Genomic DNA, 60,948 nt, shown 5'->3' with positions numbered 1-60,948 from the left:
CTGATCATTTGAACATAAATTCGATTTATTGAGATTATAGGTATTTGATTTGAGATATAAAAAAATTATTTAGACAAAAAATTTATTGTTATTATTGGTAAATTGTAATTTAATTTAAAAAATTTTGCGGGTTATTAGTTATTTGTAGGATAATGAATATGTCTTTTTTAATAAGGGGCATATTTGTTTATTATCAACGGAAAAATTAAATTCGTAGTCCAATATTTGTAAAATTCAGGGAGTCTTCTATTATTCCGTCTTTACTTGTAAACGACAGAGTGAGACTGAGAGTGAGGGAGCAAAATAAATGGAAAATAAAATGAAAATTAAAAATGCACTAAAAAGTGAAAAACAGAAAACACGTAACAGAAAGAAAAGGAACCGAAAAGACCCAGAGTCTCTCTCTTCTCTCTCTCTCTCTCTCTGTGTCTGTGTTGATTTTGGCTTCTTCATTTACGCTCATTTGAGTTTCTTCAGTTCGGCCTCACTGAATTTCTGGTACTTCAATTTAACTTAATTTAATCTAATTTCACGTTATGAGATTAAATTTTTTGTTTATTTTTTCTTTTTCAAATGACAGCTTAAAGAGAAGGACATGTGTCTCTTTGTGATCTGATCTCCGTAGTTTCAATCACATTATTCATAAATCAAATTCCTTTTATTCTTACAGAGTGTATGAATTGAAGATCTACATGAAGCTTTTGTGTATTTGGCCAACTCTCTTTTATTTATTTATTTTTGTTTGATTTCTATTTGTTTGTTGTTTTGTGTCAGAGAAAGCGAGCGAGCGAGTGTTTGGTACGCGTTGTTGGGTTTGGAATTTTGATTGGGAGAGAAGCTGGTGCGGTTTGAGTGAGTGTGTAATCCGGTGACTGTAATCTGGTACTTTTTGAGCATAATTTCAGTTGGTTGACGTGGTGAAGATTGATTGGATGAGTAATGAAGTGAGGGTTGCTGGTGGTGAATTACCGATGTTCTTCAGACCAAGAAACCAGATTTTTAGTTGACAAGAAGGGGGACTTCTTGGCATTTGCATTTCGGTAAGTTTTTGATTTGATCTTCGTTAAAGTTATCATTTTTACGGTAATATTTGCTGGGTTGTTCCTTTTATGGAGAATTTGTCACCAATTCTACCGTTTTTTTTTTCCTTTTGTGAATGTTTTGGTTTTGCAATCTTGGATATTGCCTGATTTTTGGTTTGTGGAATCAAATTGAATTGTAGTTTTCTGTGTGTGGGTTTTAGAAATTGGGAATTTTTCCATATAATTGATATGCATTTGCAAGTACTTTGCAGAAGTGGTTTCTTATTCTATTCTGGTTTTCCGAAATTTAGCTTCCAGTGCGGGGTTGATGAGCATATTGATAATGGAGAATGTAAAAGTTGTTAATGGGGTTTACGACTATTTGTTTGCTTTTGATGTGATAAAATTGATTTGTTTTATTTGCAGACTGCCGAGGAGCTAGCTAAACTGGTGTATTCATGCAAATGTCAAAGTCTCCCTCCCCTGAACCTCAAGCGCACGGATTCTCATCTACTTCTCAACCTAGGTTACTACATTTTTTTTCTTTTACTTTTATATACTTTTTCATTTTATTTATTTTTCTAAATGTGGCAACTGGGCTGTTCTTTTCATACTTCTAGGAAATAAAACTGTCATATGAATAATAGAAATTTTAGTTTTCAAAATGAGTGAAGACTGTCATCTGAATTGAACTTTTAACTGTCAGTAAATTTTTTTTTTTTAAAAAAAAACAGCATCTTCATTATAATGTTACTCTGGTAAGTGGAGAACTATTCTCTCTCTCTCTCTCTCTCTATTTTCTTTTTCCCCTCCTTTTACTATAATAAATCTTATTGATGTTAGATAATCATTCTTTCTTGTTGCCTTAAATGCTTTGAATTTGCTGTTATACACAGGGAATCTAATGGAACATCAGCAATGGACGATCCAGAAAGTACGATGTCGACAGTTGCCAAGTTTCTCGAACAACTACATGCCAACATGTCTTCACCACAGGAGAGAGAGCTTATTACAATGCGCATACTAACAATTGCCAAAGCAAAGAAGGAGGCTAGACTACTTATTGGGTCTCATGCCCAAGCAATGCCGTTGTTCATATCCATTCTTAGGAGTGGAACCCCTTTGGCAAAAGTAAATGTTGCTGCAACTCTGAGTGTTTTATGCAAAGATGAAGACTTACGATTGAAGGTGCTTCTAGGTGGATGCATTCCACCGTTACTCTCGCTTTTGAAGTCCGAATCCACTGAGACAAGAAAGGCCGCAGCAGAGGCTCTATATGAAGTTTCCTCTGGTGGTCTTTCAGATGATCATGTTGGTATGAAGATATTTGTAACAGAAGGTGTAGTTCCCACCTTATGGGATCAGCTCAATCCAAAAAACAAGCAGGACAATGTGGTACAGGGTTTCGTTACAGGGGCTTTGAGAAATCTTTGTGGAGACAAGGATGGCTATTGGAGAGCGACACTTGAGGCTGGGGGAGTGGATATCATTGTTGGTCTACTGTCTTCTGATAATGCTGCTGCCCAGTCCAATGCAGCTTCTCTGTTAGCTCGTTTGATGTTGGCTTTTGGTGATAGCATCCCCACAGTAATAGATTCAGGAGCTGTCAAAGCTTTGGTCCAGCTCGTGGGTCAGAATAATGATATTTCTGTTCGTGCTAGTGCTGCTGATGCTTTGGAGGCACTTTCTTCAAAGTCAATTAAAGCCAAGAAGGCCATTGTGGCTGCTGATGGTGTTCCAGTTCTCATTGGAGCTATTGTTGCTCCTTCTAAAGAGTGTATGCAAGGTCAGCGTGGCCAGGCTCTGCAGGGACATGCCACTCGTGCTTTAGCAAACATTTATGGTGGAATGCCTGCTTTAGTAGTATATCTTGGTGAACTATCACAGTCTCCTCGCCTAGCTGCCCCAGTTGCTGATATAATAGGAGCACTTGCCTATGCTCTGATGGTCTTCGAGCAAAAATCTGGTGTTGATGACGAACCTTTTGATGCAAGACAGATAGAGGATATTTTAGTGATGCTATTAAAGCCTCATGATAATAAGCTGGTTCAAGAGCGTGTCCTTGAGGCTATGGCGAGCTTGTATGGCAACATCTTCCTTTCACAATGGGTCTGCCATGCAGAAGCAAAGAAGGTGCTTATAGGACTCATAACAATGGCTACTGCTGATGTGCGGGAGTATCTGATACTTTCTTTAACCAAATTATGCCGTCGGGAGGTTGGCATTTGGGAGGCCATTGGCAAGAGAGAAGGAATTCAGTTGCTGATATCATTGCTGGGTTTATCTAGTGAGCAGCATCAAGAATATGCTGTTCAGTTGATAGCAATCTTGACTGAACAGGTTGATGACAGCAAATGGGCTATTACTGCTGCCGGTGGAATTCCTCCATTGGTACAGCTGTTAGAAGCTGGATCTCAGAAGGCAAGGGAGGTTGCAGCTCATGTTCTGTGGATTTTGTGCTGTCACAGCGAAGACATTCGTGCATGTGTTGAAAGTGCCGGAGCTGTTCCGGCATTCTTATGGCTTCTAAAAAGTGGTGGACCGAAAGGTCAGGACGCCTCAGCTATGGCACTTACAAAGCTTATCCGAGCAGCTGATTCTGCCACAATTAATCAGTTACTCGCTTTGCTTCTAGGAGACTCACCAAGCTCAAAGGCCCATGTTATTAAAGTTCTGGGTCATGTGCTTACAATGGCATTACAAGAAGATCTTGTGCAGAAGGGATCTGCTGCCAATAAAGGGCTGAGATCCCTTGTCCAGGTTCTCAATTCATCCAATGAAGAAAACCAAGAGTATGCAGCTTCTGTACTAGCTGATCTATTCAGTATGAGACAAGATATCTGCGGTAGTCTTGCAACTGATGAGATTGTGAATCCATGTATGAGGCTTTTGACCAGCAATACTCAAATGGTTGCCACACAGTCAGCTCGAGCGCTGGGTGCTCTTTCTCGTCCAACAAAAACTAAAACTACAAACAAAATGTCATATATTGCAGAAGGGGATGTCAAGCCTTTGATTAAGTTGGCTAAAACTTCTTCTATTGATGCTGCTGAAACTGCAGTTGCTGCACTGGCCAATCTTCTCTCTGACCCCGACATTGCTGCAGAAGTGCTGGTAGAAGATGTTGTTTCAGCTTTGACAAGAGTTTTGGCTGAAGGGACTTCAGAAGGGAAGAAGAATGCATCACGAGCCCTTCATCAGTTACTTAAGCATTTTCCAGTTGGTGACGTACTCAAAGGAAATGCACAATGCCGCTTTGTTGTTCTTACGCTTGTTGATTCCTTAAATGCAATGGATATGAATGGGACTGATGTTGCTGACGCTTTAGAAGTAGTTGCACTTCTTGCAAGGACAAAGCAAGGCTTGAACTTCACTTATCCGCCATGGGCTGCCCTTGCTGAGGTTCCGTCGAGCATAGAGCCTCTTGTGTGCTGTCTAGCTGAGGGACCTCCTCCATTGCAAGATAAGGCAATAGAAATTTTGTCAAGGCTTTGTGGGGATCAACCAGCTGTTCTTGGTGATTTTTTGATAGCAAGATCAAGTTCCATTGGTGCTTTAGCTGATAGAATCATGCATTCATCCAGTCTTGAAGTGAGAGTTGGAGGGGCAGCATTACTCATATGTGCTGCAAAAGAGCACAAAAAACAATCAATGGATGCTCTTGATCTGTCAGGATATTTAAAACCTCTTATATATGCTTTAGTGGATATGATGAAGCAGAATTCTAGCTGTTCCTCTTTAGATATTGAAGTCAGAACTCCAAGAGGTTATATGGAAAGAACTGCATTTCAGGAAGCTGATGACTTCGATGTTCCTGATCCAGCGACTATCTTGGGGGGTACAGTAGCCTTGTGGTTGCTTTTAATAATTTCTTCCTTTCTTAGAAACAATAATGTCACTGTAATGGAAGCTGGTGCGCTTGAGGCTCTCTCTGACAAACTTGCTAGTTATACTTCTAATCCACAGGTATATGACCTATTTAGCCTTCCAAATTGTTGAGAACTCTCTCTCTCTCTCTCTCTCTCAGAGGCACATATACACCCCCCCCCCCCCTCTGTCTGCTGCATGCATATCTAGAGTCTAAATCAAGAAATTTCATTGGTAATTGCTCTTGTAGTTGTCATTTCCTCTTTACAACAGTTGTATACCTTGTCTAGTTGGAACCCCTCCTTGCAGCTGGGATATTAGAGACACTAGTCCTATGATGTTAGCAATAAATTATTTATTTAGCTAATATAATTATATAAATTTAACTGTTTGGGTTGTGGTGATTTAGGGGCTTCAGACAATAGTTAAGACAGATAAAAATGGCAAAGGCAGAACTTTGGGGAATGTTTATTCAGCTAATATTGTCGTTTGGCTCTTTAAACTTCAGCTTCCTACAGGAGTACAAGTTGCATTTTGAGTGCCTTTTATTCAACCTTCTCAGGGCATAGTGTAAAATGCCTCAGGGAAAACAATATTGAAAATGTTACTTTTTTCATGTGGAGAATTTATATCTGCCACGCTATATGCAGCAAGTTGATGACTGCAGATGAATCATAGAATGCGTGAAGATGAGAGAGAACAGAATTAGTGACCAATTGGATATGGGACTTGCTTGCAATTTAATTCTGATATTGTGGACTTTTGGAACCAAGACTGTTACTAATTCAGTTATGCTCTAACGAATTAGGTCAAAATATGAAATTTTGAGGATTGCTGAAAAGAGCTATAGAAATGCCCGTGTTTTAAGTTGTCTTATTATGCTTACATCTAGTTTCTATTTGGATTTCCTAGTCCAAATCTGATTGCATCACACACCAATATAAGATTCAGAAACTGTTTACGACTGGGAGGACCAATAGCGAATAGCCTACGTAAAACTACATGAAAGCTGTCTTTTTTCAAGGGTGTTATTTCCTTCTTTCCCATTTCTGACTGCTTAGGAACCCCTGGTGTAATTATCTGGGTTTCATCCCTTTATCTTTCATGTAGCTTGTGTCTCATAGATGGTATTGTGAATGTTTGGGGTGTAAAACTCATCCAATTATGACCGATAGCTAAGCCAGAACTTGTGACTTTGCAGGCTGAATTTGAAGATACTGAGGGTATTTGGATTAGTGCCTTGTTCCTGGCCATTTTGTTTCAAGATGCAAATATTGTTCTGTCTCCTGCAACTATGCGCATCATACCTGCACTTGCTCTTCTGCTGAGATCTGATGAAGTGATTGATAGATTTTTCGCTGCACAGGCAATGGCTAGTCTTGTTTGTAGTGGAAGTAAGGGAATAATTCTTGCTATTGCAAATTCAGGTGCTGTTGCTGGGTTGATAACACTAATCGGTCACATAGAATCTGATACGCCAAATCTTGTAGCTTTATCAGAAGAATTTTTCTTGGTGAGATATCCTGATGAAGTTGTTTTGGAAAAACTTTTTGAAATCGAGGATGTAAGAGTTGGCTCTACTGCACGCAAATCTATTCCTCTGTTAGTGGATATCTTGAGACCAATACCAGATAGGCCAGGTGCCCCTCCTGTTGCTGTTCGACTCTTAACCCAGATTGTCGATGGTAGTGATACAAATAAATTAATCATGGCTGAAGCCGGAGGTCTGGATGCTTTAACGAAATACCTGTCCTTGAGCCCTCAAGACTCAACAGAAGCCACCATAACAGAATTATTTAGAATATTGTTTAGCAATCCTGATCTTATTCGATATGAAGCATCACTTAGTTCCTTGAACCAACTCATAGCTGTTCTACATCTGGGATCAAGAGGTGCTAGACTTAGTGCCGCAAGGGCCCTCCATCAACTTTTTGATGCCGAGAACATTAAAGATTCTGACTTAGCCGGGCAGGCCGTTCCACCATTGGTTGATATGCTTACTGCTGCATCAGAGTGTGAGCTAGAGGTTGCTCTTGTTGCTTTGGTTAAGTTGACATCAGGAAATACTTCAAAAGCATGTTTATTGACTGATATAGATGGAAATCTACTTGAAAGTCTATACAAAATATTATCATCCAATTCCTCCTTGGAATTGAAGAGAAATGCTGCAGAACTTTGTTTCATTATGTTTGGTAATGCTAAGATCATCGCAAATCCAATTGCTTCTGAATGCATACAACCCCTTATATCACTCATGCAGTCTGATTTAAGTATTGTTGTGGAATCTGCGGTTTGTGCTTTTGAGAGATTATTGGATGACGAGCAACAGGTTGAGCTTGTAGAAGGTTATGATGTGGTAGATCTCCTTGTTCGCTTGGTGTCTGGGACAAACCATCGACTTGTTGAAGCTACTGTGTGTGCTCTTATAAAGTTGGGGAAAGACCGGACCCCGCGCAAATTGCAGATGGTTAAAGCTGGTATTATTGACAATTGTCTTGACCTTCTTCCTGTTGCACCCAGTGCATTGTGCTCTACCATTGCTGAACTATTCCGCATTTTGACGAATAGCAGTGCAATTGCTAGGAGCTCTGATGCTGCAAAGATAGTAGAACCACTTTTCATGGTTTTACTTCAACCAGACTTCAGTCTGTGGGGACAGCACAGCGCTTTGCAAGCGCTCGTGAATATTTTAGAAAAACCACAGAGCCTTGTAACTTTAAAGCTTACTCCAAGCCAAGTCATTGAGCCTTTACTATCATTTTTGGAATCTCCATCTCATGCTATCCAACAGCTTGGCACAGAATTGTTGACTCATCTACTTGCACAGGAGCATTTCCAGCAGGACATCACCACAAAAAATGCAGTTGTCCCACTTGTGCAGCTTGCTGGAATTGGAATATTGAACCTACAGCAAACAGCAGTAAAAGCATTGGAAAAGATCTCCACAAGCTGGCCGAAAGCAGTTGCTGATGCTGGAGGTATTTTTGAGATTGCAAAAGTTATTATTCAAGATGATCCTCAACCGCCTCATTCATTGTGGGAATCAGCTGCCTTGGTGCTCTCCAATGTTCTGCGTTTCAACACTGAATATTATTTTAAAGTTCCAGTTGTGGTTCTGGTCAAAATGTTGCACTCAACACTGGAGAGCACCATCACTGTGGCTCTTAACGCTTTACTCATTCATGAAAGGACTGATGCTTCAAGCGCTGAACAGATGACTCAAGCTGGTGTCATAGATGCTTTGTTGGATTTACTAAGATCCCATCAGTGTGAAGAAACTTCAGGAAGGTTGCTTGAAGCTTTGTTTAACAATGGGAGGATACGGCAGATGAAGGTATCCAAGTATGCAATTGCACCTTTATCACAGTATCTGTTAGACCCCCAAACCAGATCAGAGTCTGGCAAGCTTCTTGCAGCCCTTGCCCTCGGGGACCTCTCTCAGCATGAAGGACTAGCTAGAGCCAGTGCTTCAGTTTCTGCATGTCGTGCACTGATAAGCTTGCTAGAGGATCAATCAACAGATGAAATGAAAATGGTTGCAATTTGTGCATTGCAGAACTTTGTTATGTGCAGTAGAACTAATAGGAGAGCTGTTGCAGAAGCTGGTGGCATATTAGTTGTTCAAGAGCTATTATTGTCTACCAATGCAGAAGTAGCTGGACAGGCAGCATTGCTAACCAAATTTTTATTTTCCAATCACACACTCCAAGAGTATGTTTCAAATGAGCTTATCAGATCTTTGACAGGTAAGTTACATTTTACTTCTTAGTAAAAAGAGGATGAATTCTATTAATATTAGACCCCCTCTTTACCCCCATATTGCTTAAAGTTAGGGTTTCTAGTTGAATCCTCTTTATCACATATTTTTAAATTTTCACTTAACACCTAAAAAACGTCAACTCTGCCTTGTTTTTCGGTTTTTATTATTGTTGGAGTTAACTTGTAAGAAATTAGCCATTGTCAATCAGTCATAAGTCTTGCAATGTCCAAACAGATACCTCAAAAAGTGAACCATTTTCCCATTAACTGTAAGGTAAATTATATTTCCTACCACAAAATCATGTTGAGACGGCTTGCTGCAGAACAGTAGACACCTTGGCAATCTTAAACTTACTTTTTGTTTGTTGTTGTACTAATATTTTTCTATTCTGTATATCTTCTGGTAGTGGTGATTATCACTTGTTTTGAAGCTCCTTTTTGCCATCTAAATAATGAAACTGCAAATGCTTTTTTGAGCAGCTGCACTAGAGAGAGAGTTGTGGTCCACTGCAACAATTAATGAAGAGGTTTTGAGGACCTTACATGTGATATTTATGAACTTTCCTAAACTTCATACTTCTGAAGCAGCCACTCTATGTATCCCGCATTTGGTTGGAGCACTCAAGTCTGGCAGTGAGGCTGCTCAGGGGTCTGTGTTAGATACACTATGCTTGTTAAGAAATTCTTGGTCGACTATGCCAATAGATGTTGCAAAGTCTCAAGCCATGATTGCCGCTGAAGCAATTCCTATTCTGCAAATGCTCATGAAAACTTGCCCACCAAGTTTCCATGAGAGAGCGGACAGCTTGCTGCACTGCTTACCTGGGTGTTTGACCGTTACCATTAAGCGTGGCAACAACCTAAAGCAGACAATGGGAACCACTAATGCATTTTGCCGATTGACAATAGGCAATGGTCCTCCACGGCAAACCAAGGTAATATTCACAATCTTCATAATCTGAAATTCATATTCTTGCAAATCTTCATAAAATGCCTTGATTCTACATTGAAGGAGGTGGCTTAATCCAACAAGGTTTCAAGACCAATTGCCGTGTAAATTGCTGATTGTATATAAATTTTTGAAGTACTGATTTGCTACTGTGTTTCTTATTAATAAACCATGTTGTATTATTATTAGGTTGTGAGCCACAGTATTTCTCCAGAGTGGAAAGAAGGATTTACATGGGCCTTTGATGTACCTCCAAAAGGACAAAAACTCCACATCATATGCAAAAGCAAAAATACTTTTGGAAAGGTAATTAGATATCCAAATCTAAGCTTTAAGCACTTTTGTTGCATTCAACAAGGCTGTTCATTCAATTGTTGCAATCAATAGTCTGGTGTTAATCACTGATTCACTGTTCCAAGAGCAAATATACCCATTATATCGGAAATAGTTAAAATGTCAATTACAGGAAAAGTGTTGCTTTTCTTTTTTTTACCCCCTCGTGTCATTGCTTATTTATTGGTAGAGTACATGCCCTGCATAATGTTCGCACTTTCTAGTGCTAATTGTGATAGTGGTTCTCTTTCAGTCAACGCTTGGGAAAGTTACAATCCAAATTGACAAAGTTGTTACGGAAGGTGTATACAGTGGTTTGTTCAACCTAAATCATGACAACAACAAAGACAGCTCCTCCAGAACGCTTGAAATTGAGATTATCTGGTCCAACCGGATATCAGATGAAAGCATATAAGAAAAATTGTAAGATAATTTTTGTCCATGCATGGGAGTGAAGTATTGACAAAGCTGACTGAAGAAGTATGAACAGTTAACCCTTTGATGGGAAGCAAACTTGCTTGTAAGTATTTATATCTTACAAAGGTCCAGTTTTGTAATGTCTGCTGAAGATTATGTTGCTTAAGATGTAAAGTTAAAAAATAAAAAAAGCGAAAAAAAAAGTTTGTCATGGAGTTAAAGAGTCCAAAGGAGTTCCCACGGTAGGGATTATGAAAGATGTGTAGAAGATTTTGTACAGGTCAGAATGAGTCTGTAGGTATTTAGCAAAAACACTAGTAAAAAGATGGCGTTTTGAGAAAATTATGAAATTGGGGTTTTGGCACTAAGTGCTGCCTTTGTATTGCTTCGTGTGCCTGTATTTTACAATATATTTACACAAAAGTTTCACAAAATTAAAGATGCTGTTGCTTGTTTTGCAATTGTTATTGCCAAAATTTGTCATGTTTGTACAAGCATATTACTTGTAGGCTATTTTGTTGCCATGCAAGCATTTTTAAAAAGATGATGCGCATGGTGGAGCGCTGTGAATTGCGAAGAAATAAGGACGATTTGTTGCATCTAATAACCTTTTCCCCAAAACACTAGAATTTTGAGACTGATTCAGCGTTGCGAATAAAGATCAGACTTCTTATGTGCAAATTTCAGCATCGTGGCCAAACAAGTGCGGAGGAGAAATCTCTATCTGGAAAAGGAAGCTGGACAAGTATATAATAAATACACAATCTGATCTTAAAACCCTCTACAAATATATGGCCAGACATACAACTTTACATTCTTCAACGATTCCCGGCTTCTGTAGTGTTTTAATGGTCTCGAACTGAAATAAAAAAATAGACACAAGTACATCCTGGGAAACCATTCATTGGTGAATTGTTGGAAATCAAGAGTGAAATGGTGACGGATATATGTCCAGACTAGATAAAGACATCTATTTTGCAGCAGCAACAATAGCAGATCGAGCTTGCGTGAAAGTAGAAATGATTGATCCAAGCTGTAACTTATCATTGCATCCAAAACTCAACCTATACCTGCAAATTGTGAACACAATACAATCAATGAGACTCAAACCTTTATTATATACAGCCATTTAATTAACAACTACAAAAAGGTTCGAAAGCCCACAGACTGAGAGAAAAATTATTTTCCATCCTGACAGGATACGTCATTACATAATCTTGTGGCAATTTACTGTATCACTGATACTTGAATCTAATTACATTATATTCTGGAGTGAGACAAATAATTTTCATATCTATCTCGTTACAACAAACAGTAAAGCATGGCAAACTAGTAGGAGATGGATACTCACTCTATGTCAGCCAAATCATTCATTAGCCGGACTCGAACATCCGATGGCATCTTAATCTTAAAAACAAACCTGCAGAAAAAGGCTACTGAGATGAGATCACAGAATTAAAATTACGCCTAGAAGTTTACATCTTATACAATAAAATGTACTTTACATTGTCACTTCCCTCACAATATCTACCAACGCCAATCCTTTCCTCATTTTCATTTCAGATATTCCTACAGAAAGGTATAAGTGGGAAAATAAGGAAGACATGTTACTACAGCAGCAAAACAAATAACACCAATCGGATAATAAACGAAAGATTTTGAATACGCTTGAAACTATCCGCAAATGATTCGTTCAGAAGCCAGTAAGATATTTGCTCAATGTCCTTGGGCAAAGGGTTTCCAGTGCACAAGTATACAGCTTCTTCTGTAATTTGCTGAGACGCCATATGTGTTGACTGCATTTATAAAAATAAAATCCTAAATTGATTTTGTCTCCATCAACAAAAAGATGAATAAACAGATAGGCAGCAGGATCTTAATGCATGTGTGGATAGTTAAACGTGTCTATATTGTAAACTATAAGCTGCCTGTAAGATGACAGATAAGCCAGAGAGACTAAAATGGCCCATAGGATTCAGTAAGAGTATACAACAGCAGCATAAGAGAAGTAACAACCATGTCAAGACTGCATCAGCATAAAATTAGACTTTCTATGGGCCTCACTAACCCCACTAAAGAAAGAACGAGGGAAGTAATCGTCAGTAATCATGATTCAAAGTGTGTAAGCTCTTGCTTTACAGTGACAGGGATTTTACCACAATAACATCATATATGCCAAAAAAAAAAAAAAGGCCCACATATAACATTTTACTCTTAATTTGATATGGTTACTGCTGTTAGAATTGCAATAACACTACTCAATATAAATATCCCTAACGACATAACTAAACTTAAGGATCTTAAACCTGCAAAATGTTCAAGGCCTTTCTCATATCACCATTGCAAAGCCGTACAAGCGCTGCCAAGCCACCCTCGGTTACATCAAGGCTGGTCAAAAAAAAAAAAATTTCATTAGATCAAATCATAGCACAAGTTTATGTTACATTGTCCAATCAAAAAAACCTGCAACCATACGGACACTTACTGAAGCATATAACTTCTTTATACCATCATAGTATTGCAGAGAAACCGAATATTTAATTTTTTTTAAAAAAAAGAATTAATATCCTTTCGCTTCAATAGTATTATAAACACATACAAGAATGCTAGATAAGTGAGTCCTAAAAATCCTCGGTCCACCACTCCATCAGTAATTCTTTTCAAATCAAGTCAAATCATGCTCTTGAATTCGTGAACTAGATAGGGAAGGTCAAGTGTTAAAAGAAAACAAACCTTCAAGCATTTTACAAACCCATAATTAATAAGTACAATCAAAGCAATAGTAATACTTACCTTATATGCTCTAAGGGAAATAATTTGGAAAAAGAAGTACACTTTTGTTATCTAATTATTGTCACACTGCCTCGATGACGAATATACAATATGCAACAATATGATTTACAAAAGTATTTGTACAAAAGAGACTTAAGAATGGTCAGAAAATTACAATTCAAACTTTAAAGAACAATGAACTCTGGATGAATTCATGCAGAATCAAGAATAATGTAACAGATAATCCACACCATCCAGTTTTCTAATAAATAACAACAAAATGAAACGATACATAAATCAAATGGGAAAAATAAATGAAAAGATACCTAAATCAAATGGAAAAATAGAGAGAGAAGAAATACTTACCCTTCAGCCTCTATTACATGTTTGAGACGCTCAGTCACATGAACAGGTTCAAGAGGAGCAAATCGGAATCTGGTACATCTAGACTGCAGTGCTGGAATAATCTTGTTGACCTGATTACAGATAAGCGCAAACCTAGTGTTCTTCGTGTATTTCTCAATCACTATACAGAACACACACGCCAGAAAGCAGGATGTCAGAAACTTAACTAGGAGACAGAAAACGTAATATAGTGGACGAGAAGGAGTTCTTACCTCTACGCAAGGCAAACTGAGCATCCTTTGTCATGGCATCAGCCTCATCAAGCAAGACCAGCTTGACTGATGCCTTTACACTGTAAAGACAAAACTCTTTTAGTAATCAGCAATTGCTGTAAAGCCAAGATCAGGGTATTACTTTGAGAGATATTATGTGAGCAGAGACATATTCATTGAGTGACAAAAATGCATGTTTAGCATCAATAAGCTATCCCCATATCCAAGGCATTTATAGAAAGGAAATAACAATCTATTCTCATCTTTGGCAGTGTTGAAAAGTCAAGATGTTGATAAGGAGTAAAATAGTAAAATAAATTGTAGTAGTGAGTAACCCAATTCGGGATAGTTGATTAGAACCAATGAATCCTCAACCAAAGTCATAGAATGTTTAGGAACCATTCAAAGTTTCCCAGTTTAGTTACTAAGGAGAAAATCTCACAAAACTTGTCCCACATAGTGGAAATTGTAATGCCCATTCCGCCTAAGTTAGCTGTTATAGAAAATTGGCATATTCTAAATTCAAGACATGCATCAGAAAATTGACTATTCTCAACAATTGTATAACGATGTATTTCAACAACTAGAATCACACACACACACATATCATAATAATACAAATGCCGCAAATCATGTGCGGATAGCAATTAGTTTACCCAAATGAGAAGCTTTGAGTGCTAGCAAAATCTTGGATCTGTTGCCGCACAACGTCAATTCCTCTATCATCAGACGCATTCAGCTCCAGAATCATATTGTGATATTGTGCTCCATAAAGCTTCCGTGCAACAGCAAGAATGGTAGATGTTTTGCCTGTGCCGGGAGGACCATACAGCAGAAGATGGGGCAGTCTGTTCTCGCTAGTCAACCTATCAACTATTTAACCGCATTAAAAACAAACAAAAAGTGTATCAGAAAAATGTGATTCTTCATTCGATTGCTACCAGCCATTGGATACGAAAACCATTGCATCCAACAATGTGTTAAAACTCAAACCGTGCAATATTTTCCGTATCTGGATTTTATTTTCTTGCAATATCTCCAGAAACAAACAGGAAATTAGAAGAAACAGTCAGGGAATGTAAACCCTAGAAAATAGATAATAGAGTTTAAAAAAAAATTACTGGTATCAACAATGTCGCGATGAGCGGCCACGTCAGCGAGGGACTGAGGTCGGTACTTTTCGACCCAAGGAGAGGCTTTAATGTCGGGTGGCGTGCCTGAAACGATGACGTTTTTCCCGTTGTCTTTTGGTTTCAAGTTCTGGTTCTCGTCTTCGTCGAAGTCCATAAGCGACACCGTTTCCGCTTCCGCCATTTTGTTTGCTGGCCTCGCTCTCTCTTGCTCTCTCTCTCTGTCTCTCTCACTCTCACACCCGCCTTTCGCTGCTCGATTCACAGTTGAGGGTACGCTCACTGCCACTGCAGGGAGTGTGGAAGCTTGGGCCGTGTTTTTTTTTTTGGGTTGTGTGACGGCGCCAATGCCCAATCAGGTTCTACGGGCGGATCGGGCGGCAATTTTCGGGTTTCCAAAACCGGGCCGGATTAAAGGGCTTGAAAATTGCCCTTGTTTTTAATTTTTTTTCTCTTTTTCAATGATTTTGATACTTGAATAATTCACTCATTAATAACTATTGAGGTTTATTAATCTATCAAATAATCAAATGTTTACAATGAGTTTGTAGCCCATTTATAACTCATGCGTTGAATAATTTTGGGAGCATGAGTTTCAGACTCGACTTTCCTTTAATAGGGATTTATTTGACTCTCAACTTTATGAGTATAATAGATTTCCCTCCCATGTTAAAGTGAGGGTTATTGTTCAAGTAGTGCCATATTAAAATTATAAAAAAAATTATAAAACAGAGTCCCAATTAATGTCTGATTGTAAAATATCAGTAGAGATCTGATTGTAATATATTATTATATAAAAATAATAATCAACTTTTTAATATGTCAAATTCTTTGTTCTAATAGATGAAGATTGCTTCACTTGACATTACAAATATTGCGATTTGAAAAGTGTCGTGTTATTTTTTTTTTCATATGGTCAAAATTCCGTATTTATATATTTTATTCTAAATAACGAAATCTATATCTTGTATTTCAAAACTTGTGTAATTGAAAAAAAATTAGAATACATAGTGGTAGATAATCTACACCTAAACTTGACTTGAACGTGTGTTTGATTTCCATTTGAAAAAAAAAATGATTAATGCTTAACTTCAAATGTCTAGATATGAAATTTATTGTCATTTGATATGTCAATCATCTATTGATAGTATGTGAGAGATAATTGCTTCACATGCCCTATAAAACTTTCAAGATTATTTAAATACACGAAAAACATAATTTTAGGACATTTTCATGGATACTCTAAAAATAAACATGAATTTACCAAAATATCCTTAACTCAAAATAGACATGTATTACATGATTATTGTAACATGACTTATTTTGTTTTAGATATGACTAAGATCACTTATTTTGCTTTGGGTCTCTCGTGACTCATAACATTATGAATAACAAAGTATTTAATTATGTTTTTTCTTTCTTTCCTTTTTTTGGGGAGTGAAATTTACTGAGTTGATTATTTATGTAATTATCACTTGATCATGTAATATAGGACATTTAGTCGTGTAATACATGACTTCAAAATGAAAAACAAAGTTTTTTAACTCTATATCGTCATTGCTTTTAATTGCAATAAGTGGCATTTGATCAAACATCTTAAACTTAAATTTCATTGTGATTTTACATTTTGAAAAAGTCAACGTCAATGACTCGAGATACCTTGTCCACCAATTTTGAATATGTTGTTGATTGTGATACTATTGTTCTTCTAGCTTTAAAACATTTGAACTCATACTCGTCATTTTGTTCAATTCATTGTCCATTGAATATATGTCAAATATGTCAAACAATAACATCAAATATTCAAATTTAATATATAAATAATTATACGACCTACATGACGTACAAGACCATATTAATTTCATGACCTACATGATTTACACAACCTACACTACTACTCGTGTAAGTCACGCCACCACATTCCATGTATTATACGACTTCGAAATCAATATACGGTATTACGTGTAATTCGTAACATTTTCACCTTAATGTATATTTAGTAGGTACATCTTCCTAAAAAAATGTAATTAAACAACATAGATTGTATATATTTTGACAACATGTAGGGAAAATAGTGAAAAGAATAGAACATTATAAAAGGGAGAAAAATATCTATATACTCACTTTTTATAAGAAAAATGTAAAATTTAAAGACCCAACAATATTAATATATCTTCTTGGGTTATTTAACGAGTAATGTACCATCTTTCAATTAAAAAAGTATGAATGTTGAATATGTGAATAAGTAATTTATATTTAGTTGAGAGGTTTTGAAGGATGATTTCAGTGTAAGAAAATAATGAAAGAGTAGTTCATTTGATATCCTTACTAAGGATATTTTAGCTATCCATGTAAAACAAAAAATGGAGGCGTATTTAAATAATTTATAAACTGTTGAAGGGTATTTTATTAAAACTCCATTATTTAATGATCACATTGTTAGTGATACAAAAAAAAATCAACTATTATTTAACATGTGGTAGTCTTTAATTAGTAACAATATATTATTTGAGATATAAATTTTATGTCCAAACGTTCTAGTTGACACCCAGACCACCATTGCTCGGATGCCTCTACAGCCCAAGTTTATACCTCTAGCCCAACAACATGATTCTAAGTTACATTAATTTCCCACCCAAGGATATTGACAAGAGTACGCTATTGACCTATTGGGACTTTTTCATTAATAGACGTCACTGTGTTTTGTTATGAACAAAAATTCTTCGTAGAACTTTAAATTTTCAGTAATTAGACCTATAAGGAAAGAGATCGAGCTCAAGTGGTTGCCGTCATTGGACTTCAAATGGGAAAAGAATTTTTGAGTAAGATCAAGCGGAGAAGAGATGGTATTTGAAATACATCAAGGAAAATGGTTTTATTTTTATATTTTTAATAATATTTTTGCAGGCAATTTTGTAATAAAATACAAAAACTGGTAGTTCATTGATATTTTGTAAAATGTAAGAAATTTCATGCCTGTCCTGAGACATTTGCATAGTCTCTTCCTAATATGTAAATATATATACTATATAGCTCGGTACTTTTGCCCAATTGTCGTTACCATGTTTAGCATAAATTAGCAAGAATATTTAAAAGACATGCAAATATGTAATCAATGCAACATGCTATTGCAATGTCTCGATGCGTGACACCTACGACCTTTCGTACGAATGAGTAAATGACTTATTCAAATTCAAATTATCAAATCGAAAGCGTCACCCTGTGTGATATCATTATTCATAAAAGCAAAGGGGAGCTTGCGAATTGTATAGCCATGGCCAGATGGCCCATTGCTACTATTGTGCTACTGACAATTCAAATATAATATCATTTTAAGAGACTTCCCCATATTGATTGGCATCAATTTTACCTTGTATGTGGTACTTATGGTAAAAATCCGGTCAAGCCTGGTTATTGATTATATCAATAACCAGGCGTGATTTCGGAAAAAAAACATAAAAAAAAGGCATATCTTGGCATCAATTTATCTAATACAACAAATAAAAATTACATAAAAATAAAATTGAAACCTTTAAAATGTTGAATCAATATTATTCTGCCAGCTAGTTTGATACTTTTTTTTTTGGGTTATAAAGTTCTTATCGGTAATGCATATCTTAGAGTGCATGTTTCCTTTACGAAACCTATGAATTAATATTTTCCCACCAAATTGATAAATTTTAAAATATTTGTAAAATAATATAAAAACCTGGTTTGATTTCAAAAGCCGCCACTTCATCTTATTAATCTTATCGCTTGGCATCAAATTCCTACCAAACTTTTGGTACCAATTATATTCTTGTGTCGGGGTTTAAATTATATTCTAGTGAAGTGTGCTCATCATGCCATCAAAATTCGAAATTGAGGTAAGAACATAGCAAAATCACAAAAAAAAAGATAAGTTTAAAATAATTCTTGCCAAGTTCGAGCATCAAATTTCACCAAAAATATCTATTGATAAAGTTAACATAAATTGACAGTTATACTTGTAAATTCTAATAGTTGATTTCATCAGTGGTCTTTTTTTGTGAAATTCGATGGCACTGGCACCCTGGAATTCTGGAACGGATCCGGATAAAAGAAAATACAAACTATAAGTCTTATTTGTTATTCTACTAAAGTGTAGGGAGACAAATGTTATTGATCCATTTTGAAATTCAACGGAAACACCAAGGTCCAATTTGACATTACACTCGAATGAAATAAAACGGACAGACGGAGCGCACATTACAGTCACTGTCACAGACTCACGGACAGACCAATTCAAAGCGCCAATTAGGAAATAAAAAATTAAAGCTTCGTTTTGGAGGGAGCGAAGCTTATACATACGAAAGTCCAAAAGGCGGCAGGGACAGCCTCAGCCCCAGCTCCTTGCCGGCACGTGACTCCCACCTGACACCCACTCTTTTCTCTCTCTAAAACAAATCCCTTCCCTCCCTCCTTCTCTCTCTAAAAACCAAAAAAGAAAAAAATTCACTTCCTTTCCTTTCGCCGTCCTCCAAAATGTCCGCCACAAGCGGGCCCCGCAGGTCCTCCATTTCCCCCTTCCGTTCGCGCAAGTCACCTGCCCAACCGCCGCCTCCAGCAAAGCCGACCGGTAGGCCCGCGACTCCGTCTTCAACGACGTCGTCTCGGCCGCCCTCGAGGCTGTCTGCTTCTCCAGCAGCGTCAGTGAGCCACAGCCCCAGCCCGACCACTCTGCCTCTTGACCGGCCAGAAACCAGCAAGTCCAAAGAAAATGTGATGGTCACCGTCAGGTTCCGCCCCCTCAGGTAGCTTTAAACGTCGTCGTGTAGACTTGTGTTTGACTTTTTTTTTTTTTTTGGTAGAGGGAACAAAACTTAAAGAATTTAAAAAATGTTGCAGTCCACGGGAGGTAAATAAAGGAGACGAGATAGCGTGGTATGCAGATGGTGATTACACTGTGAGGAACGAGTACAATCCTTCTATTGCTTATGGTTTTGGTTAGTATTGTCAGTTACTTTTTAATTAATCATTAATTGTACCTAGTTTAATTATTTTTTGTTGGTGACTACAGCAAATGATTATGTGTCACCTTTTAGTTTCATAAAAAAATAAATGTAATGTACCTAATCAGTTTTAATTATATGATTGAGTTTTGTGTAATGGAAATGGAATATTATAGTTAATGTATTTTATTATTATTATTAGTTATAATATTAGAAAATGTTAGTGTGAGGCCGTGAGCCAACTGCTTTTCTTTTTGTGAAATTTTCTGATTCTTGGTCTTGAAGTTTTATTGAATATAATCTTTGAGTACTGGCTTGTTTAGTTGTGAAGCATTCATGTGGCATTTGAATTCTGAAGTAGTTCCGGTACTATATAAGCATAGGCTGGTTTTTGGATACACAAGTCTTTTTGACCATTTGATGTGTTGGAAGATATGATAAATCTTGGAAAATAAGCTTTGCAAAATTTAGTAAATGAATTACCTTTTACTTCTTTCGTTTCTTGAAAGATCTTATGTTTACTGTATCTCATGGTGCTCATAGAAATTTCTTTTTTCCCCTACTTTTTGGTTGTTCTTTGTGTATGTGGTGCAGATAAGGTGTTTGGTCCGGCAACAACAACACGCCATGTGTATGATGTTGCTGCTCAGCATGTTGTAAATGGAGCCATGCAAGGGATAAATGGTAAACAACAAGTCTGGAAATATGCTGCTTTTGCTAGGGAATAAATATTGCTATTGGCATACAACAATGGCGGTCATTTTCTTTGAATGCCATCAAGTAATTATTTTTTTTCATTTTAAATTATTTGTGAACTCAATTAATAATTGGCCTATATTTGTGCAGGCACAGTGTTTGCGTATGGTGTTACTAGCAGTGGGAAGACTCATACAATGCATGTGAGTTACTGAATGGAAGGATCCTTTAACAATCTGCACCTTGTTTGGCCCATTCTTGATATATCAATTCCTTTTTCACGTTTTAGGGGGAGCAAAAGTCACCTGGAATTATTCCATTAGCAGTGAAGGATGTTTTTGGAATTATTCAAGAGGTAGTGGATTTTTTTTCCAGTTAACACTTGGATCGGATCGATTGCGGTTTTTTCTTTTTTCCCCCTCCTCATTTTGTGTTTATCTGGTTTGCAATATGTCAGACACCTGGGCGGGAGTTCCTTCTTCGTGTTTCATACTTGGAAATTTACAATGAGGTCTGTCCCATTGTACTTTTTTTTGGCTAATTATTATTTTTTAACCTTGGTGTACCTTTAGTTAAAAACGTTTTGCTTTCAAGGGGAGTTTTGATAGCAAAAAGTTCCTTCACATTATGAGTTTTCTGAAGGCTGAAGAAGAAACAAATAATTATAAGGCAAAAGTTCTCTTTGATTTGTGTTGCTGGATTTCTTCTGTCTCCCTAGGCTTTCAGTGTAAAGGTGGCTGAGTATTTTGGAAGCTTGATGCTGTTTAGGAAACTCTGCTGCAATGAAGCCCTTGAGAATGTTTGCATTTACATCTTTGGAACAATTTAGCATCATTTTATCATTTTGCTTTGCTTTGGTAGTGGCTTCCTTGAATTTAACCAGAAATTAATTATAAATCTCATAAACAAACTTGAAGCACATATTGCTTCCTGAGTTTACAGTTTTATTTAATATGGTTCACCAAACATCTACCTTTTAGCTTTCTTGGCAAGTCATGTTTAGTTAGAAGTTCTTCTGTTAGCAACTATGGCCGTGCAAAATACACCTAAGAGTACTTCTGAATACGCATTTAGGGCCCTTGGTGCACGGAGTTGTTTTGTTTCTGTATATTGCATGTTCTTTCACTGATTATTACAATTGTTTGTCATTATTGATTGAAGGAAAATAATTTGGTATTAAATTCTTTGATCATTAAGTAAATATCATTGACTGATTTCTCCGGTGTTTATGGGGCCAAGTTCCTCTGCTTAAATGAGCTTACCTGGGCCTGCAATAGACTTCTGGGTATTAATTATTGAGGAATTGGAATGGAAATAGTTCTTCACCATACATCATCCATAACAGTCACATGTCATTGGATCTTGAAAGGCTGAGTCAAGTTGAGATCAGCACAGTATCCAAATCATATGTTTTTGGTGCCACTGTTTTACCATGTGAATGATTGAATCAAATTCTACAGACTGCAGAGTTCTCACGTAAATAACTTTCTGATTACTCTAGATAAGCGAAGCAAATGTCATCGTGTCTTTAATGAACAATATACTGATCGAAAAGTATTACTATTATCTTTCTTTCAGGTCATCAATGACTTGCTTGATCCAACGGGCCAGAACCTTAGAATACGAGAGGATGCTCAGGTAATAAAGTTATACAGTCAGATTTTCTCTTCCTACCTCTCTACTTTTCCATTGCTTCCATGGCGTCGCAGGTTTAGCCTTCTATTCTATTATAGTATAAGATAAGTGAGAGAACCGATGGAACTGGTAAGAAGATTGAATACATGTGATTGTTTCATCCACAGTTTTCTTTCTCTAAAGAGACATGTAAAATGATTGAATCTTACCAATACATTCTAGTTTTGGATGTAAGAATCGGTTACCCTTTGTGCCAATGACATTTGACAGTCGGCCGGAGGATTTAAAACTATAGTACAAAGTCGTTAGTTGATGTGTAACAGGTTGTCTTGAGGAAGGTCTTTGGCTTCCCGGAGGACTACTTACTCTAGATATAGGTTAGGACATGGATTTTGGAGTAGTGTGTATTTTTTTTTTTCTGTGATTGAGGGGAAAGAGAAAGCCATGGGTCATTTTCTTTGGTGGGCTTGGTTCAATGGGGGAGTTCAATGGGATACTAGGTGACAGTTACTTGAACTTTTAATGAAATTAGTATTCTAGAGTTGGATAGTTTTACCTTGTTCTGAGATTGGAATTAATACTGCCCATATCTTAATGCACTGTAATTGCTTTTTATGACTTGCTTAGCTGTAGTGTCCTGTCCTGAAAATATTTAGCATAGACTTCGACACCATGTTTGACTTTTCCATAGAAACACTAACACTACAGCTATTAAAGACCATACCTCCAGTCATTTCATGTTTGACAAAGTAGTCTTAACCGGCCGAGAATTTAGAAACACCATTATTTCAGTGTGCAGTATCTTTTATTGACAGGGAACTTATGTTGAGGGAATTAAAGAGGAGGTTGTCTTGTCTCCTGCTCATGCTCTATCCCTCATAGCAACTGGAGAAGGTATGTATTGGTCTTTCATAAATTGGTGGGTATTGATAATTTGCAGTTTTCATTTGTATGCTTCCTTTGGCATTTTTTGCCTTGAGTGTAATCCTTCACATTTTTTTTTGTTTTTGCTCCCATATTCTATGTAGAAATTTGTCTTTTACCTCTTAAAGTTCAGATATTAATTTAATCTCTTTCTCTCTCTATATATTTCTGGTGCTTGTGTTTGCACCTCGATATATTCATCGGATGTTTTTTGCTCGTGCAGTTTAAGAATTCTTAACAAATCATGTCTGATTTTGTTGCAGAGCATAGGCATGTGGGTTCTAATAATTTCAATCTCCTTAGCAGTCGAAGCCACACTATATTCACCCTGGTACTTAGATTTTCCATTTGAATGTTATACTTCTCTCACTTTTTTGGACTATGGTTCAAGCAAGCTCAAACCATGATAATATCCCTGATGGTAAACAATCAAACCAATTCAGCTACCTGCTCCTTTTTGGAAAGGAAAAAGTTTCTTATAGTTCGTAGCAATTACTTCGAAGTACATCTGATGCAATAGCGTTTTCTAGCAGATAGAAATGGATTATATGATTCAAAACTAGTTTACATGCAATCACAATTTAAATTTGTTGGAAAAGGGTAGATCCGATGGTATAAATGTCTATAGTTGATTTCATTTCTGTGATACTAATCAAATTGATAGGGTTCGTTGGTAAGTACAAGATCTCCTGCAACAGATATCATAGTTTTGGGCTGAATCCATTTGGATGGAGCTGCCTTTTCATTTCCATTCCTTTTTTGTGGTGAACTCTCTTAGGTTTGGTGGTCAATAATCTCATAATAACTTTAACTATTAATATGTAATTATCGTGTATTAGTACTTAGGTTGATTGCATTGGTGAACTTACCATTCTTCCTAACTGTAATTTATTCAAGCTTATCAGGCTAGTTGTAAATGCTTTGGATTTTTCAGGAGTGACAAATTCTGAGGGAGACCACTGCTTCATCTTTCTATTATATAGTTTCTTTTCATAGCCGTAAAAATTTTACTTTTCTCATCATAAAAGTGTTTTCGTTGGTTACGGTTTGCTTCTGTGTTATGATGGCTATGTCTTCAATTGGGAGGCTTTGTTTCTTTCATAACTTCTGTTTTGTTATACTAATTATATTGTTATCTATCAGACTATTGAGAGCAGTCCCACTGGAGAAAATCAAGGGGAAGAAGATGTGACTTTGTCCCAATTGGTAATACGCTACCCATAGACTGACCTATTTTATTCAAGTTCTCGTTGTCTTATGTGGTTCTTGTGGATCTGACCAGCCAACAGGGTGATGATGCACTTTTCTTGTTGGCAAGGCACATGATGTTTAGAGTAAAACAATTCAACTTCTTTTGGTGCAGAATTTAATTGATCTTGCTGGATCTGAAAGTTCTAAAACTGAAACAACTGGGTTGCGGAGAAAAGAGGGTTCATACATAAATAAAAGCTTACTTACTCTTGGCACTGTAAGATATTAACCTTTTTTCTGCCTTGTCTTCTCTTATTATATGGACCATTAAAACACACCTGTTGCTTTATGATCTAAACAGTCATATGTGAGTAAATAAAATTGATCTTGACAACAAGCTTCTAAAATTTTATCATGGCATGCTTGAAGATAGTAAAATGCTCAGCAGTGGATTATATTTTGTGCCAAAGATTGTTTATTGAGCTTTTATTAATTATAATTGCCATTTTTTATCTGCATAATCCAGAGGCTTAACATATTAACTTGTGCCTGTTGCAGGTGATTTCTAAACTAACAGATGAAAAAGCAACTCATATCCCCTATCGAGATTCAAAACTCACTCGTCTGTTGCAGTCATCCCTTAGTGGCCATGGACGAATTTCTGTGAGCTCTATTCAATGAATAAGATTATTTTGTATTCGTATGATAGCAATTATTGTTACTATATAATTCATCATTTCATTGTTGTGCGAAATACTTATATACTTGTTTATAGCTACTTGAATTCACTATTATGTGCAGTAGTTACTATTTAATTCATCTGGAAATGCTTTATGGTTATCTACATGCTGATTTTGTATTTCTAGATTTTGATAATTGTTCAGAAATCAGAATACAAAATCTAACGATCACATCTTTTGCTTCTTCTGGATGTCCTTAATGTTTTGAGGACAGCTTGCTGAGTAGTTTTTTCATTTTAGTTGATATGAGTCCTTTTTTGTTTCTTATTAGGGAAAAAAAAGCACAGAGATTTGGTTTTTGGTGTATTTACTTTTTTATTTTTTAATTTGAAAACGATGAATTATATATTTTTTAAGCGTGGCAGGATCTCATACCGAACCATATATTTGTTTCTTCTTCTCTCTGAACTTTATTGTAGCTTATTTGCACTGTTACACCGGCCTCTAGTAATAGTGAAGAGACACACAACACATTAAAGTTTGCCCATCGGAGCAAGCATGTGGAAATTAAGGCTTCTCAGAATAAGGTTAATTCACTGTCATTTTCAAATTTTATTATCTGATTTTGCTCTTTTAGTTGCCGCTTCATCAAATCTTCATATTTGTATAATTTTTCCTCAATTAGATTATGGACGAGAAGTCTCTCATAAAAAAGTACCAAAAAGAAATTACCTTTTTAAAGCAAGAACTGCAACAATTGAAGCGTGGAATGATGGACAATCCTCATATGGCTGCATCATCCCAAGATGATCTGGTTAATTTGAAGCTTCAGGTTTGTGTTTTGATTTGAGGACATATGACACTTCTCGTAATAAGTTGGAAATACTTAATATCGGAACCTTAGTATACAATGCTCATGTGTTACTGTTTCTCCTGTTGTCTATGTCTATGTTTGTTTTTGTCCCCATTAAGCAAACAGACCATCCCAAGCTCTGAACCATAAAACAGCTATTTCATTTTGGATTTTGTCATTGTATATTCAATCACTTCCTTTCTAATTTGCTTTACTTTGTGTGGTCAAAGCTGGAGGCGGGTCAGGTTAAATTGCAGTCAAGATTAGAGGAAGAGGAGCAGGAGAAGGCAGCTCTACTGGGGAGGATTCAGCGATTGACCAAATTAATATTGGTTTCGACTAAAAATTCCATGCCATCAAGCATTCCTGAAAGGCCTGGCCATAGAAGGAGGCATTCTTTCGGGGAAGATGAGGTCGGAACTTTGTTATTTTAAAGCTCAGTTTGCATGAAAAGCAGTTTCATGATGGTTTGCGTTCCTTAAGAATTTCGAATTTGTAGAAACTTCTATCTGACATGAGTTTCCTAATCATCTGTGAAAGTTAGTTTGTGGCTATATATTTCCTGAACTGATACCTGATTCCGTTGATAGTGCAGCTTGCATATTTGCCCGATAGAAAACGGGAGTACATCATCGATGATGATGCTGGAAGCTATGTGTCAGAGCTTTCAGCAGAAGCAAGGGATGACATCACTAATCTAGATGAATTGGTTAAAGATTACAAAAAGAGTAGGAGGCGTGGAATGCTTGGATGGTTTAAAATGAGAGTAAGATCTTATACTGATTGTCCTGTTGATTTGAAAATGGGTTTAATTTTTTTGTGGGGGCTGTCAAAAAGAAGGGACCTTGTATTTTATTTGATGAGAGTTGCGCCCACTGATCACTATTCTTTATAATATTTTTTTCAAGTAGATTTTCACAATAGAACCACCTGACTTTTCCAGTATTCTAATGACCTGAGTTTCCTGAGTTTTTGCAATAGCATAATTTGATTAGTTATGCTACTTTGCTGAGGGGAAAAATTACCAGATATTCCGGCAATCAAATAACTCAAACTGCTGATGTTGCCTCTATCTTACTTGCTGTAATCGGCTTAAATCTCTGAGCTAAAAGAGATTCAGACATTCATTGTCAGACTACTCTTACTTTCTGTTTTTGCAAGAGCATAACTAAAAATTTTATTTCTCTGGCAGCAGTAATTCATTTGCAGTTCCTATTTGTTTAACTGGACTCAAATATTGAATCTTCCTTTGCAGAAGCCTGAGAATCTGGTTGGATTCTCACCAAGTGCTGACAGTGGAAGTTCCTCCAGTGTGTCACCTGCATCTTCATCAAAGTCATTACATCATAGAGTCACGTTCAATGATATAAAGGATGGACGGAGAAAATCAATCAGTAAAAGGGGAGATGATTCTGCTGGTGATTCATTTCCAGAAAGAACCAAAGCGGGTGATTTATTTAGTGCAACTGTTGCGGGTCGCCGTTTACCTCCGGTGAGAGAAATTCTAACCACACCTGCAATTGTGCTTTCCCATATTAATAGATATGCAAAAGAAAGCCAGCGTTTACTTCCATGCTACTCAATTTTTTTCTTTCAAATGTTAATTTGCAAAAGCTTATCTCTTCTTCCTTACTGTTGATGTGTCAGTTAAAAAAAAAAAAAAGATCGTATTAACACTACAATAGATTTGCAAAAGCATGCTTAGAATTTTTATTAACTTGGAGCTTACTTTTTTTTTTTTTTGACAAGAGTGGTACTACTATCACAGATCAAATGGATCTTCTTCATGAGCAGATGAAAATGTTAGCTGGGGAAGTGGCATTGTGCACAAGCTCGCTGAAAAGACTGTCAGAACAAGCAGCTAGTAACTCTGAAGATTCACAACTTAGGGTGCGCTGCTTTGTCCACTTCTTCACTCAAAAGTCATTGAATAAATTTGTTGATGTTAATGGGTGAAAATTTAATGGTTATAATGGTTGATTTAGGAGCACATGCAGAAGTTGAAGGATGAAATCAGTGAAAAGAAGCTTCAGATACGTGTCCTGGAGCAACGAATGATTGGATCAGTCGAGAGGACTCCACATACATTGAGTACTACTGAGATGTCGCAGGTAATTATCATATGTCAAGTGACAGATGCCTAAACGAGAATGGAGAAACTTGCACCAAAGAAAATTTAAATAGGAATTACAAAATAGTAGTTTCAGCCTGACATAGATAGTTGCATTCATAAATTCCAATTCCATTATCTAATTCAAAAGTACATATAGGCATGCTTCCACTCTGAGTTTTCAAATTGAATGGGCCTATTTCATGGCTACTAGTGGAAAAACAAAGAATTCCCTATCAGGTTTTTGAATAGGTGATTTTTTTTCCTGTTTTGATCTCTCTCTAGGGAACTTCAACAACTATTGGCACCTCACTGTGTGTCTGTGTCTGGAGTCTTTTCCACCTCAAAATTGTTCCTATTGTTTTTTGTCAAACATGAACATAAGTGAATGCAGTTTTCATCAGCAACCACTCATCATATTAAGGGCTCTTAAGTGGAAAAGTAACTAATTGTCTGCTTTGACTTTTGATGACGAACAATAAAATGGGATGCACAGAAATCCTGTTAAACTTACTCTTTTAATTTGCTTGGAGGGTGGTATTCCCCTATTGCTCATCCTTGGTGATGAAAATTCACATTCTAATTTGTCTGTTTCTCTCTTGTAGGCTTTGTCCAAGCTTACTACTCAGCTTAATGAAAAAACCTTCGAACTGGAGGTTTGTTATCCTATATCCTGAGTTTATTGATTGTTCATTCTCAAATGTCAAGAACATCTTATTGAGTTGATTTTTTTGTATTGATGCATATTCAAGATTAAGTCAGCCGATAATAGGATACTTCAGGAACAACTACAGATGAAGGTAAGTTCTAAAGTGCTGTGGTCTCTTTTCCATGGTTACAGTTCTAAGATTTTTTATAATATTTTCTCACTGTGATAGATATCAGAGAATACAGAAATGCAAGAAACTATTCTTCTGTTAAGGCAACAGATTGATTCATTATCCAATAAAATGTCTGGTAGTCCAGAACAAATGGCAGAGAATGACGGCATTCCACCCAAACCTTGTTCTGAAGAGATATCACAACAAAAGAATGCATGGAGGAATGGTCTTGGGTCATGTGAAGAGACTTTTGTTGATGAACATACACCAACCAGTGTCATGAGCTTAAATAGAATATTATCCCACGAGGAGTCTAACCTGAATTCCCAAGTTCTTATGCAGGTTAATTTTACTCGCACATCTTCTGCTATAGGTACTCAATATGCTAACTTCAAAAATTTAGGATATATGATTCTATCGATGCAATCTGCATATTTCTTCATAGGCTGCTGAAATAGAGAATCTGAAACAAGAGAGAGTGAAGCTGGTTGAAGAAAGGGATGGTCTTGAAATTCACAGTCAAAAACTGGCAGAGGAAGCTTCTTATGCAAAAGAGTTGGCTTCATCTGCAGCGGTTGAGCTCCGAAACTTGGCTGAAGAAGTAACCAGACTTTCTTATGAAAATGCAAAACTGAATAGTGAGCTTGCTGCTACAAAAGAAGCCCTTTCCAGATCTAACTTCTGTCAGATGTCTGCCCCTTATGAATTCAAGCAAAGTAACTCCAATGGTGTTCGAAGGAAAACAGAGGATGGACTTCTGGTTGAGGAGTTGCAAAAAGAACTTAGTGCTAGATATCAGAGGGAAGCTGATCTGGAAGCTGCATTATCTGAGAGAGAACAAGTAGAAGGTGAGCTAAGAAAAAGAATTGATGAAGCAAAACGGCATGAAGAAGATTTGGAAAATGAGCTTGCAAATATGTGGGTGCTGATTGCAAAGATGAGAAACTCTGGCATTAATGGTGAGGACATGTCTTCTAGAGGGGTCCATGCATTAAAAATTCCACGAACAGGGATTAAAAATGGATTTATGCCATCTAATCCGCGTTCGCTTAAACTATCTGAAGAGGATGATGTCTGTGAAAATGTGGATGGTGTAAGCTCATTTGAAGAGTTGAGTGCTAGCCATCAGACTGAGAGAAGAAAATGCAAAGAACTGGAAAGCCTTATTTCCAGACTGAAGGTATGCATTTCCTTCAGCAAAATTTTCTTGCACCGAGATTTGTATATGCAGATGCAACGGCTAGTTTTATTTATGGTGGAATTTGGTGCTGTGAGGAATCTGTTTTAATCAACTTAGCCATTCTAGAATCACCTTTTGATTCAGAAAGAATTCTGGACTCTGGATTTAAAAGATTTAGTAATGGTAAAAGAAGTTTAGAACAGTTTCCAGGTCAACCGTTTCATATGGTTGAATTTAGGGACGACCAGCTTTGGAAGATGGTGCTTTTTATTTATCTTTTTGAGCTTTGATGTTTGTCTGATTGTGGAGCTCATTGGTGATTTTTTTAAAAAGAACTATTGTTTGCGATAATTGATGTGAAGATGATTAAGAGGCAAATGATGGTAAATTTAGTGGCAAAAACATGCTTTTTTTTTTTTTTTTAATTTCAGTGTTTTTGACGAACAGTAGCAGCATCTACATACATCAGAGTGCATCTTATTATAGTGTTTTCAACAAAGTGTAGCGGCACCTACATACATCACAGTGCATTCTGTGAAGCACTACCTGGTGCATTTACTTATAGTCTGTAGGTTAGGAATTTAGTAATGTAAAAAGTAGGTTCAACAATTTGTCAGTTATTGGATAATATTACAGACATTATTTGATCTAATTATCATTTCAGGGGGAAGATATCAGTGGTCTGGATGTTGCAGCCCTAGAAGAACTGCAGAATTTTCATGTTGAGGCTATAACAAAAATTTGCCATGCAAAGGTTACATTCCTCAATTTTGCTTTGTTTTCTGAGCTGCTGTATGCCATAATTGTTTAACTGCCCATCTTCTTTTAGTGAATAACTTGGTTGGAGCTTTTAAATTTGCTCAAACATATTAGAAAATTGAAGCATAACTTGGTTGGAGCTTTTAAATTTGCTTAAACATATTAGAAAATTGAAGCATAACTTTATATTTTGGTTGTTTAGGGTTATATGGAGTTATATGAAATTGATTGAGAATACAGTAGTAATTTTGCAATCTAATTTTGCTATCATTTGCATAATTTTTCAAACATCATGGTGCTGAATTTTCTTTGGCTAACATATCGGTGGTTTTACATATGCAGTGTGCTAGTCATGTCTTATAGGATGCTAAGTTTAACTCGCGGTACACATAATTCCACTAATGGAGTTTCTGACCATCAAGGTTAGTTTCAATTCTCAGTTTTCCATTTGTGTGTTATATATTATTGTAAACTTTTCCTGAAAGTAGTAGGGAAAGCAAATGGGGATTAAGGCGCTGTTTGGTTTTAAGGTAGCTTAAAAGTTACAGCTGCTGTAGAAAAAAAGCTGTAATTATAAAATAAAATTTAACAATATATAGTAAATATAATTTTTAAATAATAATTTTGATAAAATTAGTGAAGATGTAATAGTTTTTTCATCATACAAGTGTAAAATAAAATTAATTCAGTTTTCAAGTTACCGTAGTTAGTGTTTAACAAACATTTTAATGTGATATCTTTTAAACTAGAATTGTCCAACCTCAATTACAAATACGACCTAAGTATGATATTATTAAATCTTATTATCATTATGAACGGTAATATTTGAAGAATATTGTTATGGGTGTGCTTGCATGCCATGCATGGTTGAGAAACATATAGTCAGGGATTGTATTCTGAAGATCTCTGTACCTCGTCTTGAGCATTCTCTTTAACCAATGATTTTAAGTTGTTATCATTGTCTTATAAAAAAAAAAAAAAAAAAAAAGTTATCATTGTAGTCTTACTAGGTACGGTTGCTGTAATATACTATTCATGTCAGTTGCTATATTTACTTGCTTATTACCAGAAAGAATAAGTACCCGAACTTGCAATGACAGACGGACTAGGAATCATACCCAATTCATAACGGAGACTAATGTGCTCTATGGCCAGAATCATACCCATAGATTCAGCATTAAATATGCCAATGTGGTGTATAAAGCTAAAATAAGATCAAAAGTACCTCAGAAAGACGCGGAAAAGCTTATGAGAACTCTTTTAACACAAGTAAATACTGGGTTTTCTTCAGATTGCTATATGCTTCCTTGATATTACTTGCTTTGGGATCCTCAAGGGCGCATCTCCTGACTATATTTTCTCATCTTCCTATGGTTTTGCAGGCTTAATGTTATTGTACAGCCGTGGAGATATTAACCAAATCAATTCATGTCTCAAGACAGCCTTCCCTTCGCTACTTGGTATAAAGCAATGATTTTGAAGATGTACTTTAATATGATTGAACACTAACTATAACTTGCAGGAGAAAACATGCAAATGTAATGAAGGATATTTATATACAAGAATTTCTTCTGTACCATAACTTTTTTATCAGCTTGTTTACAATTGGGATATTGTACCAAAAAGCAAGACGTAATTCCTCCCAAACAATAAAAATATGTTGACATTTATACCTAGTAGGTTACAAAACAGATAAAAAAAGGATATTCTTCTATAAGAATCCTCTATCTTATATGCATGTAAGATACATCCCCATTACATAAACAGTACATATGTGTAGCACTGTTTATGTAAGGGGTATGTATCTTGCATGCATGTAAGATAAGAATTCCCCTTCTATAAACTATGAACTAGGGAATGTGTGCCTGCTATGTATTATATCATAAACTATTAGTGGCTTTTACTCTATGCATCAGAGCTCAGAGTTCCTTTCATGAACCAGCCTAATGATATTCTCAGCAGTTGCTGGATAATTCTCTTCTAAAACAGATCAAAGAAGATATTCTTCTATAAACTCTGAACTAGGGAATATGTGTGCCCGCTATGTATTATACGGTAAACTATTAATGGCTTTTACTCTTTACACATTAAAGTTCCTTTCATGAACGAGCCTAATGATATTCTGAGCAGTTGCTGGATAATTCTCTTCTAGGACGCTGAAGTCAGCTGCATAGGGCTGCCAAAAATCTTCGTTATAATCACGATCCACTCTGTTAATAAAGAGTAGGAAAAAAGGAAAAAAGAAAAATGCAGGTGAGAAACTCCTGACTGCCTATACATTAAATGAATAGAGTAACAGGGAATAGCTCAGGACTTGGGAAGCCTGTTGCAGTTTGAAGAAACCCATCCTATCTGCTGCTTCTCATTGTCATATATCACTATTTTATCTTGCAAAGAGATGTCTGAACAGCAATGAAAAATAGAGAATATTAGATTGTTGAGAAGGAAAAAGGAAGCAATTTTCATGATATTGTTGAGACTCCCTTACCTCCAACTAGATTGAAATTTTCCAGTCCAACTTCAGTGCCATTCAAAATTCCCAAGCAAACATTTCCATGTTCCTGAAACAGAGAAGGGTTTTAGCTAATCCGTTTTAAGTGCTTTTGTTTTTTCTTACTTATAAGCCATGTTCATAATAAAACCAGAGTTTCTAGATGTGCTCACAGTGACAATGAGATATGCTTCAGGTGGTATATGCAGATGGACATTTTTGGTTTTAGTAAAGCTCAATAGCAAAGGTTTGAAGTAATCCTCGACATCTTGAATGCTTTTGAAAGGTTTCGTGCCTTTCCAGCAGACTGGCAAGGCCTTTTCCTCCGCTGTATCTTCAAGCGGCTTTCCCTTCAAATCTTTTCTCATCTGAGACATGGATAATCGATCAGTATTGTAACTAAAATTTTGTTAAACGTACCCATTCCCAGCTTACAAATACAGAGAATTGTTGCCGATAGCTTCCTTCTCACCAGATCAAGGGTGGTTTTGTAGGCTTGTGAATTGAAGTAGGTGTATGAGCTGCCACTGTCAAAAATTATTTGAAGGCCCTTTATGCCAGTAGACTTTCCACCAAATAAAAGTTCCGCCGGTCCTGAGGAGTAGTGTTTCCTGAAATAGCACCAGAAACAATGGAATGCACATTAGAATTACTGGTGGTTGGGCAGTCCACTCATGTAAGAAAAAAGGCTAAAACTAGGAACATGGGAAGCTTGGAAGCACGTACTCCAACAAGTCCCGTGACATTGGTGTCCAAGCAATTCCTGAAGATGGGACAAGATCATGTCCCAGGAATAAATAGCCTCCTCCTCTCACACTTAAACAATGTCCTAACACGTTCCGTGTTAGACCCAGGCTTTGCAGCTGCGACAAGATGCTTGCTTTACCAAGGCCAAGGCCCAAGACTCCGGCTGTGGGAGGAGGCTTTGGACCAGGATTTCTTTGGTTGTATCCACACCTGCATACAATAAAAGAGAATCAAAGGGGAAGAAACACTACTTATTTTGAATGCACATAGCGCAAATCAACATGAAAAACTTTAAGTACTTCATATCTCAAGCTTTGGCTTCATAACTAAATGTAATCCGCAATTCAGCACGAGCTTATCAACAAATAATGAAAATTTTACAACGAATAATACAAACCAATAAGTAGCATATCATGTCCTAGAAGGAATGTTTATAAATAGGAAGTTAAACAAAATTACCCACCCAAAGATTAAACGAGGACCAAGGAGAGACCCATTTGTGAGTCTCAGGGGAAAGTGGTCGGTAACCAGCACACCAAGCGACGAACCATGATCAGCATATAGCACCTCATAGTCACATTGGTCATTTGCCTCACATCGGATGTTTTCTGGCAAGTGAAAAGCACTGCAAAAGGGATCATTGCATGCCACAAGATTGTTCTTGGGATGATATAGAGACTCAGGAGGCTGCATAAGCATCAACAAAAACATTACACAAATGAGGAAAATGATAGCATCCACAACAGTGTTACCACTCTTTATCTGTTGAGAAATTTACCAAGGTGCAGCCCGTACAAGGTGCATTACATTGAACCCAAGTGAGGTCACTGCCAGTGTCAATATCAAGTTCATAAAGCTTGGGTGGATTACCTATTTTAAGGGTGACAGAGTAGTATCTGCAGATTGAAATAACATGTTTTTACAAAAAAGGAAATATTGTGAACGAGCAAAAAGTAACGTCAAAATAAAGTATGTAGAAAAAATAAATTAGCGAACATATAATTAAACAAAGGAAGCTGCTACATTACGTTATCCCCAAAATTAGTCTACCAAGACTCCCTAGTGTTTGAGTTTGACAACCAGCACTATTATTTGATGAAGAAACTGATTTTGGATTGATGTGTATGAAACCCATCAAACCCGAGAGACCAAAAAAGGTGCAAAAGTGGGACCAACCTAAGGGAAACTTATCACCCACACGATGAAATGCAAATGGGTAATTACCTAATGCAAAGATTCAAGCTTTAATGAGAAAAATGCACAACTTAAGAGTTCCACTCTGACCTTCTACTAAGGAACTACAAACAAGAGAGCTTTGGAAAATGGGTCCAAAAAGGTTCCAAAGCTTCGTCAAAACTTTATTTTTAAGTACTCCAGTACAGTCAAGAAGCCAAATCAATTAACAAATAGGCTTACTCGAAAGATGCTTTAATCCCAGAATTCACAGAATAAAAAATTTTCAAAAAACATCAAGGAAAATATATTAGTGCGACCAAATTACACACATGCAATATGTTGGCCACAAGCAAGCTCAAATAAAAGAAACAATCAAAGATTATACAAAGATAGCAAAAACAAGCAATACGAAATCAATCTAAAGCTGCAATTGCAATGAAAATACACATACCCAAGGGGATATACATTCCCAGTGATAGGAAAAACAGCAGTGGAGCCAAAACGATGAGCAGCCGTTGATTGGGTTGACTTTTTCTTGGACGTAGGTTGACTTGCTTCTGAGAAGCAGCCTTGAAAAGTCGCAAACATCAACAGAACCAACAAGCCCATCACTCTTTTTCCTTTTTCCTCCATCTTTTTCGCTTTTTCCGAATCAATCAATCAATCTTTTTGGTTTCGCTTTTCAGTTCAAAGAACTAAAAGGGGTTGAAGGTTTTTTTTTTCCAATTAATTTTATTTGTGGGTTTTTTTAATCAAAGAAAAAGGCAAATCCTTGAATCTTGAGAACGGAGCTGAAGTCTCAAAGTGTGCTTTGGTCGTTATGAGCTTTTTTGATCTCTGTGTCACCGCCGGAGCGTGCAAGTAGAGCCGCATATTTTGTTTCATTTATTTATTTATTTATTTGGGAAGGAATTGTTACACGATGTGGCGTGAAAAATGTAAATAGCTAAAAAGAAATTATGCGAGTCTTGAAATTATGAGAGAATGGAAGGGATGAAAATTAAAAATAGACAAATATTAAAAAACAACAATGAGAGTCCACTTAGAAATATGATTATTTTTGTTGTCAGTTTTGGTGTCATCGAACTGGCAACTTCAATACTATGTTTTTGTTAAATGTTGCTTTCGAGCTTGAGCCTTTCTTGGTCAAATTATTCAATAATAGATTAAAAAAAAAAAAAATGTTGGCATTGCATGGGCTTGGAAAGTGGAGTACGGTCCCAAAAATTCACATTTAAGGCAAATTTTAAGTTTAAATTCAATATAATAACAATATACCTCGAGGAATCCTTTTGGTTACGAAAATTATTACGGGAAAATAAACACGTATATAATCTTTATTCATAATTACTATATGCCCATTACACATTTTCTGCCTTTTAGCTAAAAAACAGAAAAATGAACTCGCTGTGTATCTTCGGCTAAGCAAAAATAATGCATCAGCTGTAATTTAATTGCTGAAGCCATTTTTGCCTTAACTTTATGCTTTTGTTTGGCTCAAATAAAATGATTCAGGGACAAAAGCGTATTGCAATCTTCAGGTTTCCAGCCAATCCGCTGCTTCTCATTATCATAAATCACCATTTTGTCTTGCATAAAAATTTCTATAGCACCAAGAAAACAAAAAAAAAAAAAAAAGGCCATAATTATATTGTCAAAGAGGAAAAAGATTAAATTGCTACTCCGTTGATCAAACTTAAGTTGTGTTTGTGTAAATTACTTAAATTACCTCCAATTATGTTGTTTTCTCCAACTTCTGCTTCAGAGCCATTCAAAATCCCCAAGCACACGTTTTTACGACCCTGAAAGCCAAGTGCTTCTCAGATAAGCTCTTTTCAAGTGCTTTTGCCTGTTAGATAAGCAATGATAATAATAGAGGTACTCACGCTAATAACAAGATAAGCCTCAGGCGGTACAACCAGCCGAACACTATTCCTTCGATTGGTAAAGCTCAGCGCCAAGGGTTTGAAGTATTCTGTGACTTGACCAAGGGCTTTGAAAGGGCCTCTCCAGCAAATTGGAAGTGTTTTATCATCTGGTGCAAGTTTCAGCGGTGTCCCGATTAAATCTCTCATTATCTGAAACACGAACAGCTGATTAGTTCACATCAACAGCAATAGGATTCCCCTTAAAAGGAAAACGCTGTATAATATCCGTTAACGAATGCTGCCCTTACCAGAGAAACTATTTCTTGGTAAACTCTGCTTGTGAAATAAGCATAGGAGGCACCGCTGTCGAAAATGAGTGTTAAGGTCTTTTAGACCACAAGACTTGCCAGAATATAAAAGCTCAGCTGGTCCCAGTATGTAGTGTTTACTGAAACAATTCATTTCAACACCATTAATCATATTCTGTAAAAAAATCAAGCCGTGAAAGGAGGAACAGATCTTCAAAATGCTTACAGATCCGCGGAATTTTGCAGCATCGGTGTCCAGGCAACCCCTGAAGAAGGGACTTTACCATCTCCCAGGAACAAAACCCCGAGTCCGTTTTGGCCTATGCAGTGGCCTATCACATTTCTTATTAGCCCGTATTCTCGCAACTGTGACACTATGCTTATTCTGCCTCTGCCAAGCCCCAGAACTCCAGCTGTGTCCGGAGGAGAAAGTGGCCCGGGATTGTGCTGATTATATCCACAACTGCAAAACGAAAGCATCAGCAAAAAGGAAAATGCAACAGTTCATGAGTTTTGCTTCAAGCACAAGTCATTTCAGTCTGTAATACCCAAAAGTCAATGGGACATTAAAAACAGAGCCATTGCTGAACCGCAAGGGAAACAAATCAGTCACCAGCGCACCAATAGATGATCCACCATCGCCATACTCGATTTCATAGTCACACTGATCATTTGGGTGTTTGCAACGGGGGGGATTCGGCCAGTGAAGGGCGGCGCATCGAGGGTTAGAACAAGGCACAATGTTCTTGTGGGGCTTGTATTGCTTCTCGGGAGGCTGCCAACTCAAAATTAATGAACAAGCTTTAGCATGCCGCCATTTGTTCATTAAAAGAGAGAAAATATTTCGCTCTGTAATGGGAAAATGTTACCTTGGTGCAACCAGTACAAGGAGCATCACATTGAACCCAAGTGAGATCGCTGCCCGTGTCAAAGTCGAAGTCAAAAAGCTTTGGTGGCTTCCCTACGGTAAGGTTCACAGCAAAATAACTGAAATTGGAAAAAAAAAAAAAATCAATCCAAGAAACGTACATGATTTTGGTTAATGGCTAGCAAATAATTCATTCATCGATTCAAGAATAAAAGGAAGAAATGATCTTTGGAAAACAACATCTAGTTTCTGTAACTTTTCAAAGAAGTAATTATATATGACCGCATATAGAATTTTACAGTGCCAAGAATATGTAGCATCCAATGAACAAATTAAATCAGGAAAACATAAAGTAGAAAGAAAAACAAGAATTTAATTGAAAAAATGTAGATGAATAACCGCACATAGAAAAGAAATTACAAAAATTAAAAAAAAAAGTTGCATATTAAAGATTCAAGAACAAGACGTTTTGTTTTAGTATACCCAAGAGGATAAATACTTCCCAATGCACGGAGGAAAACAGAGGAGGCAGCACCACTTTTGGGCAGTGGTAGTTGGAATGAGTTTAACTTTGCTGGGATTTGTTTGGTATAAGAGAAAGTGCCTGGAAAATTTGCAGACATGACAAGAAAGAGAAACACCATCGTTGTTGATGATGTTATCTTCATTTCAACGTTCATCAGTTTGATCCTTTTTACTTTTCGGTTAATTCTATCAAAGTCGATTAATTTTAAGATCAGAACCTATATGGGATTAAGAACTTGGACAACGACGACTGGAGTTGACTGGATTGAGTTCATAGCATGCTGTCTTAAATAAAGATTACCATATATTATCCATTATCGTATTGACTACGGCACGACTACTTTTGATATTTACAACTAAAGGCATAGTTTCTCATTTGTATTAAATAGGTCCTTGAACGTAATGAATAAGACTTTATTCTAAAGATTGAGTTATATTTTCTCCCTTATAATTTATTAACAGTGTTTATAAGAGTATTTCGTAATACTAGAGAAATTTTCAATCATTTCAGAAGTTAGTAGAAATGTAAATTAGGCCAGTCTAATGCAATTTTACAATCATCGCATGTTTATGTTAATGTTAATTAAAATGAATATAACATGATGATTGATCTGTTATTATTCATTTCATGATGTACTTGCTTTGAATAATCTTTTTTCTGATATTTTAAAAATATTTACTAAACAACATATCTTAATTTAATGGAAATATAACTATCATTAATTGTATTATTGATTTTTTTTTTAAATTATGCTTTTGTGTCTAAAAATTAAGCCTAGCTTCAGCCCCATTTGGGACCGTGCATGCCGATCTAGTATTCTTCGTGTCGTTTTAGCCAAATTAATAATCTAATAGTCGTTGCGTACTTGTAATCCAGTAGTCTATAGTTAGGACCCATTTGATATAAATGAATAAACTATTCTTGTTCTTGGCAATGTAAATATTTAATGACTCATGTGTTATGACTTCCATTAAATAATTTTTTACAAATTTGAGTGTGCTTGAATTTCTACTATGATAGAGACATGGATAATTAAACGCGCAAAAACAAAATTAGAGAATTTGTTAGGAAATTTCGCGGCTCGGGGGCTGCTGCAACCCATCAACTCTTACTGCTGTTGATGACTTTTGGAAGTGGACGCAGGTTATTTTTTCTAATGTACTCTCACAACACCGGAGAGACTGGAAGCATCCAACTGACGGACAAGGTAACGAGGAGCCCAATAATCAAGGGATCGTTTGGGGCAACATGCAATTGCTCTATCCTTTTTTTTATTTTAAGAGAATTCTCATAAAATAAAGGGGTGGAGCAGCTGCACCGTGCGAATCCTAAGTCAAGGAATTTATTTGTTAGAAATAATTATTTGGTTAGAGTTTTAGTGTTGTTTTAACTAAGAGGCCAAGAAGATTTTATCGTCATGGGAACTTTATTGAATATCCCAGTCACATGGGTGAAAAAGAATTGTAGCATTACACTAAATAAAAAGAAAAAAAAACTAAGCGAGTGTTTTTTTTTTCCCTATTAATTGCTTAATTAATGCAACTGACATTAATTAATTCAGAGTTCAAACAATATTAACTCTGTTTTTTTTTCTGGTTTAATCAAGATTTTCATATATTAATAGCTTATTGTCGAGCTAAAAAAAAAAACTTACATGTATGCTTACCGCTTATTTGCCATAATTTGCCCCTAATTTTAGTTATCATTGAACCTTCTAGCAAATTGATTATCTCATTACAGTAGTTATATCATATTTGTATTTAGGCAGTTATAGTTGACCAAAAGTAATTTTACATAACCTCTAGTTATTTGACAAAAAACCCGAGTCATACAAAAATATTAACTTTAGGTTAATGTAAATTACAGATATTTTAAATTAATTATCAAGACCCATTTTATTTATTTAGAATGATTCCGTCTTTTACACGTCAAGATAGTTTCTTCTTGCAAATTAATTATCTCATTATGGCATTCTATCATTTTTGTACTTATTTTTAGCATGATTCCATCTATGGTCATCAAGAAAGTTTCTCTATGATAGATAGAGTAGAGAAAGAACCACTCACACACCAAAGGCTTGTCTAAATAATCATATAGACCCCTTTAACTTTACAAATGGTTACACAGCCCCTTTTTTAAAATCTTATAAATTATTTTGAATATTAAAATTATTAATATGTCATATTTTTAATAATAATAAAATCTCTTTGACAAATTAATAATTTTATATTAATTATATTTAAACATTCAAAATAATTTACAATATTATACTCTAGTATTTGCTATATTTTTTAATTATGTATTTATTCGTATAAATCTTAAGGTTAATTTTTGGATTAATAAACTTTAATATTAATAAAATTAAGACTGATAATATCTTAGTATTAAAATAATTCTCATTATATATTTACCATTTTATTAATTATACTTATTGTCATATTTTATCAATATTATATGATATTTTTTTTATTTTATTACTATATATATTTGTGTTTATCTGACTATAATCAACGGGTATAATTGTAAAAAAAAAAAAAAAAAAAGCTTTGTGACCATATATGAAATTAAAAGAGATTATCTGACCATTTAAACAAACCTTGAGATTGTAGGCGGCTTTTTCTCAATATGTTATGTAAGAGAGAATTTCACTTTTGGTCTCTCTTAGTTATTGTTTTTAACATTTAAATCCCTTATAAATTTGTAATTACCCATTTTCATTCCTAGTGATAAAATAATAGCAATAAATATATAGTATTTAATGGTAAATGTAACATTTTTACATAAAAATTGATTATTTAAGACCACATATAAAGTAAAACTAGTCAATTCATTAACTTATAAAAATGTCACATTTACCTTTCAATAGTGTATTTTTTTCAATTGCAATTTTGCATTAGAGATTAAATGAGTGATTAAAAATATATTAGGGATTTAAGTGATAAAAATAATTTCTAAAAGGAACTAATATGTCATTCTTGATATACGTATAAACGTTAATTCTCTTCTATGTTTGTCGAATTCACCAAAAATAATAAAAAATAAACAAATCCACTCTCTCAACAAAGAATAGTCTCTATTTATTGCATAATATTAAAATTTCCTTTTTTTCTAAGGTATATTACATTCAAAAGAAAGTTATTGATTAAGTAATCATATCCTCAATTCTTCATGAACCTTTTCATGCCAAAAAATATATGTATGAAGAAGAAAAAGAATAAAAGGCATATATTAATTCATCATACACAAGCACATTATTAGGAACGTCTACGACCACTTATGATCTTTTGGGATTACATGCACATGATTTAATTATTTGAAAGAATATCAATGGCCGCTCTTATGTTATGTAATTATGTATGATTTAAAGTTATTATATATTTAGAATAAATAGTTGCAACTGAAAATTTTCAAGTGCATAGTTTATCAAAGGCGGATTGGAGTCGTTTTGTTTTGTTATAAACAGCTTTATATTGTTCCTTTTTTTGGCTAACAATGTGGTATACTTCTCATCAAATCCACATTTTGTGAAGTGCATGAGAAAAAATTAAAACATTGAAAAAAAAAAGTGCTATAGCATTTAAGTTAAACAAGAATGCACGTATGGGATATATTTAACATCCTTAAACAAAAGACAAAACAATGCTGTAATTGGTCATTAAAATAGCCAATAATTTTCGAAGGTTTGAGTTATTTTGATTAAATTACAATCCTAATGTAGCTATTTATAAAGTATATATAAAAAGAATATCTTCAACATATTAAACATTTGGCATTACTTTCCATTCTTCGATTTTAAATGTTCGATTGATGAATCAAAGAATAAGTTATTTCTCAACAAATCCTAGCCGTAAAGATCAAGAAACTATATATAATTACAGAGCTGTGCCCACAAATTAAGCAAACAAAAGGCCTCACAAAACGCTTCATATCTTCTTCTGAGCCATGCATTTTTCTCGTGGATAAACTCTCTTCTTCATCTTTCTCTTTCTCTTTCTCTTTCTTTCTTTTATTATTTTTCTTTTTCTTTTGTTTCTAATGGTAGAAGAAAATCATCCTCACATTGGCGATCAAACAGATGCCTCCCACATTTCCGAATCTAGAAAGAAAGATTCAACACTTCGAGTTCTTTTCAAGTTTTACAAATTATTATTCACAAAATGGCGCAATAAAAAGAAAAATGACGAAAGCAAAACTGAACACCAACGCGAAACGAATTTTGAAGCTGGTGATGGAGAACCACACCCCCATAATAAGGTACATATATTTGTGCAAGTATGTATTTGCTTTTATGTTCTTATAGATTTGGTTTTTCTTTTAAGAAGTTAAAATTGTTGGAATTTTTAACATAATTAATTGATTTCTTTTTTTGATTTCACATGCATGTTTACCGCCTTTAATTGATTTCACATGCAAAAATTATTAACAAAATATTAAGATAATATTTTTATCTTTTCTATTTAGGGCTTCTCTTTAAACATTTTATACGTGAATTGTGCATGCATGCATGATGTGATTGTCTCGAATTTCATTTTAGGGCATAGAGGATAACTCAGACGAAGAAACCATGCAAGGAGTTCACAGCTATAGATACAACGTTGACGGAATCGGAGTCTCCGATACTCCGAACTCCCCAGGGGGTCTCTCCAAACGCCGGAGCGTCGATAACATCTTTCCTCTCTTGCCATCTTATTTCTCAAGAAGCAGCAGCCGAAGGAGTCCCTCTCCTTTCTCGAGAAGCGCCAGCCGAAGAAGCCCTTCGCCAACACCGTCATCTTTATATCGAAGCATAAGTCGGAAAAGCGCCGAGTTGACTGGTCATCCCGGTGCCTCTCCGGCTAGTCTTTCGCGAAATACAAGCCGGAGGAGCACCACTCCAATCATGTATTCAAACTCAACTGGGATTCCAGTTAAACCTCCGGCCGTGGAGAAGAAGCTTGAGTGCACCCTTGAGGAATTGTGCTTTGGATGCACCAAGAAGATCAAGATCACAAGAGATGCCATTACAAGCTCCGGGTTTGTTTATTAACCCAATTATTCCTTTTTCTTTTTTTTCTTTTTTCCCTTTCTTCCAATATAACTCACATATTGTGACTTGATTCTAATACAAAGTTTGTGGAAGCACTTTCAACTAAATGGATTAAAATGGAGCGGCAAATTATATGAGACATAGTCTTGAACATCTTTTCTTAAACTGAATCAAGGGAAAATTTACTTACACACAGCAAGCAATTTTTCTATTGGCATGGAAAAGGTCTAAGCAATCGGCCTATCCTTTAAAGAATGTCATGCAAGTTTAACCAATTGATATGCGAATTACGAGAAGCATAAGTTTGATTGATGTTGTGCTGATATTATTGGTTTTGGCAGGCAACTAATTCAAGATGAAGAGGTGCTATCAATAAAAGTGAAGCCAGGGTGGAAAAAAGGAACAAAGATTACATTTGAAGGCAAGGGAAACGAGGTACCGGGGACTCAACCAGCTGATATAATCTTTTTGGTTGCAGAGAAACGGCATCATCTATTCAGGAGAGACGGCGATGATTTGGAACTGGCCGTAGAAATTCCTTTAGTAAAAGCTCTTACCGGTTGTACAATTTCAGTCCCTCTTCTCGGCGGAGAGAAGATGGACTTGTCGATTGACGACGAGATCATTCATCCTGGCTATGTAAAGATGATAGAAGGGCAAGGCATGCCAACAAAAGATCCTGAAGGAGCAAGAGGGAACTTGAAGTTGCTGTTCCTCGTTGATTTCCCAACAGAACTAACAGATGAACAACGCTCAAATGTTCTTGGTATTTTAGAGGATTGTTGTTGATTATCCGCTTATTAATTTAGTTCTTTTATAGGGGAATTGCGGGTTTATGCACTGTGTTTTGTTCTATAACAGCTGTAATTTTCTCGTCCTTTTTTTTTTTTTCTTTTTCTCTCCTGTTGATGTTTAGGTCACCACCATATACCTAAACTCATTTTACCATACACCATTGTAAAATATAGGACAAAGACTTGAAGATGTAGTAATCAAACACAAATCACAAGTTTGGTTTTGTATCTTACCCAGAAGGGAAAACTAGTGCTTGGTTGAAGAATCTTAGCATTCCGAGTAAAATTGATTTTCTTGTTGCAAGTTTTTCTTCTATTTCAGCGATGACTAAGAAATTTATTAGATTTCTTATGAGACGGGCATTTTGTAGCGACTAATCACGCCATAAATAAACCTTCAGCACTCATTCAAGCCGTTGATCTCCCAAATAAAAAAAAAAAATCGTAAAATGATAGGTAAATGTATGGTTTCAGGCTGATAACGGTTCAATCTTCAATCAAGGTTTGCCGATGAAAAGTATAGGATTCATGACATACAAATGCCTTGGGAAAGAACCCAAAAATTAGCAAAGTTTTTACGGTAACTAAACTACAATATTTGACATTTGAAAATATAAACTGAAATACTTTAACAATTCGGTACTGCTAATTTAACAGAACGGATCAGTTTCCATCATTTTTCAGCCGCTATCTTTGTTACAACTATGTCAGCGGGCACACTTCAGGCACCCGAAAAGGAGCTGTATTCAGTAAGACATCACTAAATATAAAGCCAAAACAAATACAGACAATGCAGATAATTTTAACTTTACTCTCATATTTTGAAACCAATCAAATCTTGTTCAAATAAAGTTATACAGAGAAAGAGAAAGATACTCCAAAATGGTTTTGAGTACCTAAAATTACGAAGAAAAATACAGAAAAAATAACATAAAGTCAAGACAGAAACATAGAGTTATCTTGTTTATGCCTTCGACCATCCCAGAAGGGCACGTATTATGCCAAGTAGACTACCAGATATGAGAACTTTCAGCAATCTTAGCTTGCCCTTTGTGTATGGCGGGTATCTCACAGGCACATCACCAATAAAACCTCGAGATAGAACTGCTTTTTTATGACTGAAAACATCAAAAGAGAATTTCCCATGGTATGCTCCCATCCCACTCTCCTGGACTCCCCCAAATGGCAGAGAATGAACAGCAAGCTGCATTATCAGAATGTGAAAATCAAAAACCTTACCCATCAAACAATGCTTCTATTGAAATTTTCCAAACAAATTCATGAACTGTAACCCGATTTCATGATTGACACAACCATGTCTCTAAAGATGATCAAAGCACAACCAATCTTAGCAACATTCTAAAATCTAACAAATGCTAAGTAAAATTTATACATGTCCTCAGCAGCATCTAGTAGTCACTTTAACCTTAATCACAGAGAATATCACAATCTTCAGTATGTGCAAATGCATGAACGTAATAAGGTGTGATTTTTCAGAAGAGCAAGCATAATTACATGTACAGCAGTGTCATTGATAACCAAACCCCCTGCAGAGACAGTTTCCACAAACTGCTGCTTGAGCTTCTTGTTGTTGGTAAATAGATAAGCAGCAAGTGGCTTTGTTCCTGAATTTATAATATCAAAGCTGTCCTCTATTTTGTCAACCTGCTCCAAACCCATAAAAAAAAAAAAAAAAAAATGGAAATGAAAGATCCACAAATAAAAGATGCAGACTATCTTTATTCTCGGTAACTGGTGAAACCCAATAGTCATCAGCATATTCCTTAACCAAGATTCAGATAGCTAACTAGATAAATTTGTTCGCATGAGAATTCCCAAGATTCGGATAGCTAACTAGAGAAATCTGTTCACAGGACAATGCCAGGTTAAACTTTTAAGTTGGCAAACTTTAAGGGAGAAAATGTCATGCTTTTAAGTCATGTCATTTACCGATATTCTTATATTATTTTACAGGTACAGGTGATGATGATTTTATCACTAGTGCTCTGTCCCGTGTTTGGTTTGGAGAGCAGCAGCCAAACCAGAATTGTGGGTGCAGTCCGTTGATCAATCTCATATTGCTTTTATAATTTATGCTTCAAGAGAAGAATGCAATTAAAAGAAAAATTGGAGCACTGGGAGAAACGACAATAGAGAGAAAATAAAGAGAAGTAAGGCCATTATAATACAATACGCTTAGTCCCTACCGTAAGGATGGGAAGCAAAGGACCAAATATCTCTTCACTCATGATCAAAGAGTCTCGCGGGACATCTAATAAGAGGGTGGGAGCAATCCTCCTGCCATGGAAGGAAGATTATTGTTATAACAGGCCCACAGTTTATAACAGAAACTAAAAGTAAAGCGTTAAAGAGAACAAGCATCTACACAGTAGCACTCACAGTTTGTTTTTGTCCCTTTCGCCTCCATGAACAATCTTTCCAGAAACCTTGTCATCATCTAGGAGTTTTGACAGGCGTGCAAAGTGGTTGGAATTGACTATGCGGGACAAGTCTTTTGATTCCAATGGATTCTTCCCGTAAAAATTCTCCAATTCATTTTTCAGAGACTCTAGCTGCAGAAAAAAGGCTTAGGTGGAGAATAAATACATGGATTCAGAGATGTTTCAAGTATGAGCAACCTTACCAGCTTTGGAGCAAAATCTTTGGTCGTTATAATGTGATCAGGAGAAATGCATGCTTGTCCATTATTACAACCCCACTTGCCCATAATCATCCGCCTACAGGCAACCTTTAATATATAGCAGTATGTCAGATGCAATGGTGGCAGACATGGTGGAATTAGCAGCAAGTAAATGACTATGGGATTTTGATTTTCTTGACTACACAGAGAAGGAAAGCTTTATACTTTTAAATTGATGCCCGAATCAAAGACAACTGGAGATTTTCCTCCAAGCTCCAAAAGAACTGGTGTTAGATGCTTTGCAGCTGCAGCCATCACAATGCGTGCAACTCTTGAATTGCCTACATTCAAGGATTATTTGTGACTTATTTCATTATATCCATAGTTAAGTATGAAAATATGCAGTTTAACGACATGCCAAAAAGCACCAATCTTTTCTCTCTTTCTTTCTCCCCACCTAGCTGAAACAGCCTCCTCCACTAAAAGGTTAAATATATGAAACAATAAAACCAAACTGTAGTTGTCCCATATTTTCCTCTACCATGACAGATTATTTGAATGTACAATTGCCCGACTTAAAAAGACCCCCACTAATAGGATGGTAGATTCCTAAGTAAACAAGACGTAAAAGAATTTCCACTAGATTCCTCTTTTTAAAATATTTTCCTCTACTTGGTCTAGTTAAAATCTTCAACCCAGCCATTCAGTACCTCACTGGTGAGATATGCTAGTCAACCATTTTGTGTTTGAACCGCTGAAATCCACGCCTCCTTGTTGTAGATGTGCATTTATTCCATAAGTGTAAAGAAACAAAATTGGAAAAACTTGCCCCCAAGGGCATGGTCGGGTTGGTAACAGCAGCTGGCCACCCGGATTCGAGCCTTGGGGGAGGTAAGGGAAAAAAAAAATTATTTGGGTTTGGCCCACCCCCTTACCTTTTAAAAAAAGAAAAAAAAATTGGAAAAACTTGAAGTGGGCCCAAAAATCCTATTATGTTTCTAACCATTTCAACCTTGAGCAATGCAAAAACATTCCGTCTTCTTCACATCAAAATACATGCCACCATAATTTAGAAAAAAAAAAAAGAATTCTAACCCACATTAAGATGAGCCTTATATCATGCTAGAAGAAATTGTACATAAAAGATTGATAATAAGAACCTGTATAACATATTTTATCCCACTTTTGATCAAGCAGTGCAGACGTTTCAGCAACTGCCCCTTCAACAACCCTTATGGAAGACAAATCCATATATTCACCAACTAGTTTTGCAAGCAATGAAGACGATGCTGGAGCAACTTCAGATGGCTTTAGAACCAGAGCATTACCAGCTGCAATAGCCCCAACAACTGGATCGAGAGACAACACTGGGAAAGAGTTGAAGTTATTATTTTCTAAAATATGAGAAACAAAGGCATCAGATCTGATTAAAATGCCATCTTAATCCACTGTAAAATATGAAAAAAAAAATCACCAGAATGTCTAACGTACAGAAAGGATAATTCCATGGTGAGATGATTAATACAACACCAAATGGTTCTGGCACTATTTCAGCTGATGAAGGAAAAGTTGTAATTGAAGTTTTAGCCTGCACTATGAGCAACATGTTGAATTAAATTTAATTCAAAGACTACCAATATTAGTCACAAAATGAATTTCCATATAGATAGGAGGTTCTGAACAAATTGCCTTCTCTGGTGTCATCCAGTGTTTTAGTTCCTTGAGTGCTGACTTGATAGAAGTCTTCAACAATGCTACCTGCCAAGCAAACCCTATAAATCAACACCAGAGGAAAGTGAAGTAGACTATGCTTCATATAAAACTTCCATGCAATAATGAGAAGCTCCAGGACAGTTGCCTTCAGTTTACCACCAAACCAAAAAGAGTTCCAGAATTACGCACCCACATATAACATATGACCAGAAAGAAACAAAACACCAGCAAATCTTGTTAAAAGTGCAACAACAACAACAAATGCAGAGGATTAGTACTCGTGTTAATTCTCTATTCCACTTGTTGTTTTAACTTTGACTTGAATTTCTGTTGCAAGCTTATCAACTTAAACCTAAAGGCACAGGTTTGAATTAAGGTGCTCACATGTTAAAGGAAACAGAGCACCAGCCTCTGTAACCAAGACTTGTAGACTCTAAATATCTGCTTTAAACATTGAGTTAATTAAAATAATTTCAAACATCTAGCAAAGGCTGCTGCATTAATTTCCATCGCAAGAAATTAAATAAGTGACTATCTAATTTCTAACAGTTCACACATCCAGATTCCCAACTATCAATAGTGTGGCTCCTAATTTCTACTAATTTTTGGAGTTATTTGACTCTTGTACATATATTTTCCTCTTTGTCCCAATTTTTAAGTTCATATTCCAGTCATCTACATATTGTCCCATATATTTTACAAAGTAGTTGGTAGCCCAAAGATAAAATCATCTCAATGTTAAAAAATGGGCATAAATTCATGAACATGAAAACAGAGTTCGGAAGAACTTTTCTTCATTAATAAGAGAACTATCAACCTATCAGTAAAATGAGCCAAATGATGTAACTTAGCAGCTCCTGTTACAACAGATATGCCCCATTAAGCAGAAGTTTACACATGTTCCTTCAAAAGGAGAGAGAAAAAGGGGGAAGAAAAAATGAGACCTAAGCCCCACATGTTGATTTCAAGTCAAAATGTTACTGGGTATTTTGAAGACAAAAATAAAATTGCAAAATTTTGTCAGAGCTATGTAGGTGTATCATTAATGCTCCTGATATCTATTCATAAATTTTTCACACAGAGATCCCAAACCTTACCACTTTACGCCATGATTTATAACCACCTTCTTGTACATCAATATTCCGATGTAAAGCAAAAGTAAAAAAGTACAAAGAATTAATGACAACAGAATAACAAACTGAAAAACAAATCAATACGCCGTTGAGGTTTCTTTAGGATATCAACTCTTCCACAACCCTACCACTAATTGCCCAGCCAATAATGTTTACCATAATTGTTTACAAGATTTAATTGTGTAGATAAAATAGACATCTATAGCAGCACCATTAATCAATCCCATCATAAGAACCGTGATCATATTCCATGGGAAAAGAAATTTAGCATGGAATCAAATCATATGCAACTAGACATACATATTAGGTGAACACGCACAACAAAGTACCCAAAAATAATACCACTCTAAATTAGGCCCACATATCTCACTATTTTTTGTTTAAGCCTTGTGTAGGCACACATAACACAAAGCTAAACATAAGTAAAACCTATGGCATTGTATCATTTAAAGCAAGCACTGCACGTCAAACCAAACGTCATATAAAAGGGTTGTTGAAATTTCCCCGTCTCAAAACTGAATCATCAATCATCCAGTTCAAGTTCCACTCCAAAAATAATGATAACAGAAACCTTCATAAATATATAGCAGACAAATTTTATTAAATTTTCTCTTCAAAAAATTTATAGAAAAAAAAAACTCCAAAATTGCATATAATCGATAATCTACGAAGATGAATTGATCTTATAATATAATCATCATGATCAAATAATAGTGATAATAATGAGCTCGAAATATGTGAAAACGTAATAGAAAGAACAGAGTCAATGTCGTATTTAAAAACAAAGAAAAAATGAGAAAAAGCTGAAACGACCTCGTAAATGGAGGATTCAAGTTCCGGCTTATCGAGATCTTGACGAAGAGCGTCGACGATGTCCGGCTCGCGCTCGTTGAGCATCTTCATCAAACTCTTCAACTGAGACACTCTCCATCCGTAGCTCTTCGTTTTTCCAGACGCAAAAGTTCCTCTCAGCTCCTTCACGAACAAGCTCGCCGCCTCCGCATCGAACACCTCATTCTTCTTCTTCGTCTCCTCCTCACTCCCCATTGCAATTCAAAAAGCGAGAGAAGGACGGATGGATTTTGGAATTCTGTTTTTTTTGCTTCGGCTACAAACAATGCTGACGAATAAAATGATGTTAGCATTTTTATACGCGATTTATCTACATATATATTTATATTTTTATAATTTACGGTTTACGCTTACGAGTGTAATAATTTAATTAAATATTGGAAATGGGGAAGCGAACAAAAAAGTGTCATTATTTTATTGATTTAAATTGGATAATGGAGAGTGAGAGAATGGGACTTTTTTTGGGAGTTGGCGCGTCTTTTCGGAACTCGCGGCGCATCTTTGGTGTTTTCCTTCGGGCGTGTTTTGATTGCTCCTCCGACTGTTACCCCGCACGTATTCTTCACGCTATGTGCTGGCACGTGGTGTTGGTGGTGACGTATCCTTGGCGCTTTTCCGCTTGGTTGCGAATTTGTGATAACAAAATGACAATGTCAGTGTAAACGTGGAACGTGGAATTAAGGTGAGGTGTAGATTTCTTCGTATTCATACGATGAATATTGGCACGATAAATAAAAGATTTCACATGAGCCGAAAAATAATCATGTAATGTTCGTATTAGACTATTTTATTATAATTATATATTTATGATATAAATATTAATTAATATGTAATAATATTTTTAAAGCATACATATATATAATATTAAATTAATTACGCGTGTTATATGTATATCGTATCATATTTTTAACTCACAATGTTATATGCTTACAAAATTTATTTATCCTTTTTTAATGTTGATGTGTTAAAATTTTTAACCGAAGAAAAAAATCTTTATGTTCAACGGTTCTTAATTTATTATTTTTTTAATTTTAATGATATTTATAACTAAAATTCTATCACACCCTCCGAAAAAATTTATGTAATTGTAGTCGCATATTTAAACTCAAAAGTTGTATTTACTAACCCAGAATAAGAATAAAAATTAAAAAAAAAGTATTTACTTGTTAAATTAAAATTGAGAATGAGAATAAGTTGCATGTGACCCACACAAATTTTAAATTAATTACTGAAGTTCTAATTCCGAGAGTGGGGTTGGGAATCAAAACTCCATTCTTTATAATAACAATTTTGCCCCCTAAAATAATAATCCTAATTTTGTCCTGCAACGATCCCCCCCCTCCCCCCCCCCCCCCCGGTCCCCGCCCCATATACTGTAGCCGATCACTCTCTCTCTAGAACTAAAGGAAAACGAATAGCTTGGGCAGCCTGTCCCCAGTCATTTCTATCACTTGTCATGTTGTAGCTCATCATCGCCGTTGTCTCCCTCGTGCTTGTCGTCAGCTGCCACGTGTTGTCATCAGCTGCCTTGAGTCGTCAGCTGCCTCCATCACGCAATTCCAATTCTGATTTGCAGCTCCGTTTTCAATTTATTATTTATTAATGCAATTATTATCATTAATTAATATTAAATTAGTATTATTAAATTTATTAATGTTATTATCATCATACTTCTTCAGTCTTATTATTATCTTTGTTGTTGTTTTATTTTATGTTGTTGTTGATATTATTATTATTATTACCACTAAATGACGATAATTAATAAAGGGTATTTTAATAAATTATAGTATTTCATTCTGGTTCAACACAAAAATAAATACATCAATGGAAATGAATTTCATTTTAATTCTGATTTTTATGTCTTCAATAAATAATTTTTTTATGTTTCACATTCTTGATTTAGATTTTAGCCTATTCCAATTAATGATTAGTGAACACACCATGAATCTACTTTCACATAAATATGGGAGAACTAGAACTCCAACTTACATTTGTGGGGAAAAAATAGTTTCATTAAATAATTAAATAATTCTCATTTTTATTTTTACATAGATATATTTACAAGGGTATATCTCTTAGGCCACGTTAAATTGCAGCAATTATTTTTAATGCAGAGTAGTACACCTCTATTATTTCTTGCTTATAAAATTTAGGGCTCTACCTTTTTCAATAAGTTGTTAGTATTTGTAAATAACAAGACGAACAAAATAATTTACTATTTGTAAATAGCAAGACAAAGTAATAAATACCAATCACAAGGGCAATCATAACCGAGCTTGCGTATGGGTCCTAGTCGCAGATCACAAAATAAAAAGTGTAGATAATATGAAGAAAAAAAAATGTGGCCAGCACATAACAGTCTAAATAAACCAGAAGTTTAAGTGATATTTGATTGCCTGTATATTGTATAGGAAAGACAAAAATTATTTATTTGTTAAAATTGCAATAGAAAAATGCACTGTTTGGACTCTTTTGTTATTGAAATATCATTGTCAGTCTAATTTGGCCTGTTTTATCAAACGGTGAGAAGGATCTTGTGTTGTTAAAAAAAATTGCATTTATTTTTCAACATTAAAGTTTGAAAATTTAATATTATAACGTCATGGATGTAATGGATCCTCAATAAGACTAAGGGTCAATCTAAAAATCTAAATCCCAACTATATGACAACTTATTTGTAATTACCGCATTTTAATGTTGAAAAATAAACTTTAATGTTAAGAAATCTAAACTAGTAAATATGAGAAATGTTAGAAGAAATTCACATTATTTTAGCTATTGCAAATCAACCAAAAGTTTGTACAATTAATCAATTAATTATTTTTTGTACTTAGGTCCTCAATATATTTGACTATTAAAGTTATTTTAAGATAAATTTTATCCGACATTTTACTGTGATAATATAAAATGACTAAATTAGCTTAAGAAATTTGAGTTATCGCATTTAATAGTTTTGATATTTAATTTTATTTGATTAAATATCCAAGTTTATTCTTTATTTGAATATTCAAAAATACTATTGTCAATTTATTGTAATTATTTATTGGAAATGGGGTGGGTTTACAAAAATTATGGGAAGAAAATATGACTACCGTTGTAATAATTAAATTTTTATACAATTAACTTCCCTTTAAAACCTTTAATGTAATATTTTTCCCCTTTCAGTTCCTTATCTAGTTGGCATGAATAAGGGTAATTCATATAAATGAGGCTTTGGCTAAGTTACATTAAACGTAACTTACGCCAGATACAGCAACAGTGCTAGTGATGGGACTTGTCACTGTTGCTGTGCCCGGCGTAAGTTACGTTTAACGTAACTTAGCCGGCTCCTATAAATGAATGGTGGGTTAACTGATTTTTGAAAAAGGGATAATTTAAAGCCAAATTTGAGGGAGCACGCCACATATTTTCTTAATGTTGAACTTTTTGGTAAACTGATTTTATCAGTTTTTTTTTACTAAATTAATGTGAAGTGATGTCGGGATTAATTAGCCACGGTAGCATGTCTGTTGTTGGATTGAATCAAAAAGTCCAACTTTTAGATTTTATATTTTGTATCACACGTGTGGTTTTCGCCATCGTAGCAATCAGTGAAACTGTGAAACCAATGCTCGCCGTCCACTTTCTGACTTTATTTTTATTTTCCCTTTCCGGTTAGGTAGTTTTTGTTGGGAGACCGGTTCAGCCGGTACACCTAATCTGGTTCTTTTCACTCTCCACGCCAAATGACATGCCGTGAATGCTTGAACAACCTTCTGTTATTCTGGCGATGAAGTCAGAGCTGTAAACAAATGTTAATTATTTAATCGACTTCAATTAATAATAAATTGACTGTTGAATTTTGTTCTGTCACTACAAAGAATCAAAAATATCGCATTGAAGGGAACGTGATAAATTTAAAATAATCTTTGATGAGGTGGGGGAAAAAGATAACGAGTGATTTGTCTTTGTGTTTGTTCCATTATTTTCCACGATCCATGCTTATCCTTAGTTGATGACATATTCCATGCATCACGTGAAATCTTTTATTGGTTTTTACTCTACAATTTTTTTCCCAAGAAGAATCAATAGACACCTCTCGAAGACGGACCTAATTTGGTCAATGTTGAACAATTGGCTTATTAAACTTCCGTATTCATTTTATTTTTCTTGAATCATCATCAATAAATTATATTCACAACGTGACAACACAAATTTGGCTTGAATCATTAAACTTACAATTTTCAACCTAAACTTATCATGTTAATTATTGACGTCAAAATCTGATCATGTCAGTGTATGAGGTCCCTACCATATTATAACGCCAGTATTTGAATTTGTTTGTGTAGAGAGATGGTTTCCAACCTTGATCTAACAACCTGAGTAGAAGATGGTGACTCATAATCCAATCTAACAAATAAGAAATGGCGAATATGATTCTATCGTAGCAAGTAATTATAATAAGAGAAACATTCAGGAGTGCCAAAAGTTTTCTGACATTAATCCTCTGATACTCAAGTCAGTATCAAGGATTTTTGTAGGAATAACAAAGTGTATAAATTTTGTATAAATAATGAATAAAAATGAACCAAAAAGAAAAACCTAAGAAGACGTTCTTCCTTAAAATAAGAGGAAGAAATAAATACAACATAAGTGAAGATAGAGATGGGTGAGGATGAAGAATCAGTTCAAAAAGTAAATCATTTGAGATTTCATAGAGAATGAGATCAAATGGAATTTTTTAAAAAGTCTCCAACCATTAACATTCTTGGGAGATTTATAGAGATCAAATCCCTCCCTCTAGATTATGCTATAGTGAGGTTTTCATAGAGTTTCCTCTTCATCCCCTTAAATCTTAGGATTATGGGTTTTTTTGGATAGGATTCTACCTCACTCACTCCTTAGAACCATGGTATTATGGGTTTTGCAGATAAAACTCAATTCTTAGATTTTCAGATAAGGTGAAAAGATTGTTTTGACCCAATTCCAACCGCCTTTTCGCCTACTCTTGCTCACCAGATTTCCTCCAAAATATTTTAAGTGATGAGGGGAGTAGAATTAAGAACCAAAGAATGCTTGATTCTGGCTGCCCTCTTTTATCTAGGGATGGCAATGGGGAGGGGAGAGGAGGGGACCGATCTCCCCGTACCTATCCCCAATATTTTGCGTATGTCCCCGTCCCCATTATAATTACTTGAGAGAATCTTCATCCCCTCCCCGAATAATAACAGGGGATCCCCGAGGGTCCCCGATCCCCGAATAACTAATACATTTTTTTTTCAATTTTGAGTTAATCATATTAAAATAAAAAATTCAAATAAAAGTAAAGTTTGAAATATATCTTACATTAATATCTATTATAAAAGTCACATACATTAAATTAGTAAGTAACGCAACATGCAAGGAATACAAACTTCTTTTACAAACTATCATGAACAAATTAATAGTTTAATACAAAATTGTTACAAATAAAATCGAATTTAGATTCAAAATTAACTTTTTCAATGGTGGCGTGAGCACTTTATAAATGTGGACTATTCCCTTTACAACACAATAGTTAAATCGGAACAAATCAAGAGCAAATATTAGATTAGATATAAAAATTGTGATTCGCTGTGGGCAATTATAACATCTAAAAATAAATAAAAAGTACATTTAAGTTTAAAATATTTAAAGAATATTAAAATGAAAAAAATGGGCTAATGGAATCTACTCGGTCTTTTTAATGTCCTAAATAAAAATTTAGGACTTTAATTAGTTAATTAGGCCTAAAAGTTTAATAATATAAATATTTTGATATTTTTTATTTTTACCAATATTTATAATTTTATTATTTATTTACTAGTAATTTTAAAAAATTAAAATAAAATTAAAAATTAAAATGGGGAAATGGGTAGGGGATGGGGATTCCACCTCATCCTCGTCCCCTCCCCGAATAAGAAATTGGGTAAAAAAATTTCCCCGTCCCTTCCCCGAATAAAAAATTGAGTATGAAATTATCCCCATACCCTCCCCGAATGAGAAAAATCCCCTAGGGTACCCGTCTCCGTGGGGATTTTTGCCATCCCTAATTGATGGTATATAATTATCACATTGAGGATTGTATAAAATTTTAACTATTATTGAATGCAAGATGACAATTAATTGATGTTATTATCATTTTAAAAAATAAACTGTTGTTTGCAAACTTCACGAGTATAGTATTATCTATCACGTTATAGAAAATACATAATTTAAAGTAAATTCCAGACTTTTCCGTGCGGAGGACAAAACAGTTATATATTGGATCTCATCTCACTGCGAGAAGAGTTTGGGCATTGGCAAAGTTGTTGCGAAATTAAGAATCCAGGGCTTTGAATAAGATTCAGTTACAGCTTCTTTCAGGTCAATTCTCTCTTCAATCGGCTCTCTTTGTACACTTCATAGCCAAATTCAAAATAGAAAATAAACAATCCTCCTTTGCAGCAAAATTTTCACGGTCTCTTCTTAGCAAATTCGCCAATTTTTTTTTTTTTATTTCGAAAATTTTAGGTGGAACGGAAAATGAAATGAAACCTCTAATGCACATTCTCTTTGTCCGGTTTTAATTTTTGGGTTTGGGTTGGAATTTTTTTTTTTGGGGGTGTATTAGTGTCTGAATATTATAATGGGTCCCAGACTAATACGATGGCAAAAAGTCTTATAACAAGTATAGTATTTAATGTATTTACATTTCTAAGTCTCGAACTGAGAATTTTGGTGAAGTTAGAACAGTCTTATGTCAATTGATCTACGCGTTTATTGTTTAAATATCTTTTAAAATGACTTCATTAAATTTATATAAAATACAAAAATATATCTAATTAAACCCACACAACACACAATACATAAGCGATATTGTTTTATTAGAAAAAAACTCTCTCCACATACGCATACTTTTCTTTTCTTTTTTCTTTTTCAATAAATTTTCAAAAAAAAAAACGTTTGGAACCTTCAATTTTAGTGCAGAAAATAGTACTTGCCATTATGAAGAGAAAAGGGCTGACATTTAAGAGTTGATTTAAGAAGAAATCAAAGTTATTTGAGAAATTAATGGGAGTTTCATTAGAAATTTTATCTTTTATATGCAATTTTGATGGGATAGATTAAGCAAAGCGCCTCTAAGAGATACCTAAAGGGGTCCGGTAGTTCGGACTCTGTTTAAATTCGGGATGTTATGTCAGCGTCTGTAAGGGGGCCCATTTAGCTCATGTCACAACAGATCCACGATTCGATTGAGACTAGAAGTGGACAAGCCCACATTGACCATCCCTGCAAACTTCTTGTCTCACACCACTAAAATGTGTGTGAACAAGATGATACGAAGTTGCCGATGACATTATTCTATTACTTGGAGCAAACGAAAAGCAGCAGTGGTACATGCACATTATCTTAAAATTGGATACACTTTCGTTTTGACCGTTCCAATGATCAATAAGATATGATTTATTTTTTGACAACAAAGGGCATATCTTTTTGACTCCAACAAAACCCGGAACATCTTAATTAAAGTACGTGTAAGGTCCAAATTTTGTAAATAACAATTTTTTTTTTAACTAATGTGAAAGATGCAATTCAAAATTTTTAAAAATATACAATACCAAAAATCATATTTACAAGGTTTTTAGTCATACAATTCAAGTTGTAAATATAGAAAAAAAGTGGTTGCATATTCAAAAATATTTCATATACTTTTGTTATAAACTAAATGTTTAGTGCGCTTGGAGCAGCTGCGCTGCCACCGCGCAGCTACTCGCCATGCCATATTCTAAAGAAATTTTTCCTAGAATATAGGGTGGAGAACAGCTGCCCCAAACACTCCAGCTATTTATTTTATAAAATGCAAACTTGTGCGTGATTGTTAGCAATTTAAACTGAACTGCAGCAATTCAACATTCTATAATTTACATTGCTAAAGCCTAAAAGAAACAATACAAAGCTATATTAAATGAGCCTATGGAATGTTAATATTTTGTTACATGATAATGGTTGGAATTTTGGATAAAATAATATCTTTTCAATCTCCACCAACCACCTAAAATGTTTCAAGAAAACTCTGCTTTTTGTGGTTGGGATAGGGACAAAGTCATCATCCTGTATAAAAACAAACCCAGCCCGATTCCCAAACACAACCAGAACAAAGAAAAGAGGAGTGGCGCGCGCGTGCTTGCCATTGGGCCTCGTAATCCAAAACAAAAGGAGCAAAAAGAGAACGCTTGAAAAAGAACCAAATGGCAACTCGGCCAGCGTCACTGACACAACAACAGATACGACTGCAATCAAAATCACAATCACCGATGGCTTCCTCTTTGAGCACCGCCGCTTCTTCTCGCCTTCTTTGCTCCACCACCGCCGCCGCCGCCGCAGCTGCTAAGCTTTCTTTCTCTTCCGCTTCTTCACTCTCTTTCTCTCTCTCCTCCTCTTCCTCCCTCAAATGCCTCAGATTCTCTCCTCTCATCAGCCAGGTAACTTTTATCGAGTGTGTTTTTTTTATTCTATTTTGTATTTTCTTTTGCCGTAACATGTAGTTTTATCTTCTTTTTTTTTGGGATTGCAGAGGAGATCGTCTGTGAACAGAGGATATAGCACCGTAGCTACGACGAAATGTGCGGCGTCGGATCCTGATCAGTTGAAGAGTGCTAGAGAAGATATTAGGGAGCTTCTCAAGTCTACATTTTGCCATCCTATTTTGGTACATATGCGAATGTGAACCCTCTTTGAATTTCTGAATTGCATTATTGATGTGCTGTCTTTGTTAGTTTGGAGATAGAAGTTTTGGAATTGAATTTTTGTGAAAACTCAATGTTTAGTTCTATAATTAACATTGCGCAAGAATGAAAAATAAAGCGTATACTGACCAAGTCTAGTTAATGAAATGGAACTATTCAGTAGTTTTAAGTGTTTACAGCTTCTTGTGTATGATGATATTAATAACAGTAATAACAGGTTCGTCTAGGATGGCATGATGCTGGTACTTATGACAAGAACATTGAGGAGTGGCCTCGAAGGGGAGGAGCTAATGCAAGTCTTAGATTTGAGGTTGAGCTAAAACACGCAGCCAATGCTGGTAATGATATGAACATTTTTGTGTAATTGAGCTTGTTTTGAAGATTTGGCACCTCACAACCTTGCATTTCAGGGCTTGTGAATGCATTGAAACTGATTCAACCTATCAAGGACAAATATTCCGGTGTCACATATGCTGACTTATTCCAGTTGGCTAGCGCTACTGCTATAGAGGTCTGACTGACTCTTATTTTGGAATTAATATGATTTCAATTAATTTGATCGACTAAAGGTTCTATCAATTTCTCTGAAATTCAGGAAGCCGGGGGTCCTAAGATCCCAATGAAGTATGGAAGAGTGGATGTCTCAGGACCTGAGCAGTGCCCTGAAGAAGGAAGGCTTCCCGGTAAATACACCTTTGATGTTTATAGAATTTGGCTTGGTATATTTTACCATGGCGCCTACATTAAACAAAATAACAGTTACTGTGCAGCTGTTTGTATCATGGATTATTCGTAGAAATTTTGTTGATTGATTGCTTGAGCATATGAACTTGTCGTGTCTGGTGTAGGACAATCTTTTCTATGAGAATCTTGTTGATATCTTGGGGACTGAGGAGTGTAATTTGGTTAATTCAAAGTTTATCTCTGTTGTTCTTTGATGTAGGAGTGAACTTGTCTTGTCTGGTGTAGGAAAATCTTTTCTATGAGAATCTTGTTGACATCTTGGGGACTGAGGAGTGTAATTTGGTTAATTCAAAGTTTATCTCTGTTGTTCTTTGATGTGTGTTTGATAGTATAGAGGCCAAGCAATATTATTCATGGCATGAGGTTTATGTATGTGCTCAGACACATGTTTATACATTTGTGTGGATTGAGTGAGAAATATACTTAAGACACTTTGGTGGTTTGAAAAAGAATAAATAAATAAATAAATAAAAAGTTGTATATTGAAGGTTTATATCTGCTGACATTTTGGCAATTAATTGCTTAATGTGCTTGCAGCTCCATGACCTTGTCTATTCTCTGATGTATAATTTTGTGAGCATGATATCTACAGTTTTATGGATTAGATGAGTATGAGTAGCTGTTTCCCCCCATACTGGCGAATTTTGAAG

General features: G+C 35.5%; 7 protein-coding genes and 1 pseudogene across 12 annotated transcripts in view; 4 read left to right on the top strand and 4 right to left on the bottom strand.

Annotated features, from left to right (window-relative positions):
* Positions 1-381: 381 nt before the first annotated feature.
* LOC18041271 (protein CELLULOSE SYNTHASE INTERACTIVE 3) lies at positions 382-10,777 on the top strand. 2 transcript variants are annotated; one of them, XM_024185056.1, is made up of 9 exons: positions 382-498; positions 581-673; positions 775-1,040; positions 1,449-1,548; positions 1,919-4,988; positions 6,091-8,635; positions 9,129-9,583; positions 9,787-9,903; positions 10,184-10,777. In XM_024185056.1, the coding sequence occupies exons 4-9, from the start codon at positions 1,481-1,483 to the stop codon at positions 10,343-10,345; spliced, it is 6,417 nt and encodes a 2,138-aa protein (XP_024040824.1). In that variant the 5' UTR covers positions 382-498; positions 581-673; positions 775-1,040; positions 1,449-1,480; the 3' UTR covers positions 10,346-10,777. The 2 variants fall into 2 exon arrangements, with proteins under 2 accessions (XP_024040824.1, XP_006434239.2); XM_006434176.2 differs by lacking the exon at positions 581-673.
* Positions 10,778-11,072: 295 nt separating this feature from the next.
* Positions 11,073-15,313, bottom strand: LOC18040255 (replication factor C subunit 3). The gene is made up of 9 exons (XM_006434174.2): positions 14,858-15,313; positions 14,393-14,609; positions 13,737-13,816; positions 13,486-13,645; positions 12,654-12,735; positions 12,014-12,143; positions 11,853-11,916; positions 11,699-11,767; positions 11,073-11,417 (listed from the first exon to the last, which is right to left on the bottom strand). The coding sequence occupies exons 1-9, from the start codon at positions 15,048-15,050 to the stop codon at positions 11,318-11,320; spliced, it is 1,095 nt and encodes a 364-aa protein (XP_006434237.1). The 5' UTR covers positions 15,051-15,313; the 3' UTR covers positions 11,073-11,317.
* Positions 15,314-19,120: 3,807 nt separating this feature from the next.
* LOC18041205 (kinesin-like protein KIN-7C, mitochondrial) lies at positions 19,121-32,154 on the top strand. 3 transcript variants are annotated; one of them, XM_024183238.1, is made up of 27 exons: positions 19,121-19,638; positions 19,733-19,830; positions 20,431-20,520; positions 20,683-20,735; positions 20,822-20,887; positions 20,990-21,043; positions 22,111-22,170; positions 22,983-23,061; positions 23,355-23,422; positions 24,235-24,297; positions 24,455-24,559; positions 24,841-24,945; positions 25,442-25,549; positions 25,648-25,794; positions 26,046-26,228; positions 26,411-26,581; positions 27,071-27,307; positions 27,565-27,705; positions 27,801-27,926; positions 28,531-28,581; positions 28,678-28,725; positions 28,804-29,088; positions 29,192-29,926; positions 30,591-30,680; positions 31,028-31,107; positions 31,786-31,954; positions 32,068-32,153. In XM_024183238.1, the coding sequence occupies exons 1-25, from the start codon at positions 19,370-19,372 to the stop codon at positions 31,046-31,048; spliced, it is 3,453 nt and encodes a 1,150-aa protein (XP_024039006.1). In that variant the 5' UTR covers positions 19,121-19,369; the 3' UTR covers positions 31,049-31,107; positions 31,786-31,954; positions 32,068-32,153. The 3 variants fall into 3 exon arrangements, with proteins under 3 accessions (XP_024039006.1, XP_024039004.1, XP_024039005.1); XM_024183236.1 differs by having other exon boundaries at positions 31,755-31,954; XM_024183237.1 differs by lacking the exon at positions 31,786-31,954 and having other exon boundaries at positions 32,068-32,154.
* A 590-nt stretch (positions 32,155-32,744) lies between these two features.
* LOC18041204 (aspartic proteinase Asp1) lies at positions 32,745-36,074 on the bottom strand. 3 transcript variants are annotated; one of them, XM_006434170.2, is made up of 9 exons: positions 35,551-36,074; positions 34,702-34,819; positions 34,387-34,610; positions 33,903-34,133; positions 33,649-33,787; positions 33,350-33,544; positions 33,174-33,246; positions 33,000-33,087; positions 32,745-32,895 (listed from the first exon to the last, which is right to left on the bottom strand). In XM_006434170.2, exons 1-9 carry the CDS (start codon positions 35,730-35,732, stop codon positions 32,766-32,768), a joined length of 1,380 nt encoding a protein of 459 aa, XP_006434233.1. In that variant the 5' UTR covers positions 35,733-36,074; the 3' UTR covers positions 32,745-32,765. The 3 variants fall into 3 exon arrangements, with proteins under 3 accessions (XP_006434233.1, XP_024039008.1, XP_024039007.1); XM_024183240.1 differs by having other exon boundaries at positions 32,790-32,861; positions 32,964-33,087; XM_024183239.1 differs by having other exon boundaries at positions 32,808-33,087.
* Positions 36,075-36,418: 344 nt separating this feature from the next.
* Positions 36,419-38,918, bottom strand: LOC18042307 (annotated as a pseudogene).
* A 3,913-nt stretch (positions 38,919-42,831) lies between these two features.
* LOC18042699 (dnaJ homolog subfamily B member 13) lies at positions 42,832-44,562 on the top strand. Its single transcript, XM_006434167.2, has 3 exons — positions 42,832-42,923; positions 43,204-43,682; positions 44,037-44,562. Exons 2-3 carry the CDS (start codon positions 43,234-43,236, stop codon positions 44,482-44,484), a joined length of 897 nt encoding a protein of 298 aa, XP_006434230.2. The 5' UTR covers positions 42,832-42,923; positions 43,204-43,233; the 3' UTR covers positions 44,485-44,562.
* Positions 44,563-45,267: 705 nt separating this feature from the next.
* LOC18042803 (aldehyde dehydrogenase family 3 member H1) lies at positions 45,268-51,096 on the bottom strand. The gene is made up of 10 exons (XM_006434166.2): positions 50,790-51,096; positions 48,820-48,888; positions 48,622-48,718; positions 48,291-48,497; positions 47,356-47,471; positions 47,134-47,238; positions 46,890-47,062; positions 46,697-46,787; positions 46,005-46,154; positions 45,268-45,693 (listed from the first exon to the last, which is right to left on the bottom strand). Exons 1-10 carry the CDS (start codon positions 51,021-51,023, stop codon positions 45,454-45,456), a joined length of 1,482 nt encoding a protein of 493 aa, XP_006434229.1. The 5' UTR covers positions 51,024-51,096; the 3' UTR covers positions 45,268-45,453.
* Positions 51,097-58,941: 7,845 nt separating this feature from the next.
* LOC18042802 (probable L-ascorbate peroxidase 6, chloroplastic/mitochondrial) overlaps positions 58,942-60,948 on the top strand; it is a 4,136-nt gene continuing 2,129 nt past the window's right edge. The window contains exons 1-5 of the mRNA XM_006434163.2: positions 58,942-59,290; positions 59,383-59,517; positions 59,772-59,892; positions 59,965-60,065; positions 60,150-60,237. Of these exons, the coding sequence (XP_006434226.1) occupies positions 59,057-59,290; positions 59,383-59,517; positions 59,772-59,892; positions 59,965-60,065; positions 60,150-60,237 (679 nt within the window). The 5' untranslated portion in view covers positions 58,942-59,056. The remainder of the gene's footprint in view (positions 59,291-59,382; positions 59,518-59,771; positions 59,893-59,964; positions 60,066-60,149; positions 60,238-60,948) is intronic.

Source organism: Citrus clementina, unplaced genomic scaffold (genome assembly GCF_000493195.1).
Source record: "Citrus clementina cultivar Clemenules unplaced genomic scaffold, Citrus_clementina_v1.0 scaffold_5, whole genome shotgun sequence".
Lineage (NCBI taxonomy): Eukaryota > Viridiplantae > Streptophyta > Magnoliopsida > Sapindales > Rutaceae > Citrus > Citrus x clementina.
Note: the sequence above shows the minus strand (reverse complement) of the source record. Positions and strands in the feature narration are given on the sequence as shown.

Excerpts from the sequence above, each read along its gene's own strand:
- LOC18041271 (XM_006434176.2), top strand. The coding sequence starts at position 1,481 with ATGCAAATGTCAAAGTCTCCCTCCCCTGAACCTCAAGCGCACGGATTC. Across the intron at positions 4,989-6,090 it reads GTTATACTTCTAATCCACAG|GCTGAATTTGAAGATACTGA; the intron begins GTATATGACCTA and ends GTGACTTTGCAG. Across the intron at positions 9,904-10,183 it reads GCAAAAATACTTTTGGAAAG|TCAACGCTTGGGAAAGTTAC; the intron begins GTAATTAGATAT and ends GTTCTCTTTCAG.
- LOC18040255 (XM_006434174.2), bottom strand. The coding sequence starts at position 15,050 with ATGGCGGAAGCGGAAACGGTGTCGCTTATGGACTTCGACGAAGACGAG. Across the intron at positions 12,736-13,485 it reads CATGTAATAGAGGCTGAAGG|CCTTGATGTAACCGAGGGTG; the intron begins GTAAGTATTTCT and ends TTTTTTGACCAG. Across the intron at positions 11,418-11,698 it reads AATGATTTGGCTGACATAGA|GTATAGGTTGAGTTTTGGAT; the intron begins GTGAGTATCCAT and ends CACAATTTGCAG.
- LOC18041205 (XM_024183237.1), top strand. The coding sequence starts at position 19,370 with ATGTCCGCCACAAGCGGGCCCCGCAGGTCCTCCATTTCCCCCTTCCGT. Across the intron at positions 20,521-20,682 it reads AGCCATGCAAGGGATAAATG|GCACAGTGTTTGCGTATGGT; the intron begins GTAAACAACAAG and ends ATATTTGTGCAG. Across the intron at positions 26,582-27,070 it reads TTGGATGGTTTAAAATGAGA|AAGCCTGAGAATCTGGTTGG; the intron begins GTAAGATCTTAT and ends CTTCCTTTGCAG.
- LOC18041204 (XM_006434170.2), bottom strand. The coding sequence starts at position 35,732 with ATGGAGGAAAAAGGAAAAAGAGTGATGGGCTTGTTGGTTCTGTTGATG. Across the intron at positions 34,820-35,550 it reads GGGAATGTATATCCCCTTGG|ATACTACTCTGTCACCCTTA; the intron begins GTATGTGTATTT and ends TTCAATCTGCAG. Across the intron at positions 34,134-34,386 it reads GGTCCTCGTTTAATCTTTGG|GTGTGGATACAACCAAAGAA; the intron begins GTGGGTAATTTT and ends TATTGTATGCAG.
- LOC18042699 (XM_006434167.2), top strand. The coding sequence starts at position 43,234 with ATGCAAGGAGTTCACAGCTATAGATACAACGTTGACGGAATCGGAGTC. Across the intron at positions 43,683-44,036 it reads GATGCCATTACAAGCTCCGG|GCAACTAATTCAAGATGAAG; the intron begins GTTTGTTTATTA and ends TGGTTTTGGCAG.
- LOC18042803 (XM_006434166.2), bottom strand. The coding sequence starts at position 51,023 with ATGGGGAGTGAGGAGGAGACGAAGAAGAAGAATGAGGTGTTCGATGCG. Across the intron at positions 48,498-48,621 it reads ACCATGGAATTATCCTTTCT|TGTTGTCTCTCGATCCAGTT; the intron begins GTACGTTAGACA and ends ACTCTTTCCCAG. Across the intron at positions 47,472-48,290 it reads GGATAAAATATGTTATACAG|GCAATTCAAGAGTTGCACGC; the intron begins GTTCTTATTATC and ends CCTTGAATGTAG.